The sequence below is a fragment of the Rhipicephalus microplus genome, chromosome X, assembly GCF_043290135.1.
Source record: "Rhipicephalus microplus isolate Deutch F79 chromosome X, USDA_Rmic, whole genome shotgun sequence".
In the NCBI taxonomy this organism is placed as follows: domain Eukaryota; kingdom Metazoa; phylum Arthropoda; class Arachnida; order Ixodida; family Ixodidae; genus Rhipicephalus; species Rhipicephalus microplus.
Genome location: NC_134710.1, coordinates 384598175 through 384662764, shown reverse-complemented (window position 1 = coordinate 384662764; position 64590 = coordinate 384598175). Strand labels below are relative to the sequence as shown.

The following is a 64590-nucleotide window of genomic DNA, read 5'->3' as shown; positions in this document are numbered from 1 at the left end:
CTCACGCGACCTTCTTTCTACATTAAAAGCAATTGAGAAAAATGTCGAGAGGCTTTTCACCAATAACCCTTGATTGGTGACCTCGTTCGGTTCATGCTTAAAAAGTTGGAGTGGTTTTCACTGCAGCATTTGAGTTATACCGCTATACCGCTCATCATAAGAACGTGATGGTTATGTTTTACATTGTGATGAGAATATTCGTTTTTTTTTCACGAAAACCAATCAGGAGTTTTATGAAAAGGTAGAAAATGCGAGAAAGAAGCTGAAGTTGCTGTAACAATGTGCAAAACAGACACGACTGCAATCGGCTGTGTCGTCTGCTGCAGCTGCAGCCATCTTGTGCTGCACGGACTCGGCACTACCTCACGAGCAGGTGCAGGGAATTCGTGAACTAGCCTTGCACGACAGCTGCAATTTGTTCGAAACGAATAGTGCGGTGCCGCAGCCGCTATGTTGAACTCGTGAAACGAACGCCCAAGTTCAGCGCCTCCGTGAACCAGTTCACAAAGTGCATGTGAAACGAATGGATACCTGTTAAGTTCAATAACAGTGTAACAGGGAAGCCGCCGCGAGAAACAGCGCAGGGAACCGCCTCGGTATAAGTCGCCGTAGCAAATGATGCGCCAAGAGTAGTGCAATATAAAAGTTACTGCATATGCCACCTTTATGTGCTCCCGTAGAGAGCATATACAGTTAGAGTCGCTGCATATGCTACCTATAGGTAGGGAACATATACAGCAACTCTACGCAAAATCAGACTGCAGCGCCACTAATTCTCGCGACCGCCTTTCAGCCTATCCTCCTCCGCTGGCGGAGATACGGAGTTTTGAAACGAAGTTAATTATTCAAATCCGTCCGTCCATCCGTCCGTCCGTTCGTCCGTCCGTCCGTCCAGCCTGCCAGCCAGCCAGCCCAGCCCAGCCCAGCTCACCCCAGCCCAGCCCAGCCACTAGCTACTATAGCTACTGTTTATTGTCAGGTACAGCGCTTGGGCCGAAAAAGGGAGGAGAATTCCTTGTATACGTGGGTGGATGCCAAAATTGTGACTCACGCAACGAATTGTGGGCTACGGTGTCCATCTGCGCCGACTTCCAGTTCGAGACGCCGTTATGACTTGTGGGCATTCTTGCCAGTGACGGCGCGTTTTGTGCGTTCGACCTTGCACTCGTGGTGCCCTTTTCTTAAAAATTGCTGCATAATATTTGGAGTGCTATGCGGCATGGTTGAATAGCAAAGTCAATCACTAAGAGATAGTTATAGTGGTGCGAGTGGTCATTTTTTTTTTCATTGAAGCGGCTTGCACCTCTGAACACATGCTTGTTGTTTTGCAGCAAATGTTGTTATGGCGCACGTTTTGTCACATACATATACTTTCTGCACATCATAGGATTACTAAATGTCCATTCATTTGTTTTCGTGTTGCTCATAAACCTGCAAAATGATTTATTTATTTTTGGTTGCAAAGATACTATTCCGCATGGCTGTAGTAATGTATTTGGAACGCAATAAATGAAACGCGCTCGTAGTTCACTGGTTTTTTTAAGCCTTTAAATATCCTTTTAAATGAGGTGTAGTCCCTCACATGCTCTAACAATGCTTTTTTCAATGCATGCAAAATTATCCGCACTCAGCGTACACTTGTGCAACATAGACTTTAATGCTATGAGTCGGAGTATAACACAACCTATAGGCACTTCACGCCTGCAAGTCTGACATAGCAGACACGCCATACCATGCTACTCGTTGCTTCAAAAGTGACCTCGATTGTTTTAGGTCCCACGATACCATTATTTGAGTGGCCGTTCTGTCTTGTAGGCTTTTTACGTACTCACCTGTTTCCATCAATTTGACAGATGGTTAGCGATGCAGAATATGCAATAGAAGTATACTATATCGGCATACTTGATCGCGCTAAGTACACGTACATATGTAGAAATCGTACTTATATTGACATTTAAGAGCATGTGAACATATGTGTAAGTGATTTTGAAGTGGTATCGGTCAGTGTATGTGCTCAAAAATACTAAATCAAGGTGATTCTGCAAAAGAATACTGCGTGTTTCAAAGAATAACCACACGCTGTGCTCCAGACCAATCTCTCAACGTTCTTCGTTTTTCCCAATGTCCACGTCTCACTTCGTTCTCTGAAATTCTTTCACAACAAAAAATTAAAGAACACAATCATTCAACAAGTGGCAGCAAAATGGTCACAACATTGCACGTGTTTCCTCTTCGATTACACTGAGCACCAAACACCTTGAAGAAGTGAAGGAATAGGCCTCGAACCAGGAGGGCCGTAGCAGACGACGCGCTATTTCGCTATCCACCTGTTGCGAACGAGTAGCTGGAGGGTTGCTAGCCTGCGGAAAGCTGTTCCAGCCCGGGCATCATCATTCCAAGACGGAAAGCAAGGCGTCATGCAGTGCGGCGTCGTAATGGACCACAAGTAGGTTTTGGTCGCAACTTTCCTCGAAGGAACAGCGTCGTCACAGTAGTTCCTTTGATGCTTCGGCACGAGCGTGAGGTCGATCACCCCAATGACCTTGCTACACCTGCCAGGGGACACAGTGGTGCCACAGTAGAAGTTTTGTGACTCTGCCCCTAGTCAAGGACGCTGACGTGGGTGAGTGCGGGTGGCCCAGTCGAAAGCGGTGTATGTCTTAGAAATGGAGAGTGTTATTGGGTAACCTTTATCTCATCTACGAATTTGATAACCGGGACTGCTTAAAATCAGCCCTCGTGAGCTGCTTCGAGTGCTTTTTCGATGCAGTGCTTTTGAGTGATGGTGCTGTTCGATGCAGTGCTTTTGAGTGCTGATGCTTTTCGATGTAGAGCCTTCGACGAGATCGTCACGATGTGGGAGAACACCTTCGTCTAGATCTTCGTCATGTGGCGAAAAAAGCTCGCTCCTAAATAATGTGAAATAAACCACTGCAAATATTTATTTTATACCTCAAAGGCCCTCAAGAGAGGGCTTTACATGAGGGAGTGGGCAAACAATATAGATTTAATAAAACAACGTCCAAACATGATAATCACGACCTACGTCATCATATAAAACATGACTACATGCCTCGCTCATGACTGCATGCTACATGCCAAACCTGACTTCATGCTACACGTGCCCTAACATATATGTAATGGGGGCCGGACACTCCAAAAAAAAAAAACATTTCTGGCTACGCCATGACTGCGCGCGTCTTGTTTTCCACACAGGTAGGTAGAGTAGCGCATCCAAGGATCCCGGCTCACTGCCGCAGCGCAGCATGCGCTGTAACTTGGCTGTCGCATCGGAGCACGCTACAGTCTCCATGATTCAGCATTTATTCCCGAAAGCTTGACGGTGTGGTTGTTTAGCAGATAAGGCGTCGCGCTATATTAAGCAAGACGGCACGGGTTCAATTTCTGCCGTGGCGGCCGTGCTTCGATGGGAACAAAATGCGAGACTTGAGCGCTAGTTTTGATTTAGGTATACATGTTGCCGAACCCGAAATTTTCAAAATAAATGTGGAGTCTACCGTTTTGGTGTGCCCTATGATGATGTTAGCGTGTAGACACCGCAATTTGTATTTAACATTTATTATGCCTCTTACAATGTCCGGCGCTCCCTGCTGCAAATTACTCGCCTCGGTGATCTGGCGCATGGTCATGGTGCTCGTCTGCTGAGCCGCACGTCACGGGGTCGAATGCCGGTGGCCAAATTTTGAATGGATGCGAAAATGCTTGGCTTTCGTGCACATTAACACCATACGGTAAAAATTTTCTGGAACCCCTCGTTACGGCGTCCTCAATAGTCATGTTTTTGGGATGTAAAACAGCAAGAATCATCATTAGTGGTTCAAACCTTACCGCATGCCTATCAAGAGGTCGGGGGGTTATGCATCTCGTGAGCTTGTCCCTTATGCATTTTAAAATGGGCAAGACATGCACCACTTGGCACGCTCGAGCTTTTTTTTTCTTTGCTTTCTTTTCTTCCTCTATATCCACCTTGCATGTTAGCCGAGTTGCGTTGTCATAGAGTTGCACATACATGTACACGCTTGTATTTGCTGAACGATGCCGCCTACACAGCTTTATTAGGCGCCACCAAAAAGTCACCCCAAGCATAATCCTGCGCATGGAGCAGGAAAACCAATGTGCATGAGTGCTGTATCACAGAACACCGAGGAAAGATTGTGTAGAGGACGCCATTACACATGACGTACAGCTGGCAATGGCTGAGTCAACAGTAGTCGCTGTTGTTTTCACGCAGCGTCGCCGAAGCACTGATCTTCGCCGTGCATCGCCCAGTGCAGCCGGCGGCAGCAGGGCGGTACCGTAGCTCGAACGAGGCACTGCACACCTGCGCAATGAAAGGCCAAGGCAGAAAATCTATCTGCGTGGAACTACGCAAGCACAGTGCAGAAACAAGCTTAGCAGGCTATAACCGATGTACCCTAAAATGAACATACACAGGATCTGTTTTCTAAATTCAAAATTATTCGATTTGACCGGCTATATATGATATATCAGCTTATGTGTTATTTTAAACTTGAGAAAATTAAGCGTACCACTCGTGTCAGGAACGTCGCGAACTTGTTAACCAAGCAAACATAATTGATTGATATATGTAGTTTAACGTCCCAAAACCACCATATGACTATAAGAGACGCCGTAGTGGAGGGCTCCGGAAATTTCGACCACCTGGGGTTCTTTAACGTGCACCCAAATCTGAGCACACGGGCCTACAACATTTCCGCCTCCATCGGAAATGTATGCAGCCGCCAAAGCCGGGATTTCAACCCGTGACCTGCGGGTGAGCAGCCGAGCACCTTAGCCACTAGACCACTGCGGTGGGGCTAACCAAGCAAACATATCTCGCTTGAACCGATATACCAAAAAGTGGGCAGTTCCACAAAGATATACGGACAAACTGTGGTCTTAAAGCACTTCCGTATACTGTTTATCCTTCACACTAAATAGATATCAACGATGCGAGGAAAACAAGCGATACATCAAAACGCATTACTTCAACCGTTATCGTGAGTGTGACGCTTACTTAAATGTATGTGTTTCCTGCTTATATTTATCAGTTTCTGAATTCCCGTATGACGTTTTTCCTTGGATCTCTGTACTTATATATCAATATTGCAACAGGTGTACTTTTTGGGAGTGCTTGTCATCTTGCTGCTTGTATCCTACAGGGAGATGGGACCAGTGACGCTGCCTTAGGGCAGCTTTTATCCCGCCATCTTTGCTGTTTGTGCATTTCCTGTACTTACGTGCCAATAAACTTCAAACTTCTATATATGTATACCCACGCATAACCACCCCCGATAGTCGCATTGTCACTACCGCGGCTAACCAGAAAGCATTGTCCATAAGAAAAAATTGCTGCCAGTACTTAGGTAAACCTTATATTCAGTGATCCTATGATCGATATATTGATCGACCAGCGGAGCACTTTCAATAAATAAGAATTAAGTACGTAATCTCTTGATCGGCACAATTACAAACTGACAATAATCTGTCTCATATGTAGGTGAATCGCTTTTTTTGGCCACAAGGTGAGTTTCTTGCTTGGCTATTGACTGAATTTCTGTAGCCAGAGTGTCACCTTGCTGCTCAGTGACTCTAAAATATGTAAAATATAGTTTATATAGGTTGTCAAGGTAAAAGTTCGACAGTCCTGCAGTGGAAATGATACACGATGGACAACAGATTGTTTTAGTTCTGCTTAACTGCCTTGTGGCCATTCTCTCGTACAATTGACAGCAAACTGCGCCAAATTTTCGTTCTTGAATTTAGGGTTGGCGAGTGTCGTGCAGTATAAAACCGATGCACTAATTGTAGCAAGGCGGCGAGTGAGGGTGTACGTGAAATGAAATAAACTCTACATGTCCAGGTTTCCGAACAGGCTTATGTGACGTCGCCCCAACGTTCGATTGCATTGCATTTTTTTTTTATAATTTTCGACCTTTAAACAAAGTTCAGGAATAGATTTCTAGATGCATTGAAATTCACGCCATTGACGCGTGTTAAGTATAACTATGCTATGGCCACTTGAAATAAGCAAATGTGACAGTGAGGATTAGTCATGAAAACACAAATATTAGTTTATTTTATGGAAGAAAATATGAAAACTGCAGGGTACGTTCGAAAGTTTAAACAATTACTATTTTGTAGCAAGATGTAGAATCATTTCAAATTATCGTTTAGCAGGGGCTCATGCCGTAATATTTGCTGTGTTACAGTAAGCCGTAATACGTACAGCTGCTCTATATATCGACAAGCATTGTTTGCCTACATAAACTGTAAGAAATTCGGACAATAATTCTTTGGGACAGTCCGATTCCGACCTATACGATTGACGCCAAATCACGACCGCGTCTGGAACATTAATTTCAGATTAGTGCTTTGAATACTCGCTCACAACTTTGAACTTGTATTCTGGTGCATTTAGTAGCCAATTTTCATATTATTTGCTGATTATATCACAAACACGCCTCTAGACTACCCATTGTTTTCAAGCTTTGATGTCGTATCAGCCGATGGGCGCTAATGTCCGCTTCGAGGAAGCTGCAGCTTTTTTGCCCGCGTTTTCTGACGCGGCGCCTCGAGGTGTCATAACATAAACATAGCCAGCAAGGGTGACCAGTCACGCTAGAAGCGCTAAAGCTAGCGCCAGCCCAGCATCCCACATTTTAGAGAGAATTAATTTGACACCTGTCAATGTAGTGCGCAGCTTTCATCAAGGGACCAACAAGAAATGTTCCGGCATAGTTGTCACTTTCAGGCCTGACTCGGAGCTTTCTAGTGCGGAACACAAATCCCAGGGCCACCGAGAGGTCTATTTTATTTGACATGTAGCTCGAAACTCGTAATATATGGCCTTTGAGTTGACGCAGAACTTGGACAATATGTATTAGGCTAATACATTCATTCCCGCTGGGCCGGTGAACTTGATTGTTGCTCTCGGAAACAGTTGAAATATATCTCGAGTGGTTTTCACTCGACGCTCCTCTAGGGAACAAGCCAAGTCAGGTATAAGCATCAGTCGATAACATGCAGGTTCCACAGTGCACGGCAACGACCTAATAGGTCTGAGGCGGGCGGCATCCATTCATGCAGCAGTGACGACGCGCTTACGTAGGCGGAAGTCACTGCCAGCCATGCGTTTATTGGTTCTCCCCCCTTAGAGCTGTTCTGGCGTCGATGCCGACGCTGCCGATGTCCGGGACATTCTGATTGATTGAGCGATTCTAGAGAAGAGGAAAAAGCACGTAATTTTTCTGCGTCTTCGTCAACCCGTCACCTTGGCTTGTAGGCGAGGGGGGAAGGAGGAATAGAAAAAATAGTGGGAAATCATAGATAAAGGAATAGGACAGGGAAGTGACAGAAAAAAATATACGAAAGTTGGGAGCTGGGTGAAGAAGTCAGAGGACGGGGCATCACACGGCGAGAGCTGCACACTTTCAGAAGGTCACGGAGGGCAAACCAGTCGGCGAGAGCTACGCTGGCGTAAGAGGTCGCGGGCGACACAACCATCTGGCTTGTTATCCTTCGAACAACTCCGGACATTCTGAAGGCTTAATCACACGCACGTGTCACGCTTTGGCACGTGAGAGAGAAGGCTCGCAGCTTAGTGTATAGCTGCTATCACTCTCCCTCTAGAGAGGAAGGGCACGGCACCGAGTCTACACGCGAAGCGCCGACGTATTGTAATGCCTACATGTGATTAGGCCCTGAGGTGGACGTTTCGGCAGCCGTCACCAAAAACCTCAATGGTCGAACGTGTGTGTACTCATGAGCGTCAGTAAGAACGCCGCACAGAGAAATACGTCACAGACAGAGGGGGTGGTCGTGCTGAGAAAGTGAGAAGCTCCATGGTGCAGACGTTGTTGTCCAGCGGAGGTTGACGAGACAAGCGATGAGAGGCCGCAGAAAAACTCTTACGGTGATGTAATCTTTGCTCATTAACAGGCAATTCAATTTGTAAAAAAACCGGAAGCAAAACTACTAATCTAAAATGACATTTGACTTTCGTGTAAGAGATAACTCACTCACGCAGCGCGTTTCAATTGACTAGCGTGTAGAAAACGCCGCCGGATATATGTATACATTAAACATAATGCAGCTTGCATTACGACTCTACGCCGTTAGTGCACGCTGTGTGGCCTGGCGCCGCGGTTAGGGCCTGTCTCGGTCGCGGGGGTGCCTGCATGCGGCGGCGGTGGCGGCGCCTCCTCTCTGTCTACCGTCTCTCGGAGCTTATTTGAATGAATAGCGTTCGATAAAAAGTTTTAGCCAGTTATAGAAATACAGAATGCAAACGCGGTACTGGACTACGGTACCGCTCCTCGTCTCTCGGTGGTTGTGCTTTCGCCGCTACTAATTCCGTAAGAGCTCCCCAACTCCCTAAATGCCTTTTCGAAAATTGCTGGGGGGTATCAAGCCTCATTGTTGCTTGCCCGCATTCGCATTATTTGCTATGCAGCTGTCAATAAGTGTAGGCACTGTAGATAAAATACTTTGTTGGACAAGCTCGTTCAGTCTGGAAAACATTTGAGCACAAAATGACGAGACGCGAGAAGGGAAGACGACTACGTCGCCTTGACTTCTTGAGTCGCATTCTTTTCTGTGCTAAAGGCTAATCCAGGAGGCAACGAGCTGGAGAGGAGCGGTGCTACTATAGTCTCGTACCGTATTTGCGTAACTTGCTTAACCCCTCTAATGTGCTCATATTCGGCTCCGGTCACGCTATATTGCGCGTGGAAGCTTCTTGTTTAAAGTGATGGATATTCATAGAGAATGCGGACAACGACAACATGCGCTGAGAGAAGATCTATATGTGTTAGGGTTTCCAACCGTCCCGGGTTTCGCGGGATTGTCCCGACTTTTGCACTGTCTCAAGACACGCTCTCTTTGTGGGGACAGCGAAATGTCCTGGATTCGTTCAGGACCATCCAGTTAGGCATTTTTTGATAATACAACGCATGACCAACAGAGTGATTCACGCTAAGAATAAGCACAAAGTTCGCACTAATCGCACGCGAAATTGTAGTGGCTAGTGGTAGCTACAAGAAGTTTAACCACTTAAGCTGAACTTCCAGATCAACTGCGACAAATTTTACGAATATACTTGATCCAAAAAGATGAAGTGCTGCCACGGCCGCTGACCGTGGTGCTGCTAACAGGACGTAGCCAGGTGAAGTGTTCAAGATGCCGCCACTATAAAGCATAACAGATTTTTCGGGAACATATCACCATATATACAACTGACGCTGCTGATTGGCTGTCCGTTAGTGCACGCAACCACACCCACTTGTCGCGACTTTATTGAAGAGTTGGTAATCCTAAATTAATACGGGCGCCTGTTAATCCAATGGCAGCCTGTGCACGTGGTGCTGTTGTCAACGCCCAACGAAAGCTATCAACAAGTTGATAACGCTACACTCGTTTTCGTATACAGTGCCCTAATATGAGTGACGCAATCATTCATCAAGGGCAGCTGTTTCATGATCGCAGATTATTTGAGCACTACTGAAGGCACAATGTGTCGTTTTGACATGTGTTTTTGTGTAAGCCCTCATAAAATTTGCATCGATATTTTAGGTACAGATACCCGCGAAAAAGTTGAAAAAAATCAGTGAGCCTGCAGAACACCCCGACATCCTGAATAAATCTAATGATTTTTCTTTATTAAAAACTGTAATTTAAGGTGCAGATATAGTGCGGTGCTTACAGTACAGAGCCTACAGCGTTTAAAAATCGTCAAGTGATTTCTTGGATGTCCTTCCATTGGCACATAGCGTGTGTTTATTACAAGACAAGGTTCCCGTCTTTTTGTTCGTTGAAATGTAAATTCGCAGAGAAAGAATTTGAAGCGGACATGCGGAGATGAAACACCGATTTTAGAAAAAAAATGAATTTCAAAATTTTAGCTGGTAGCTTTGATTGTTCACTAAAGAAGATGCTGACCGAGTTTGGTTGTTATACGTGCATCAGAATAGAATAAACCTACGCAATTATTTCACGAGACGGTGGCGTGCATTTGCCGTGAAAATGTATCTGAAACGTCTTTTCAAGACGTGGCCACGCGGCTCCTGCGCGGGCAAAAGGCTGATGTGAATGCCCGTGTTAGAACGCGTATATATTTTTTCGCGCCTTTTTAGCCCCGGAACGCCTTCCGTGGAAGACAAACGAACAATTTATGAAGGCATAGTTCTAGTCAAGGCGATTGCAGAGTCGCTGCAAAATAGGAATGGAACCACAAATTGACGGAAGCTACTCACGTTACGCACCTAGTCTGAAATCATGTGCACCATCGCATTGTCCACAGCTCACCATCGCATCTGCTTTCGCGCAAAAGGCTGCATAGTGCCAGCCACGACCACGCGTGCCATCGATATTGCACTATCAGTGCTCTCCATCTTTAAAAAAAAAGTCGTTTGCAATTTAATCAATTTGTCGCATACGTGCTGGAACTGCCCTACTGAATATACCTATAGTGTCTTTATTAAACACAAACCACTGTATTTATTTAGTACGCCGAAGTGTTCTTCACACGAACTGCTTTTTACACGTTTGCTCGAGTGAATGTACGCTGTACCTTGATTATCGATGCAAATGCTGTTAAACTTTTATGATACCTCCTCTTTAAATGGCATATTGTGCCTTCAGCAGTGCATATATATATATATATATATATATATGTATATACTTAAGGGAAAGAAGTGTATACTTAAGGGCTTGTTTTTTCGTGTTTTGACACAATAATAATGAAATCTAACAGACAATAATGCCATGGAAAGTATAGGGGAGGTTATTAGACCGAATTGTAAAGTAATTTTGAAGACACACACACACACACACACATATATATATATATATATATATATATATATATATATATATATATATATATATATAAGGGAAAGAAGTGTATACTTGAGGGCTTGTTTTTCAGTGTTTTCACACTTGCCTTGGGCAGGAACCGAACCCACGACCTTCGAAAAACGCGTTCGATGCTCTACCACTGAGCTACCTCGGCGGCTATCTTCCCAGCCACTCTACTGGGTAAATATGTAAATAGAAACGTGGGAGTGTCAGTCAGCGCCATCTGTATCCTGTAGCCATGGCGGCGAGTGTGGCACACTCGTCTATGAGCCTCTTATATATATATATATATATATATATATATATATATATATATATATATATATATATATATATATATATATATATATATATATATATATATCGCGAGAGAGAAGAAAGAGGGCATTCCCGATTATATTAGCTCCAATGCGCTCGATTGTTTCATGAGTAGTCTGAGTACACACAACTCTATCTGAACGTTTGTATTGTAAAGTCTCGACACAGCAGACACGGTCGCAACAAACCAAAAACACATATTCCTTTAACTACTTTTCAACGATGATATCGTCAGCCAAATAATTATAACATAAATCGTGATCAACACACTAAGACATCCTTACACAGTAATAAGTAACACTCAACAACAACATGACAAACAAGGCGGCGTCGCTAACACCTGACTCACTACGTGGGCCCACCAGGCGGCCTGCGGTGCCATCCACGGCAGACCCACCGCTCGAGCCAACCGTCTGCTCTACCATCCCACGCCACAAGAGACCAGCTGATTTCTTGCGTACCGCCAGCATGGCTTCCCGCCAGGCGTCGCCACCGACGCTAACAATTTCTAACCATGATGATGATAGTGGTGACCACCGCTCGTGAACACAACGTCACCTATCGCTCAATAGTTGAGACCCCCGAAATACGGCTTTTGGGCGAGACACTAACGCGACGCGGCGCAAACAACTTTAGAAAGGGTGTCAGCACCCCCACAGCATGAACGGCCGAGTTCCGTTCAGCCATTTTCGTGCTGCTTCGCACATGCCGAAAAGCTATTTTAACAGCATGCTCCACGGTGCACCGATTATGCCACCTCTGACGGCTTAACACGCATTTAGCTCCGAGAAACGAACTTCATGCATCAAGGCTTATCTTAGACATGATAAAATGCGCAGGTGTAAATACAGCCCATGCAGTTTTCAACCAGTTACTTTTTTCTATCGGCAGCATTCATTGCGCTACTTTCCAAGTCTGCTATTGATGCCTTTGAAACAATTTGTTTCACAATGTTGTGTAGAATCGATTGCTTTATTCGTGTCAAAAGTCAAACCAGGAAGGGGGGAGGGTGCTCTACGATTCGCGATATAAGGTTTAATGATTATATGTGAAATTTTACGTCCCAAAACCACAATATATTGAGACGCCGTAGCGGAGGGCTCCGGAAAGTTTGGTCATCTGGTGTTCTTTAACGTGCGATATTGTAGGTCTTTCTATGTGTGTATATAAACGCCGTCTTTACTTCCTTTACTGGTTTACCTCGCCCAATAGGCACTCCCCCATTTTGGTCGAGAGAAATAAGTTTTTTTATTGTTTGCGTGCATAATAGGTGCCCCCAGAACTCGGCCGTGATCAGTAGTTCTCTGCTGTATTTGCACGGTTGCAATTGAACGCCCCCATACGTCAACAGGAGCGAGGAAAAAGAAAAGCGCGCCGCTTTAGCAAAGCGGGTTCACCGAGTGAGGAAGAGTGGTTGTCCGAACGTCGGACTTTGAGCACTGCACGGGCTTGGGCCTGCCCGAAAACCCGGTCCTAGCCCAGCCCCTGGGCCGGGTGAAGTAGGTTTCACGGCGGGCCCGGACCGGGCTCGGGCTTGAAGCTCCGGGCTTAGGGCCGTGCCCGGGTTCGAGGTGATTGGCTTGGGCCGAGCTTGGACTTTGCTCAGTTTGTAAAAGGACCTTGAAGTGAAACACGGACTTCGTTTCGACTAAAAGTGTTCTCTTAAAACTCGAATGCCATTCATTCCACCACCATAACTTTATTGATAGAAGATAAAATCAAGGTCAAAGTTCCATTGCACTGTTTCGCTCTGTAACCTCCGCGTGGGGCATCACGGGTTTCAAACTGGATTCGTCGTATTTGGGGGGCACTGGCTTTTCAAAGTTTCCTGAAGTTTGGTGCATTAGGTCTATGTGGCCCTCCGAGGTAAATTCAGATCATTGTAGCCTACTACCACCTACGTAGATCACAGTAAATCATTCAGAATCTATGGCGTGATGACTGCTGCTGCGTGAATTTCAAGGTGGCGTCGCCACCTTCAATTGGTTTTGATAATTTTCGCGCTTACCAAGAATCTTCTCACGATGAACGTGGTTGTTTTGAAATTGTAAAACAGTATTTAGCTAATAAAATAATTGTTTTTTATTTAGTGTTGCTTCAAGTTTGTTCCAAAGACGTTGAACATTCATTCATGTTTCACATTTTGTCTAAAAAAATACTTTTTTATGTGAGGCAAGCTATTTGGAGCTTTATGATGGAAAAGTACTGAACTTAATTCCTTTACTTGTTACATGAGGGCTAATTGATTTAGCGGAAACAGGTGATCTAAAAGCAAACAGACCAGACGCTTAATTAATGAACATCTCGCTATTCTGGGCTTTATTTGCATTCTTCATAATTCTGTGTCCCCATTTTTTTCTGTGATGAGAGTAATCAAAGTAATATAATGAATTTATTACATCATCACGAGAACGTTAAAGCTGGAAACGTTCTCGAATATTCCAGCTCTCCACTAAACCTAAATAACTGCACGGCGTCTCGAATTCAACGCACAGAATCCCCATGACGACATTCGTTTTTCGTGGCTTTTCCTGGCTCCCTTAGGTCAAGTCAGGCAAAATGCACGTGCACAGCCTGTTTTGTGCGTCCACATTGTTGGCGTCGGAGCTTTCGTCTTGTTCCACTAAAGCTGGGGTTTGAAACTCACATCAGGTAACGGTCTGCATTAACGAAGATTTATTCGCGCAAGAGCCAGGAAAATGGGTAGAAAGAATGGGAATGGGAAGAGGTTGTACGAAATGTCGCCTACTTTCGTCTTTTAGAAGACCTCTCTCAACTCACGTATATCGGCCATTTCTGAAGGGCATTATGTGGTAAGATTCCAACAGCACGTCTATACACATTCTTCCAAGGAAACGTATATTTGCGGATATTTACGATGTTTACACGCGACGACAATGGCTGGCACACTGGCGGGTGGGGACCAGTCTCTATCCACTTCGTAGCCTTTTTTTCCAGACAGAGACCCTCTACCACTTTATGCCCCAGTCCCACTACTGCCTTGTGGTACTACCCCGCGGCGTAAAAGCGCCGACCCGGCGCTTGTCGTGAAAGGGGAGTGTTGGGTGACACATAAGGCTTCATTCTTACGACGTGCACAACAGTAGATGGTGGTGGCGTTGAGTGCGCTTCATCGACGACTCACTGTATCTCGTAGGTGAGGTTAGTGACCTTGCGTAGAACTTTGTATGATTCGTCATAGCGAAATGTGAGCTTTGTTGAGAGGCCGATGTGACGACAGGGGGTCCACAAGAGTACTAGTGAACCGGGTGCATACGAAACTTCACGGTGGTAACGATCGTACCGATCTTTCTGAGAGGCTTGAGAAATTATGAGCCGTGCTTGGGCGATCTGCCGTGCTGCGTCGGCTCGCTCTATGGCATCGCGGACGTACGTGACAGGGGAGCTTGAAAGCGGGAAGGAGTGTATTAAGGGGCAGAAAGGGTTCCCGTCCATAAAGAAGGTAGAACGGGGAATAGCCTGCAGTGTCATGTCTGGAGGAGTTGTAAGCGAAGGTGACGTAGGGTAACGTTGCGTCCCAGTCGCAATGGTCTGCAGAAACATACATAGACAACATGTCGGTGATAGTGCGATTCAGGCGCTCTGTAAGTCCATTATTTTGTGGGTGGTATGCAGTTGGGAATTTGTGGTTCGTAGAACAGGAACGTATAATATTCTGGACGACGCGAGATCAAAAGTATCGGCCTTGGTCAGTAACGAGCTGTCGAGGAGCACCATGATGCAAAATGATCTCTTGCAGTAAAATTCGGCGACATCGGTAACGCAGCTGGTTGGGAGAGCGCGGCTTATCGCGTAACGTGTCGCGTAGTCCGTCGCCACAGCAACCCATTTGTTCCCAAATGCAGAAGTGAGAAATGGCCCGAGAAGGTCGAGCCCTACGCGGTAGAATGGTTCAGCAGGGATACCAATAGGGTGAAGGAGGCCAGCTGGAAGCATTGTTGGTCATTTTAGACATTGACAAAGGTCGCCGCTGGCGGCATGCAATTGCATAAAGCGATATAGGCGTGGCCAGAAAAAACGGCGCTGTACGCGATCATAAGTGCGGTTGACTCCCAGGTGACCAGCGGCAGGTTCGTCGTAAAGCTGTCGGGTAACATCTACACACAAACGGGAAGGCACGACGAGAAGGCGGTCAGGACCATTAGGGCGCATGTTGTGGTGGTAGAGAACCCCTTCATGAAGGAAATACAAGTTAAGGGAATTGGGTGGAGTAGCGGAACTCTGACTTTCTATGATGGGAAGTAAATTCGGGTCGCGGCGTTGCTTAGAAGCGATATCAAGAAATTCTGATGTTGATAAGACGCAAGCCTCAGTAGCTGTCTCGGTGGCGTCAGGCGCATCCACTGGATACCGTGACAGGCAGTCGGCGTCCTGACGGTGGTGACCAGATTTATACACGACCGGGAAGGTGTATGCCTGGAGGCGGGGAGACCAACGACTGAGACGTCCCGTGGGACCCTTGAGCGATGAAAGCAAGTAGAGAGCATGAAGATCAGTTGCAACAGTAAAACTGTAGCCGAACAGGTACGGCCGAATTTAGCGGCAGCCCAAACAAGAGCAAGACACTCTGTTTCAGTAATAGAATAGTTTTTCTCGGCAGGGGACAAAAGGCGGCTGGCTTAGGCGATTACGCTGTCACGTCCATGCTGACGCTGAGCTAAAATAGCTGCAATTCCGTGGCCAGACGCTTCAGTGCAAACGTCTGTCGGTGCGGTCTGATCGAAGTGAGCAAATATTGGCGTAGTTGTGAGGTTTGCAATGAGCGCCAAAAATGCAGCACTTTGAGGCGAATTCCAAGTAAAGGGGACGTCTTTTTCAAGACACTCGGTGAGAAACCGCGCAATATCGGCAAAATTCCGGATGACGCGTCCGAAATAAGAGCACAAACTAAGGAAGCTCCGGACATCTTTAGCAGAAGAGGGTACGAGAAATAGAGTCACTGCGTGAATTTTGCCAGTATTGGGCTGTACCCTAGATGCGTTAACGAGGTGACCAAGTACAGTTATTTCGCGACGGCCGAAACGGCTTTCGGAGTAGTTCAGCTGGAGACGAGCGTTGCGGAATTCTTGGAAAATACTGGACAGTCAGTCGCTCAAGATGGCTCGCAAAGGTTGGTGAAAAAAAAATTATATCATCTAAGTAGCACAAGCAAGTAGACTATTTGAAGCCGTGCAGAAGGTAATCCATCTTGCGCTCAAAGGTGGCCGGCGCTTCGCAAAGTCAAAATAGCATTACTTTAACTTGGTATAACCCATCGGGAGTTACAAATGTTGTTTTCTCTTGGTCCCGTGGGTAAACAGAGATCTGCCAATAACCAGATCGAAGGTAAATAGACGTGAAAAGCTTGGTGCCATGAAGGCAGTCAGGGGCGTCATCTATTCTTGATAAGGGGTAAACGTGCTTCTTCGCGACCTTGTTGAGATGTCTATAGTCGATGAAAAACCGCCATGTATTGTCCTTTTTCTTGACAAGCACGACCGCGGATGCTAACGGACTGGATGAGTGTTCGACGACGCCTATGGCGAGCATTTTCTCGACCTCTTTCTGGATGACAGAGCGTCCGGCAGCGGAGACACGGTAAGGGCAGCGATGTATTGGGTTGGCATCGCCGGTGTTGATGTGATGAATCACAACTGATGTCTGGCCTAGAGGGCGGTTGTCAAGATTGAATATGTCCGCATAGGATGTCAAGAGACAGTGGAGGTCTTGTGCTTCGGAGGGTGAAAGATCTGGTTCTATCATTTTGGCAATGTCAATGCTTGAAAGGTTGGGCGCAGTGAGCAAGTTGACATTCGAAGTAGGTTGCTCAGCTGACAGCTCAGAGATATCACACTCTTGAAATGACGACACGACCAGCAGGCAGCACGTGTGCGGTGAAACCAAATTTAGAAAGAGACAAATAGGTCTGATTACGGCATACTTTCAGCACGGTGTGCGAGACAGCAATGGAATGCTTTAACACAACGTTGGTAATGTGTGAAACAACATACTCACCATCGCGCACAGGCGGATCACACATGAGCTGCACGTAAGTTACGGCTTGCGGCGGAAGTTGCAAGAACTTGGTGGCACAAATGCGGCTTGGAGCATCACGGGCAACGGCGGCGTCAAAAGGCAGTTGCAGCTGAAGAAGGCCCGTCGAGCAGTCAATAAGGGCAGAGTGCGCCGAGAGAAAGTAGAGACCGAGAGTCACGTCATGTGGCCACTGCTCAAGCACGGTGAACAATACGATGGTCTGACGGCCAGCAATACACACGTCAGAAGTGCACATGTCGAGGACGGTAGATGTGCTCCCATCGGCAAGTACTACTGCACACTTATGAGGAGGCGTGATCACTTTGCGCAGTTTAATACAAAGAGCAGCACTCATGACTGAAATTTGTGCGCCAGTCTCTATGAGGGCTGTAACGGTTACGTCATCTACCAAAAGGTCCAAAATATTGCGGTGTGTAGGAATCGTCTACACAAGATTTGCAGACCAGGTCGTTAATGCAGCGACACCTCCGGGAGCATCATGTATCTAGTTTCCCGAGGTTGAGGGCCCAGGTCGTGCTGGGAACCTGGATATAGGAATCATCGGCGAGAGAGATGGGCGGACTTGAGGTGATGGTGACTGGCTGAACCTCCGGCCCTGAACGTTAGTAGCAGCAGGCTGGGGATCGTATGGAGTAGAAAACCGGCGAGAGTTGCCTTCGAAGCGACGCCATGTCCCAGCGTTCCAGGATGAATTTAATTTCTAATGATTGCAACAGTATAGCGCGCAATGTGTCCGGCACGAGAGCAGTGAAAGCAGATTGGTCGATCATCCGACGTCCTCCATTCAGCAGGGTTCCGGTAGCGGAAAGGGTAGCGTGAAGGGTACACCGGGATCTGGTTAACCGAAGCCAAACTCTCGGTAGTTCAAAAAACGCAAACAGGTGTGATGCCTAGATTTGCTATTTCTTGGCAAACGACGGCTTGGATGACGGAGATGGTGGATGCGTTATCTTGAGGGCCATCGGAAGCGGTGGCTGCAGGAGCCATTGCTTGGAGTTAGCGGCGGACGATTCGGGGGACATTTTCTGATGATGTAGATTGCGTGAACTTGAGCAGTCTTCGTAGGTCGATGTGGCTGCAGCATCAAGCAGACGCGCAGACTGGTGGCTGATGCGACGGCTGTTGATGTGCTCGAGGCACTGACATTCCATCACAACCGCATCAACGGTGGTGCAATCTTTAACGATCAACAGATTAAAGGGGTCGTTGGCAATTCCCTTTAATAAGTGGGCGATTTTGTCAGTTTCGCTCATGTTCTCGTCACCCTTTCGACAGAGGCCCAGTACGTCTTGTATGTAGACAAATATGGTTCCATCGACGCGGCATTCCAGGTCTTTCCTCACGGCCTGCTGCCGCCCAAATAGCCTGCTGAACAACTCGACAAGCTGAGTTTTCAAATGTTCCAGCTGGTCAACTCCAACTCATGCGTCTCATACCAGATGAGTGCCATATCCCGCAAGTAAAATACAACGTTGGCTAGCACCACCATTGGGTCCCACCTATAGTATTCGCTTATGCGCTCATACAATGCGACCCCATCTTCGACATTCATCTTGTCCTTGCCAGTGCCCGAGAAGGTGCCGGGGTCTCGTGGAGGCAGGAGAATCAGAGAAGGCAGCTGCTGCTGCTGCTGCTGCTGCTGCTGCTGCTGCGGCTGTTGTTGCTGTTGTGGGTTAGCCTGTTGAGCCATTGCAGGAAAATGAAGGTGGTGACCGCTCAGAAGTTCCGCATTGGTTTGCCGGGAGAATCAGGTAGGCGTATTCAGTGCCTCCACCAATAATCTTACAAAGAAACTTATATTTGCGGATATTTACGATGTTTACACGCGACGACAATGGCTAGCACACTTGCGGGCTGGGACCAGTCTCTATTCACTTCGAAGTCTCTTTTTCCAGACAGAGATCCTCTACCGCTTTATTCCCCAGTCCCACTACTGCCTTGTGGTAATGTTTCTCCAGAATGACTCAAATCTTGACGCTGATTCTGAAAAATAGGCTTTTCTTTCACAGTCATGGATCAACGTATGGTGGATGCACGGCGGGAATCACAAGAAAATTCTTTAGACCTGTCATGCCTACGTAGCTAAAGAACCTACTACCTACGTTTAAAGAAGAAAAATGGGACTAAGGCACTCATGTGCGAGCCGTGGGCACTGCGTTTGAGCCCCCTGCGCTGTATAGTATAGGTTCATTAAACAATAGTATAGGTTCATTAAACAAGGCATCGGGCAAAATATATTCGCTTACTAGATGTTTGGAATGTATTTTCATTGAATATACATTTAATAAGAAGAAATTGCGATAACTCTGAATGCAAAACTGAACGCTAAATTTCGGAGAATTGGAAAACTCTGACAAATGCCAATTTTCCTAAAAAATAATGAAGTTCCCAGAACACCCTTTGAATTTTAAGAAATATGAACTCCCAAAACACGGAGCCATAAATAGTTATACGAGATCCACAAATGGTATATATTTACCATGGGCGTAAGCAGGAGCGTGCCAAAAGGGCACTTACCATCCCGAGGCATCACTATAGCACAAGCCTTCACCCAAGCTGCACCAGTGCTCTGCCCGCCGCCATACTCGAAGCGACACTAGTTTACAACCCTCTCCCCCACAAAACTAACATCCTACTGATGACCATATATTTGGCCAATGCAGTCGAAGACACAGATTCCAACTGCTCATTGCTAGCGCACCCAGTTAATAAATTCGAGTTGCCTTTGATCGCCTGAAGTGGCTGATACTGAAAGTATGGATGTTATGCGTATTTTCATTTAAAAAAAAGGTGCTCTTGCGTCACCAGAGCATTTTATTTTGCTGCACAAAACGTTGAGCGGGGATCCCACATCTGAAATACTATTTGTTGATTAGCAACGAAGGTATGCACGCTATCCGCGTGCATCTCGTTTAAAGAAGGATCGCTTACCTCTTCGGTCCGCAGCGTGTGCTCCACCTCGAGCTCCTCACTGAGCACCTCCGCGTCGGGACCGCTGTCCAGATGTTGGAATGTGTAGCTCAGGGCCTCGTAGATCCAGAATAAGCAAGCAAACATGTAGCCTGGCTGGTCGTCGGCGTTCATGACACCCAAACGGTTGTAGTAGATACTGCACAAGGACCACGAAAGAACGCCATGAAATGTTTCACGCACGACAATTAGGTGCACTTCGCGTAAGAAACCTATACATGATCATTGACCAAATGGACACTTAAGTGAATGAAGATGAAAGTTTAGAGCAATGTATTGATCTATGACAAGTCCATTGTCCCGAATTGAACATGGAAGTGATAGCTGCATGTCAAATTTACACGTCGGAGCCTGTACACTTGAATGCCAGTGTTACGTCATGTATTTCAAAATATTTATCCGGTCCAGCGCAGTGTAGTAGTGGCTAGGGTGCACGGCTGCTTACTTGAAGGTCGCAGGTTCTCCCCTGCACGCCGCGGCTGTGACATTTCATTGGTGTTGAAATTGTAAAGGCGCGAGTATTGAGCGATATAAGCGCACGTTAAAAGACACTTGATGGTCAAAATTTTCAAAACCCTCCACTACTGCATCTCTCAGAATCATATTCTAGTGTGGGACGTAACACCCAGCATATTAATATCAAAGCACTTATCTGAAGACTTTAGCCTCGGTCCTTCTATAGCGGTGGCAAGTTACTTCTTGCTTACTTTGGTTGCATTTCATTTCGTTATTACTACACTATAATTAAATACTACAAGTATATCTGGTATCTTTCTTGGCGTCATTATCCGCTGGTGCTATTAAGTTTTTTTTCGCATTACTTTATGATTTAGTAACTAAGTTCTGCTAAGCTTGGTATATTAAGGATCAGGCTCAATTTGCGCAAGTGTATTTCACTTTTACCGATTGCAGGACATATATAGACGTTGTCAAAGTATTTAAAAGGCACGCCGTAACCACGAGTCGGTAATGATTGATATGTGGATTTGATAGTCCCAAAACCACCACAAAATTATCAGAGACGCCGTAGGGGAGGATTCGGGAAATTTCGATCACTTAGGGTTCTTCTACGTGCACCCAAATCTGAGCACACAGGCCTACAACACTTTCGCTTCCATCGAAAATGCTGCCGCCGCCACCGGGATTCGATCCCATGACCTGCAGGTCAGCAGCCGAGTACGTTAGCCAATAGATCATCGTGGCGGGGCAACGAGTCGACAAGCCCAGCGCAATACGGCCTCATCGTCAGCATTTTTTTTTTGTGAGCGTTTTCTGGCTTACCGAGCCCATTCTCGAGGCACGAGTGAGCGTGATTTTCGTATTCTCTAATGATAATTTACTAACAAGAGACAGAACTGTTACGATATTTTGTCCAGCTGAAAGTGAAATGCTTGGTGTAGGTTTACATAGAGAAAAAATATTATTAGAGCAAAAAACCAGTGCTCTACAATTGTTTTATTATCGGCGATCATCACGAAAGCTACGTAAGCGAAGCTGCAATCGAGAGAAACACGCCATGGAAATGTAAAAAAAAAAATCAAATTTGACATGGTGCCAGTGTCGAGTTTCCCGTAAACGTAGAAAGAACATAAAACCAAAAAAAAACACCAGCAACGAATTGAATAAGCTGAGGAACCATATCATCATCATCATCATCAGTCTGACTACGGCCACTGCAGGACAAGGGCCTCTTCCATGTTCCGCCAGTCAAAGCGGTCCCGTGCTTGCTGCTGCCAATTTATACCAGCAAACTTCTTAATCTCATCTGCCCACCTAACGTTATGTCTCCCCGTACCCCGCTTGCCTTCTCTAGGAATCCAGTTAGTTACCCTTTATGACCAGCGGTTATCCTGTTCACGCGCTACATGCCCGGCACATGTCCATTCTCTCTTCTTGATTTCAACTATGATATCCTTTACCCTGGTTTGTTCCTTAATTCACTTTGATCTTTTTTTGTCTCTTAAGGTTGCACCTACCATTTTCTTTTCCATTGCTCGCTGCGTCGTCTTCAACTTAAGCTGAATACTCTTTGTAAGTCTTCAGGTTTCTGCTCTCTAGCTAAGTACCGGCAATATGCAGCTGTTATATACCTTCCTCTAGAGGCATAGTGGCATTCTACCAGTCATAATTTGAGAGTGCTTGCCAAATGTGCTCTACGCCATTCTTATTCTTCTAGTTACTTCAATCTCGTGGTTCGGCTCCGTGGTTATCACCTCTCTTAAGTAGACAGTCTTTTACAACTTCAAGTGCACTATTACCTATCTCGAAGCGCTGCTTTCTTCCGAGGCTGTTGCACATTACTTTCGTCTTCTGCAGAATACTTTTAAGACCTACCTTTCTGATCTCCTTGTCTAACTCCATAATCATTAGTTGCAATTCGTGTCCTGAGTTACTCAGCAATGCAATGCCATTGGCAAAGCGCAGGTTACTAAGGTTCTCTTCATTAACTCTTATCCCTGATTCTTCCCATTCTAGGCCTCTGAAAACCTCCTGTAAGCACGCGGTAAATAGCATTGGGGAGATTGTATCCCTTTACCTTACACTTTTTTTGATTTGTATTATGTTTTTTTATGAAGCACTATGGTAGTAGTTGAACCCCTGTAGATTTCTTCCAGGATGTTTATATATGCTTCATCTACGCCCTGATTCTACAGTGTCTGCATGACGGCTGATATTTCTACTGAATCAAACGCCTTCTCGTAATCTATGAAGGCTATGTATAGTGGTTGGTTATATTCTGGGCCTTTCTCTATTACCTGATTGATAGTATGAATGTGGTCAATTGTTGAGTAGCCTGTTTGAAATTCTGCTTGTTCCTTTGGTTTATTGAATTGTAATGTTTTCTTAACTTTGTTAGCAATTACCTTTGTAAATAGCTTGTATACTACGGAGAGCATGCTGATCAGCCTGTAATTCTTCAAGTCCTTGTCATCTCCTTTCTTATGTATTAAGCGGATGTTCGCATTCTTCCAAGACTCTGGTACTCTTCTTGTCAGGAGACACCTCGTAAACAGAGTGGCTAGTTTTTTTAACACAATCTGTCCTCCATCTTTTAGCAGATCTGATGTTACCTGATCCTCACCAGCAGCTTTGCCTGTTTGGATGCTCTCCTAGATTTTTCGGACTTCTTCTATCATTACTGGTGGGGTGTCATCTGGGTTACTGCTAGTTCCTATATAAAGGTCGTTGTTGTCTTGGCTACTGCACAGATCTCTGTAAAACTCCTCCGCTATTTTAACTATCCCATCCATATTGGTAGTTATTTAGCCTTCATCGTCTCTTATTGCATACATCCGATTTTCGCCTATCCCAAGCTTCCTCTTCACTGCTTTGACGCTTCCTTCGTTCTTCTGAGCGTGTTTAATTCTCTCCATGTTATACCAGGATAGACCCCCCCCCCCCCCCCGCACACCCACAATGCATTGTGCCAGGTGCCTTTACGAGGCTCTCGGAAGCGGCAAGCTCATTGGTTCGTGCGCGATGTCGTCGGCAAACATGGCTGCGCCCATGACGATGCCTCCAGGCAGCTGCCAGGCAAGACTAAATAAGCGCGCTTTGTTCGCTGAGGCGATCGTGATCGTGAAACACGCCTTTTAATCATTTGGAGGCACCCTTAGAAACTTCAAGTGTGCCTAGAAACACTGTGAGCATGCTTGTATTGACGCTGCACTTCACTGCCGCCGGCAGTGTTGATCCGTTTTCAATGACCACAGGAGACACCAAGAAGTGGACAGTTGTATACAGTGAAGATTAAGAAGACGTCGAAATGCCGGTCTCTGTAAGTTCTTTTTTTCTTTGCAGTTCTGAACAGAGCCATAAAATGCTTGTTTACGGGACCATCAGTGCAGTCAAGTTCGCAAACTATGCTCGGGCAGGCGCAGCTTCGGTTACTACACTACCCAGTGAAAGCACGACTATTGCTGCTGTGGCACAGTGCCTTTAGTGCGCTTAGACTTCAGTGGAATAAGTTAAACAACAATAAAAGTTAAACCCACAGCTTCGAGTTTTTTTTTTTCGAAAGTTATAAAGTAATAAAAAAGTTCGCACGCGTTTAGTGAGGCTTCACTGCAATACCGCTAGATATTTTGCTGAAGGCATGTGTGACTACGATCGAGTGCCCAGAGTAAGCGTCATGTTGAAAATCACTGCAGTTAGTGTGGGTAAGGCTCCAGTGTGTACATCAAAACTGCAATCCAGAATGGTTAGTGGTTTGAGCTTTCATTCTTTACACGTCAAATAATTGACAAATGCCCTGTGAATAAAGCGAATAACCAGCTGTAGCTAAGTTGCACGTAGTGCTCAAAAGTGTACCCTCGTCGGCATTTTTTTTACAGACAATGCATGTTCCCGTAATTCAAAGGAATTAGAGTCTGCCGAGTGCACGTGACAGGGAATGCTACACTAGCTGTAGGGTTGTGAATGATCTGTTTATGAACAGTTTATAATCTGTTTGTAGCACCTTGCTTACATGGGTCCTTTGCAACACTGCTTGTTCTGGCACTGCTATTAAAAAAACAGTATTACACCTCAGGTTGGCAGGTAATGTGAGATTTATGTGGACTATGCTGATATTATTACCATAAGTATACTCAAAGGTGTAACCAACAAAATCATACAATGCTACGCTGTCGACACATATTTATCAGTATTGTACAAAAACATACTGAAACTTTGGTGATCTTGGGAAAGTTAGTTCACATTTTTCTTTCAATTAATGCTAACTTTGGCCTATCGTACAAGTTGCTAACAGGTGGTGTGTAAAGAGATTGCACATAATACAGAGACACAGCAATCTTCTTGTCATCATTTCTAACTTCTTTATTTTATTATCTCAGTCCTCCTAGTTTCCTACGCAAGAAATCATTTGTCTTTTACAACTGCTTAAGCTTGCTTCACTTTCGCAGCAGTTGTTTTCAAATATCCTGGGATGATAAAGGAGTAATGACTGCAAAAGTTTCATTTTCTTGTGTCAAATGAAAGGCCCAGCTTTTAATATACCAGAAAAAGTACTGCAAAGGTCGAGTACACTCTGCAAAAGTAATTACAGTATGCTCTTAAAAGCTAATTTCCATTTCTACTGTACCCTGAAATCGTAACAAAATATGAGCTTCTCGTCATGGGCTTGTGGGAGGAATCATGAAACTAGCTCGGCTACTTCACACTGTGGCTTCATTGCCAACCCACAAGCAGTCATTTTGATAGTTTTTGTAACGCTGAGTGGCCATTTCAGTACCTGATGTTATCACAACTAGCCAGATTGCAGCATGAAGTCCCTAGAATTGCCTTATGTGCCACAAGAAACCCGACTTTATTATAAGAAATAATATATCTTATCACAATATTATTTACTTCTCACTTGCTCAGAGTCACCTCTGTATCCATCAGATGCGCATGGCCGAGTAATCTCACCTTTAAAAAGTGGTGCCGTACTCTTTTAGAATTTTGGCTGTGGAGGCCAATCCAAACGTGCCGTTGAGGTCTACGAACCGGGCAATCTTTGAATGGCTCAGCTGGATTGCCATTTTTACAAAAGAGAATGGTCCCCTGTGACTTGCTACCGAGTTTCACAATTCTTTCATCACTAGCACCAAGTCTGGAACCTCAATTCTTGGTACAGCTGTATTCTGTTTTTGTCGACGTTTTTTTTTGTTTTCCTTCTGTACTTAGCTTCACCCTCTGTAGTTCTCTCTTTTGTCAGGCTGGTCATCGCTTCAACTCACAGTCACGTTGGCTGGCATAGATGTTGCTTTGCAGGAGCAGTGAAATTCTAATCATGAATGTTGATTTCTTTTTTTTCACTTGTGCAATAGCCTCAATGAGGCTGTAGTATGTAAAAACACATAATAAGTGGTGTGCACCCCGGCGATGCTTTTTAGGGCTGTGCATGATGAGCTATGCCATTTAAAGGCAGCTCTTCCATCTTTCCGGGAATTCTGGACAAACGCCTAATTACAGATTTATGTCTCAATTAGCTTGCTTCACTAACTGCTGAATGACATGCAGCAGTAAACTTGAGTGCAATTCGCTGTTGGTTTTTCATTTATTAGATTGATGACTCTGTAAATTTTGTTCACTGTGTCTCACTGATACTTACTTTAGGTCAAACATCTTGTAGTTTAGAAGGAGATCAGACTGTTGATATCCCCTTTTCTCCTTTTGCTGCTACAATCCTTTTACAAGCCACGACCTTTAGGTTTTTTACAATATTTTTTGAAGTTCATGTGAATGACCTCTAACGGTGCAAAAATTATTTTGACTTTACTATTTGTTAAGTCAGCTGCCTAAACTTTACCTTATTAATCTGGCACTCGTGATATCTTTGTACTTGTCTTGTCGTGTCTTCTTTTATGCCGAATCCTGTGACTTGAGTAGCTTCATGTACGTCTACCGGATGCCGTCTTGACCACTCAATTGACAATGGTTATGATAAAGACTGAATATTTTTTTTTAATTTGTGTAGGTGGCACTGCGGTCAATCCTGCTTGAGTCAGTTTTATAGCTTCAGTTTCTTTACAAAGCTTGACAGCATGAATTCTTTCACACATCAGATAGTGGGATTCCCAATATGGATGCTGCACCACCGTCTTTCGTTGAAGCTTCTGGGTGCTTTTAAGATGGTTAGTGCTTCTTTCTCTGTTGTCGTGCAATTCACTTCCGCTTCGTTAAACGTGTAGCTGTGGTAACCAACCACACACGGTTAGTAAACACTTGGCAGTCTTTTCTCTCACTATTAGACTATCACTTTCATTTAGGATTGTGATTCATCTGCATTCAGCTTGAATGGTAGAGCAGTCTAGTAGATTAAGTACGGGATCACGTCACATAATTTTTAAGAATGCAAACCTCCCTATGCGTCAATTCCTTGAGTTAAGTCTTTCATTTAGCCGTTCGTGAAGCTGTTGGTTCTTGTACTCGATGTTATGCTATCTCTGTGACTTGAAAAGTGATGTTGACACACCTCAAAATGCAGCCTTCTTGGCATGCAACTGTCCTAAAAAACAAGTAAAATGTCGCTACACAGCAGGTTGCTGACCTCATGATTTAAAATCATTTTGCTCTCTCCTCCCTTACTTAGAGGCTGGCCCCCGGAACAATGTGGATCAGTGACCAGAGCTGGAATTCTGCCAGGTATTGCTGCTCGGCTCAGTGTGTACAAGTACTGCAATGAGGACAGCATCTGCCTTTGTGAGCTTTTTCTGAAGGTGATTAGTACACATAATTTCTCATTCTGCTTGACATAAAATTGTTGTATAACGTAAACATTTCTAACATTTGAACAGTTAAAATGAACCCATAAATTGCCAGAGCGAACCTGCTCCTATTGAGACTTCATATGTTCAATAAATAAAACAACTGCAAATAAAGATTGTAATGCTGGGTGTTTTTGCTTTTATTTATCCTTAAGCAAGCAAAATCTGTCATGTTCAGTCATCTACAAGGACAGTAACATCGCAGTACTGTCCGTCATCAGAGGTGAAAGCAAAGTCAAACCCGCCTTGAATTTTCGAGTGATGGGTGCACTTTACACTGTGCAATGACTTTAATTCCTAGCCCGTTATTATTCCTTGAATTGAAATGCGTTTTTATACGAATAAAGACAAGGCTAACTTGTAAGGTAACTATCAGTAGAAACGGGAATAAAACAACGTTCAGTAATTACACACGGATATAAAAAATAGCAGCAGAATTTCAGACAAAAGGGACTTTTAATAATGATACACCAGACAACTCAAATCTACATAAGTGATAAATGCCTAATTAATTCGTACAGTAATAGCTGTATTAAGAAAATACCAATGTATAAATACAGATTAGTTATGATTGCGAACAGAGATGACTTTTTTAAAGTGATGAATTACAATTATTCGGTGTATAGTGGTATTGAATTCCAAAAATTACTGGCAGCAAATATGGTAGTGTGCTTGCGAAGTAAGTTCATATGGTAGTAAAAAATTGTTGTTGTTAAAGGCGAACCTGACGAGTTTAGCGTTTACCAATCAAAGTTTTTCCAAGACATTGGCTGTTATGGAACCGTTAAGACAATTAAATACACGAATCTCCAGTATATAGTTGAATAAATTACAAACTGTTAGTACACTATGTTGCCAAAAAAGTGGGGACACGCTGGTGAATAGAGTACTGATTGTTAGAATGCGAATGGCTTGGTTTTAGAGACGCTGAAGTGGGAAATTATGAGATAGAAAGGTGCTCGTCCATGGCGTTATGCAGTACGTAATATGACAATAGATAAAGGCGAAGTACAATAAAAGTAGAATAATGGTAATGCTTTAATTATTGTTCTGATACAAGAAACTACCCCCTGTCTTATAAGTGAAATCTTATGATTGTACTTTAGATGAGAATCGAGGACTATTCCCTTGAATGTGAACATTGTGGTAGAAATATGTCTGTGACCGCTAATAGTAATAGCGGGGGTAGGTGAAAGAGCATTATTACTAGAATGGAAGACAATAAACTGTGTTTTATTTGTGGCAATTGTTAAAACATTAGCTGTGCACAAGTTATTTAACAGTAATGGTGTTGAAGGACTTCTAATGTGCAGTTGTAAGAGCTCCTTACATCCCATTGTTAATACGAGAAAATGGGGAAACACAAGCAGGCCATTGTGAGCAGCACGTCATTACTTCATTTTGACATTCGCTTGAAAACCTTCACTCTTGCACCATGCTAGACAGCTAGGAAGGCAAGCTGCTCTAAGGATCAATGGGCTTTGTCATGTGGTCTCTATTAACAGTGGCACTTGTATACTCTCTGCTTCACCGAATAGATTCACATTAAAACAAAAAAAAGATAGCTGTTACTACTACATTTCATAATTTTGCAATAGTACATCTGCACATTTGTAAAAAATGAAATTTCAGCTTTCTGGCTTTATAGGTGTAAACATCTCTTGGAAAGACATAAAAATTATTATTGTCATGTGGTCATGATGCTGAAGACTGCAGTTGTCTGTAGCATTGAGACCAAGCTTTGTATTTCAGCGAGCCTGAAGTACGGAAAGCCAAACTACAAGCAATACATAGTCTGCCCTGATAGCGGTAAACAGTGCGTCGGCCATCAATAATCTGACAAGCCATACACTCACGTGAGGGCAACCAATTGGTAGATGAAGCTCACGATGGCCGCGATCAAGGAGCCCATGTGACAGCTACCACCCCACAGCATCCGGCCCGTCGCCAACTGGAGCGGCTCGGGCTTGCAGTGCACTAGGGCCACCATGAGCATCACGTCCGAGAAAAGGTGGCACACGTGCAACAGCATGTCCACCAAGTACAGCAGCTTGCGCGGCATCGCGTGACACAGCAGGTGTCGCCTGCGTGGATAGCATGTCCCCTTGGAAACAATGCTACCTAATGGTAAAGGCGCTTTTGCGTAATCAGTGGAAGCCGAAGGCTGGACAAACCCAAGAGCCAACATTAAACTGGTTTTCACCTGAAGGTGATCAGGTGGCCTACACCAGTGCCCTGCTGTTCGACAAGTTCTGATTAGGAAATGTGAGAAAAGTGTCTTCTGTACCGATAGTGAACCCCCAGTAATCACTATTTTCGCTGCTCGATGTGGAGCAGAATGTTTTCCCCCGTAGTGGAATTGATTTTTGACTAATCAATTTAGAGCAGGTTCGTGCATTACGCTGGTCGTTTCAAAGCAACTGTCTCCGCGCCGTATCACTCTGACTTGATCAGCCACCTATATAGTCGTGAATTCGGGAAGAAATAGGGCGAACAGTAACATGCTTCACTTGCGTCATTGTGCTGAGGCTGAGCTTCTAAAAACAGCTGTGTTGCCATAGAAACGTAAAGAGAGGACGCAGTAAGATTTTTCGGAACCAGTTTACGTGACGTGTGCCTAAAGAACTTCACACACGATTTCACACAAAACATTACCGTGTTATTACGGTGTTCCACTAAAGCATTGAGCTTATCTGAGGGCTCGCTCCAGGGTTCTGGCAGCCCGTGCAGATCTCCCAGTGAGAAACAATATGAGTCGGAAAACGATGTGAAAGCCACCGTAATTGCACATTCCGGTATTTCGCAGGCTGTTGAAATATCCATTTCGAGGTACGATGTATGACCCTATCTCTATCAAACTGCTAAAGTTGTTCGTGTGTATAGATCAAATAAGTGCTCTAATACTACATATTTAACAAAATATTATCATAAGACGAAACTAAATGTGTGTTATTAGCTGCTGCATAGTATACGTCACATCTTATTATGTTACATTGCAAATACAGTCAATAATATCTAAAGAACATTGCAAGTATTCATTTTTACGCAAAACGAACCATAAGAAAGTTGTAGAGCGCAAACGAATATCTCCCCCCCTCTCCCCCCAGGAATCATTAAGCTTTCTGATAATAATGCGTAAGTTGTTGCAATATTATCGCGTAAAAAATGAATGCCGCGTAGTATGAATAGCAGAACATAGTGTACCCTCATTGACCCCACAATTACGGTGCTCACAAATGCGCCACGCATCAAGTAATAGCATATTTAGCGTGGTGGCCACATGGTCTGCTTACCGCTATCATAATGCACCATTGTAGTGAGCTATCGTAAAGCACCACTAGCGTCATGGGCATAAATCGCGCGAACTAACACCTGTGTTTGTAAACAGGCTTACCACATCCCTCTGAGTGTGTTGTTCGTTCATTGCGTTACATCATGTACACGTTGCTTCAGTCAAAACTGAAGATGTTGGCTGAAAAAAAGGCGCAGACACACAATGTACCTACAAATACACTTCGAATGTGCCACATTAGGTACCTGCAGATATAGGTCCCCCTCTTACGCTAATATTATTACAAGGAAAATGGGAATCCAGCCTATTCGGTACGGTATGCTATATGTAAAGCACACGCAGACCTTTGTTCAGGCATTTTTTGAGCTTAAAGAAATCAGTTTCGCCGCAACTTCATAAGCAACAAATGTCACTGTAAGAACCACTTTGGAATGGTATGCAAAGTAAGGCTAGACGCTAAACTCTTTTGGATGTGATCTCGCATAACTCAGCAACCACTGGTTCAAGGTAATACAGCCACTCCAGTGACGAAAGTGGTAAATTTCGTGTAGTCATTCCTCCGAATACGAAACGCTGAGGGCTCATGCAGCAAGTTTGCACCTATAGTATGATATGTAGTGCATCACACACTACTGTTTTCCAATGCTATTTTTTACAGAGGTGAAACCAATGAGATGGTCACAAAGCACAAAGTCGTGGCAGATAGATAGATAGATAGATAGATAAATAGATAGATAGAAATGAATGAAGTGATTTTGGTACGCAAAGAAATGCTTTAAGCCAAGAAAAGCAAGGATAAACAAATAGGCGGAGTTGGGTGCGCTTCGCGTAACGTCCTGGCAGACGAAAGCTGCAGTGGTCAACGCTCACGCGTGCAGGTTGAAAAATTGGGAGGGTGTGCAATACCTTTACTTAGCGTTCAACAAAAACCTAAGGGAATGCTTATCTTTTATTGAGACACATACTAAGTTGTTTTCACGTTCCCAGTCGAATGCACTGTTACCTCCTACTACTTGTTCTCTTGCAGTCCCCTGCACTACATCACCATTTAGGCATACTAAGACTTGTTCACCTAGGCGTTCATTAATTTTATTTCAGTTGAACGTAAACTTGTGACTTACCTCAAATCACTTCAACATTTGGTTTACATTTATTTAGCTTCAATTCACATGTAATTCACCTTTAAGTCACGTTATGCTTATCATTTGTTATTCGTTTACAACACCTTGATCCACATTTGTTTCACCCAATGCATAAATTGTATATTTCCTAATAGGCTCACATATCCTTATTACATTAGGTACTCTCTCCCACCCTCTCTTTTAAGTTTCTAGCATCAGAACATTTAATGCACTAGCACTGAGTTCGGGCCACCAGACTTTGGCTCCTTTCGTGTTCACCTCACCCAACGCCGGATTTTTGAAATAAGAAGCCTTTTAGCTAATTTTGGCGACATTGAGCATATCTATCTATCTATCTATCTATCTATCTATCTATCTATCTATCTATCTATCTATCTATCTATCTATCTATCTATCTATCTATCTATCTATCTATCTATCTATCTATCTATCTATCTATCTATCTATCTATCTATCTATCTATCTATCTATCTATCTATCTATCTATCTATCTATCTATCTATCTATCTATCTGTCTGTCTGTCTGTCTATCTATCTATCTATCTATCTATCTATCTATCTATCTATCTATCTATCTATCTATCTATCTATCTATCTATCTATCTATCTATCCGCCTATGATTTTAGCTCCCTTGTCCATTTTGATAATGGTATCGATACCGAAATCGATGTGGCATAACATGACTGTATGACGAGCATAAGTGACAGGTCATAACAAGAAAATCAAGAGTTATATGTCATAAGTCTAATAAATTGCAATTGATAGCCTTGCTGCACTTGCCGTGGTTTTGTTCACATGGCGAATTGCAAAACTGGGATGGTATGACATGACTGCATGGGGAACATAATCGATGGACCCTAACATGTAAATAATGACATGCATGTCACGAAAGTCATGATTACTGGTCATACGCTCATGGTGCGCCCATAGTCGTTTCGCTAGCTTCACTTGTGGAAAATTTGGTATTACGTGACGTGAATGAGTGACGAAGGTATATGACTGGGGCAAACACGATAATCATGACATAAGTGTCATGTAGGAACATTACTACGTACGATGCTCATGATGCGCTCACGGTCGTTTTGCTAGCTCCACATAGACCAGATTTAATATGACGTGACGTGAATAGACGACGAAGGTAAATCACACGTCCAAACATGATAATCATGACATGAAAGTCATGTACGGCATAAATTACTCCAGCCTCGTAACATTGTGCTGATTTCAAATTGAGATATCTGCTTTCCTCACTCGTGCTTCCCATATCAACTATTCGCACTGTACGTGGGATCTGCCAATTTTTGTTTCGACACTCCCAGCGCGTTTTTCTGTCACTGTCGGCGCCGCCGTGAGTTTTCGCGTGAATTACGAACATATAACATCACGCGACGTGTCGTATATGGGCAAGATATTGTGGGAAAGTGGGCGAGGGTTGCCGACGACCAGCGCTCATGCGTAGATGTGACACTCGCCGGGCGTGTCCGTCGCACGAAAAGCCCATGGACGAATTTCGGACCAATGCTCCCTAGATTCGGCAGAAAGTGCGTACTTTGACCGGTTGGAAGCGGTCGCGCATGCATGCTATATCTTAACAGTGATCTGCATGCGGTTTATACCTTTGTATGCGTGCTGTATCTTCACCGAAAAGTTGGCGTTCAAGATACATAGACAGCTCTCGGATCACTTCACTCTGGGCTACGTTTGTTTATGCCAGCGTTTTAAAGAGTTATGCCAGATCGCACGCTAAAGGAGTGAGCTGCCAGCCTTGCTGCGCATAACATTCCAATTAGTTGCTCTCGCTTCCATCGCTGCGCACTTGCGGCAAAACTCTTGCATTTTTTTTTTTTGCGTGAGCTATACACTCCGCTTGGGACCTACATGGGTTGATTTGAAAGCCGCGCGCATTGCTACTTGTGATCCGGTGGGCCGCAATGTTGAGGATTGTATAGCAAACCGCAGCTCCTCATTGCTTTCACAGCTATACGGTGGCAAAAGCGCCCGGGGCTGGTGCGTTGATTTTCCAAGCCGGATTATAAGATATTGTAAACGGACATTCTTCAGCAATGCCATTACGAATAATTGAAAAAAAAAAACTCCACAAACCCGGCCACGTTTTCGACGTTAGTGAGCGCTCTGCTGCCCGTCGTCAGTAGTGACGGCAAATGTGTGCGTCAGGTTTGTGCAATGCAAGATGCTTGCTTCGTAACCATTGCGGTGAAGTGCACATGTCATTTTTTCACACTTACTATTTGTGCGTGAGTATTATTTGTGTGTCCGCCTACTAGCAAGATACTCAGAGCATTTAGAAATATCAATGGCTTCTCGGTCATGCGCCGTGGAAATCATGGTGAGTGGTTTGTGGCGTGCTCGTTCGTTGAAGCTTCGTGCCACGGCAATTTTCAGCCAATGAGTTTCGCGAATTGTTTCTCTTGAAATTGTCGCGGCATCATCCTCGGTCACCATGATCATTCTCAACGCTCGCGCAGCTATGCTAAGAGCTTGAGGCATGAGCGAGAAAGAAAACTCGCTACGACTTCGGCCAGAGAGCATGCCGAAGCCTCATTTCGTCTTTCACTTCATCTTGTAAATTGGCCATTACTTCGTCCACGGTCACTTCGGGCATTGTGATTTCTCTCTAATTCACAACAATCTCTTGCGTTTATGTTGTTTTCCGAAACGCACAGCCCTCGCTACAACGTTGGCAGATGTTCTTTTTTCACCCTTTCTGCTATACTGTTCGCCCTGCATCATTTCCTCCTAACATGCTTTGTTTACCGGTCAAAGAAAGAGTTATGTATGAACCACTCCGAAGGATGCAATTCAATTGATAACTTCCGGGGTTTTTTTCCTTTGAGAATACAGCACTAGGCTTTAGCTAATGGAGATTTTGCGATGACGAATGCGATTTAGTACTCTTGACAAAACGAATTTAATGCTATGGTTATCTAAAGCAAGCTCTTCAACAGCATTCGCGTTTTTCTTGTGAAATAGGCTAAATAGTTCTTTCGAAAACGATCTATTGCTAAGCATTTTGGATTATCAACAAATTTTTATATTTAACGAGGCACCACCAATTCTATGGCCGATCCCCCAAGGTGGGTTTGGACAGTCTAATAAGGGTCAACTAACCCATCAAAGTCTTAGCTCGGTCCTACCGCGTTCGCCTAGCGCTGCTACGCGGCTAGTTATGTAAGCGGTAATGTGCTACGTAGCTCAGTTCGCCTCTTAACTGATGATTCTATCAACCCAGCACAGCATCAATCGACCTCGCATTACATTACCCGAAATTGGGAAGGGCAGGCGACAAGGTAATAATGAATGAAGTTAATTAAATCATTCCATCAGCATTGAGCTGAATTGAAATGCATTGGATCACTTTCTTTTCTCATCAGCTCTAAGGCTGCAGAAACATCAAAGAAGATCATTGCACCTCCAGAGTTGGTGTCGTATGCCAATTCAAGCATGCAGCGGAACATCGAAAGACGGCAGAGGGAGCGCAAACCAAACGCGTTTTACGTCTCACAACCATGATCCACTTACTTCACTGCCGAGTGAACCAGGGATGAATCGAGAAAGTGTAAAATTTCGTTCTCGCAGGACACGACTTGTACCTTTTGGTGCAATCGATTACCCTGAAGTTCATGATTACAATACACGATGAACTAGCGGGCGTTGGGAGAGCGTTTGGTTCTGCTCCGGCTCTGAACGGCTGTCTGCTCTGACGGCCATGGGGCGGCGCGCCAGTCGTCCTGCACGGAGTGTACAGGTGACTTGCATTAACGCAATCCACTGTGAACTCACCCCAAGAAAATAGAGTGAAAAATGATCATCACAATGTCCGGCACGCTGAAGTGTCGTTTAGGCTTAGCCGCGAAGTACGTGTCCTGAATCAGAGCGTATGTGGCAAGATATGCCATGGAGGCATGGTAGAACTCCTCGACCAGCTCGATCACGGCGTACTCACTCTGCGAAGCAAGCATAACGCATGTCATGCGGATACGTGGATCAATAGTGACTATGCAGGCGATTACATAGCATGCCCAGAGAGGACACGCAAGCTGTTACATTGTAACAAGCTCAGTACGCCGACATAACATGTTCACCTATACAACAGCAGCATCGCTAGAAAGATCTATAGAGGGAAGACCTACGAAAGCTTTGCTTACAAAGCTCAGCACTCACCATGGTTTGCGGTTCTGGTAGTAGTCGGGTGAGCATGTGGCTTATACCCACTATGGGGGAGTGGCAGAGAAAGTGTTTATACCATTTCGATTTCTATTCAGTAATGAATTGGCTGGTCATCTGCAGTAACATTTCAAATTTTTTTTCGGTACAGGCAGAATTTCGACCGCATAGCATATTGAAATCATTTTGCAGTGATTCCGGTGTCGACGTTGGCGACAGCGTCAATGGTTGTGAAAGAAAATTGCCGTTGTCTGTGACTAAATCTATATAATTAAATTGATAACCAGAAAATTGAAAGAGTTGCATATAAAATGCACAATAAAAATGTTAAGTTCGAGTGAGCATCAAATCCAGGGCGTATGTGTGGCATAGAAGTGTTATACCACAGAGCGACGCCATTTTAGGGGCGAAGCTTCTTACAATCCCTCGTCCCTCCAGCGCACCCAGAAGCATCTCCCTTATCATACTATAGATGGCACTGTCCCATAGAGATGCATGCAAGCTGCAGTTGCATAATGATATACTAGATGGCACTCTATGCATTCTGTGTCGTCACTGCCATTTCTCGTCTGGTTTCCTAGATGGCGCAGTCCGATAGATATGATGGCTGTATGGTGGTTGGGTGAATGGGCACTAGATGGCGTTGGATGTGCCACTGCTCTCCAATTGGATGCTGCGCGTGGCTGCACTGGCGTGCCCGTTATTGTTCATTCTCTTGGATGGTCGCCGTATGTTTTGGATCGCGCTTGGAGGCTAGAGAGGCTGCCGCCAAGCGAGCAAGGCGCCGGTGGATCCCAAGACAGTGCGCGCCAAGGAAGCCGCTGCGAAACGGACTTAACGAGAAGCGGAGCCCAGCCCAGAATGCGAGAGCGGAAAGTGGTGTTGAAGAGCCCGCGACGCCGGGCCAACCCGGATGCTGCTCCTCTGAGGATTCAGAGTACCAAAAAAAAAACCTCTGGAGCTTCAAGCTCCGGAGGTTCTTTCAACACCCCCAAATTGTGGAGATGTTGGATTTTTTTGTGTTTTACTTGGTGTCACAAAACGAGCGCTCAAAAAGGGCGCGCCGCCAAATTCTCGCGACAAAGCGCTGGAGAGACGCCTTGAGGTCAACGATAAAGAATAAAAACAAGCATCCAAAGACTCCCCGGGCGCTCGTCTCTCTCCCCTCGGAAGCGTAGGTTCGCCGACGAACCTCCTCACATCGGCGAACCTCCTCACTCTCTTCATGATAGGCCACACTGGTGGTTCCGGCGCTTCTTTATAAATTTCAGAAAATATGTGGATAGTTTATCTCAAGTTTGTATGCTCGTGCTGACCACGCATCCTTATAAAAGTGGCAATCTGACATTCTTGCTCTTCACATACAGGGGAAGCTCATAAGCACAACTGCATCGAAGACCACCCTGCCTTCGCTATATACATTCAAGCACCACATTCCTAGGGAAAGCTTTAGGAGGCAATGTTCCGCTATTCAGTTTAAAGATAAAAAGTTTCCGTTTGCGGCATCACATGCATCTTTTTTTTACCCTCTTTAAAACGTCGCTATCTGGGCGTACAAAGACCGGTACGTTGGCACTGATAACAATATCACATAACGCGAAATGAAACTCTTTTCGTTCGGGATGAGGAAGGAACTCTTGGGAATAACGTACACCAAGAAATCTTACACAAAAGGTATTTTTTTTACTAAAATACCTGATTTTTCCCGAACAACTTTCGGTTGTCACAACATGTTCAGAGGCAGTTCTACCCCCAGTCACAGTTGACATGGTGAGCACAGAAGCGGATAAGTATCATATCTAAAAACGAAAAGTGGTTAACTAGCTGGCGTAACAAGAGGTGATCCAGTCCGAGTTCCCTATCTTTTACTCTTCAGAAAACGTTGGTACGGCTGCACCGTTCCCGCTCAAGAAGCGCAGACAAATTTCGCAGGTATCGTGTGAAGCTTCTGTACTTTAGACCGCTGTTAGTAATGAGGTGTTGGGACATGCCACCACGTCCATGACTGTGGTGACCTTGCGTAGCATGGTCCTGGCTGGAGCCATCCGAGTCTCAAGAGAAGACGAGTCGAGGAGCCGGAGTAGATGCGATGAAGCGTTTATGTGCAGTATCTACATGTTTTGAGTTACGCGAACAAAGTGAAACAGACGAAGCACACCCGAGCGTCTCTGCGCTCACGTTTTATACACTCTGTCTTTCGAAGATTCCCTGCTAAAGAAGACAATTGGGTCGAGGTCCTTTTAATAAAATTGTCCTCCTCCACTCCACGCCCGAGCACGCAGCCAAACCGCCTTCAAGGAAAGTGCAAGGGAACGCGCAGTGCGTTGCGCAGGGAGGAGCAATACGGCACTACTGGCTCATTTCAATGACCTTAGCTCCTCGCGTAGAGGAGACTCCTTCGAATGGCAAGATTCCAGGTTGACTGATCCGGCGCAGCTAACTCCTCGCAAGCCTCGAAGAAGAGAATGCACCAAGGCACGGCCGCTGGCCCAGGAATGTGGGAAACTTTCTCGCTGATCAAGTCCAGATGCAAGGCCCATTGTCAGGTGTGACTCGAAGATTCGTGCAATGTAGAGGAGGCGGCAGTTTAGGCTGTGATTGTCCCTCCGGTTAGTCAGGTGTGCCTAAAGGGTACTTGGTCCGCGAGCTGATGGCCCAGCAGAACTCGCTGCTCCACCACTGTAGTTGAAGCTGCCTTGGAATGTCGCTTCACACAGGACGACGATTTCCGCTAGAGACTGGTAAGGCTGCGGCACAACACCGTGGATAATACATCAAACGTGTTACGTACCAGAGCTAGCTGATGAAATATAGGTTACAAATAGGGGCTCTAGGAGAGATCGGTAGGGCGCCTCCTTTCGACTTTCCAGCTTTCTGCTGTGTATTTTTCGTAGGCCCGTGTGCTCAGATTTGGGTGCACATTAAAGAACCCCAGGTAGTCGGAATTTCCGGAGCCCTCCAGTACGGCGTCTCTCATACTCATATGGTGGTTTGGGGACGTTAAACCCCACATATCAATTAATTAATTAATAATCAATCAATTAATTAATTAATCAAATTATGTGTATTTTCAGTCTGCTCTTTCTAATATTAATCTCTGGAGCAATAACAGTCGAGCGGGGCCGAAGCCAGTGCCCGGTGTCGTCACCCAAAGTGCGTTAGCAAATTGGTCTGGCTTCGCTGGTCACGATCCATACCAGAGCCCAAGCCACTTGAACCAGTCAGGTCTTCTTCTGTAGCTTGGCTGATATAACGCACATTTTCAACAGCCATTGTTGTACTATGATAATCGAGTGTGAAAATATCTGTCACCTGCGTAACAGATCAATCCCATATCTCGAAATTGCTTCGAAAAAAAAAAACACACACTATATGAATGTCATGTACTGAAAGGAGTCTCCTTAAACGATGTAATACTGCATGGCAGACGCGTAGAATCGCGCCAGGCGTCAAAACGTGTGAACTGCGCAACAAGTGGTTGTTTTAAAGGCCCAACCAATACAAATAGCGGAGACGTATTTTATCACCAGCAGGAGCGCAAGCACCAACGAAGGAAACAGCTGCATCGACTCGTGTGATGCCTTACCGACACGTAGTGGGGCCTTAGCTGATTCGCGAAAGGAATAATTATCGTAGTGGCGACTCAAGAACTGTACTCGCAGCACGCATTTTCGGATAGTTTCAAATGGCCACTGTTAGGCACACAGTTATTCGTTTTGTTACGGCATTGTTGAGGCATACGCCGAGAACCGAAGCCAGGCTAGCAATGGACAAGGCGATGTGCATTGGGCCCAATTACGCTATCGCGTTCTACTCTTGAAGGCACAGCCCAAGCGTTTTTCAATTTTTTGAACACTAAAGTGTTTTATTCCGGTGTCCACTAAGACGTATTTTCGTCAAAGAAATGACGTCGAAATATTAAGCACTATAACAAGACAAAAGAAAAAATCACCAGGCCTGTGCAGAACGCGCAGCACCATTACAGCGAAAGCTGGAAGAGCAGTCTTTCTGAGCCTTTTCAAAGATTAGTCGGGTAATTTCTATAAGCATACTTGCAGGGTACCCATCACTGCATAAAGCATGATAATTTATTATTATAGGGATGCATTCATGTTCATGATGATGATGATGCCTCCATTATGGCTCTTAGCCACTCAGGGGGATTGGTGACAACTTTTAGATCTTTCAACTGATAAATATTCTTAGCACAAAGAGGATTGAATGTACTCAAAAAGATAGAAAGTGCAATTAATACTTCTTGCCATCCCGACCAGACAGCATAGTATACAACTTCAATGGGAGTAATTTTAAACACGTTTTGAATTTTTGTTTTGAAATTGCTCAATAATTTTATATTAACATATATAAAAATAGGAGTTTAGAAGCACATTGGTTTTTATTCATGAAGATAACTGAAGCAGCATCATGAAGCAGCATCAAATGCGTTTTTGTGGCTGTATCCCAGAGTGGAAGCACCGAAGGTAAGTATACTGCCAATGGTGAAGGTCAGCCCTAGGTTAGCGAATGGGACGACAGGAAGACGTTTTCTCAACAGTCTCTAACAGCAACATGACAACAATAATGCTCTATTGATTTCATTTCTGAACAAAAGAGACATAGGGGAGATAGCACCAGACCAGCCCTGCTGTGAATATAGATCTATCGGAGTCACATGATATCGTAATCTAGTTAGCATTTTGCTTCCAGTCGCCTAGTATGACACCACTCGGTTTTCCACTGACATTTCAATGCCTAAATTCTGTGGATAATGTTACTGATTGTTTCGAATCATCAGTGAGTGAAAATTTTCTATATGTTATTGCCGTTATACTGGCCACTACCAGAAGGACAGAAAGTGTTGGCCCATTCAATGCCGCTCGTGCTAACGGTCGAGTCCGCCTCTTCATTTAACTCTAATTCACAATCGCTGATTACCCACAATAATATTAAGAGCTTCAGCTGTGGAGTAACTCACGTAAGGTACCTCTTTGAGGCACCTGATTTACATTAAGCTGTAAGTGACGTGCGTACGGAAAGCCAGTCTGAAATTGTTATGGCAATATGGGTGTTCAAAGTTAGTTTACGTAGATCTAGAATAATTGACAAAAGTTCTGCTAAAAAATGTGTGATGCCAGGTAGTTTTAAGTGAAAACGACCCGTCATGTGAACGAGAGTAAATACCTACTCCTGTCTTTTTGTCTATTACTGAAGCATCAGTGGCTACTACAATATTTGTTTCCATGTGCGCAAGATAAGCTTGCAAGCGGTTATTTAGACTGATTGATGGATTGATATGTGGAGTTTAACGCCCCGAGCTGCCATATAATTTTGAGAGACGCTTTAGTGTAGGGCTCCGAAAATTTTGACCATCTGGGGTTGTTTGACGTGCACCCAAATCTGACCAAATGGGCCTACAGAATATACGCCTCCATAGGTGCCTATTTAGAAAACTGTATGACTGAAATTTAGACTTATAGGAAAAAATTTCATCATATTGTATAATACGATTTCGATTTGGCACAGTTACTGCTTGTACATCCCAAATTTTTACGTTTATTTTATCTAGCTGCTTCTAAACGAAAAGAATTTTGTGGTATACGAAACCATGCCAATGATCAATGAAAAAAGTGTCTGGGTCATTGATGAATACATATTTTCCTCGTCGTAACGAATAGCTTTAAAATTTTAGATATGTCGTAACCGTGACGATACGGATTCGGCAAGCAAATGTTTTTAAGCGCGCTTCCTGATACAGAACATTGTTCGCAACAAACTTAGGGACCCCTAGACATAGCCACAGGACTTCACGCTCCACCGCAATCAAAGGTTTACGTTTGTAAGCAGGATCACCTAGGAACAATACGCAATAAAATTCAAGAATCGGACGCATGCACATTTTGTAAATCATCACCATATACCATCCTTCGTCATTCTTTGGAGAAGTGTACACACGCTACACTATTTCAAGGAATATTTTGCTTTTTTTTTCATGATGTGGCTGATGACCATTAATTATGCTTGAAGCTTTTGTAATAGGTTGGAGCATTCGATGACCAACTCGTAACGTAATTCACATTGTGCGACAACTGGTCGTTCATTTACTGTTTTCAAACGCTTCATTACTGATATTACCGCGATTCCTTCCTCTAAATCGAGACTGCTTAAGGCCGATATGCACGGGGATTCAAGCGTCGGCGTGGCTCAGTGGTAGAGTGTCGGGCAGGGTACTTACTGGACGCGGGTTCGAATCCCATGGTGTCTTGTTTTTGTTTACTTAGTGTTTTTTATTTTGTAAGATATTGGTTACGGACACCGGCGGAGGACAACTACGGCGCACGCGACCTTTTTTGTAATGTCATAACAGCTTTCACTGTTAAACTTCTGTCAACGGGACTTGAACCCATCACCACTGGGTTCGCGAGAAAACATATAACGCATGCAATCAACCACGCCATGGTCACATACTTTGTAAGCTTTAATAATGCGTCATTCATGTCCGCCACTATACTTTCACAACTTTCTTGGTAAAGTGTAGCAATGCATTATGACCGGGACATCCGCGATTAGTTCCGTCAACGCGTCGTATATAAGAATCCGCCCGTTCGGTGCGTTTCCAATAAGAGAAGTGCTATTTCGTCAACGTCTTAACACACCCACAGGTGGCGACCTTACCCAACGCATCGGCGCTTCTCATATCATCCATCTATACCAACACTAGCTCTTCGACGCCACCGGTTAACTTCGCGTTCCCCACTCACCCGGCTAATAATCGCGGACGGCCAAGGGGACGAAACGACGCGCGTTGCGTTTCCGTCTAGTCTGGAAGTGGTGTTCAATAACTTCAACATGCCGCGAGTACATTGAAGACCTTGGCCCAAATTAGACGTTCAATTAGTCACGCTATTCTGGCTGCTACATCGCTTTCTCTAGTTCGGCTCTCACTGTTAACCACTACAGCTGCCGTATATATAAGCGTATATGGCTACAGGGGCTTGTTTAATCATTATAGAAGAACGTTAATAGTCGGGCTGAAGATGTTTGAGTAAGTGTCAGCATGGATTTAGCCACGTTAGGCGGTGCTTTATCTGTCAAGCACCAATAGATATGACGCAAGTTTTCTTCTATTGTTGTACAGTAAACAATAAACTATTTCTGTAAGGACATGGTTTAGTTTCGTGATTTACCGATTACGATGACGGAGGAATCAATACTACTTTTTTTTCGAATTCCTTTCGTAACTCAGTTCTGGTACTCTCAATAATTTGTTGTAGTGAACATTATTAGCGAGAAATTCAGTCATATCTTCGGATATTTTTAAACATATGTCAAAGTATTTCACATTGTCGCTACATGTGATGAGAAACCGGTTGAGCGACGTTGGTTGGTTGAACCGCGGGGGATTGGTCATTCAAGGAGCGGCACTTGCATTAAAAATGAATTTCTTGTTTTAAAATTATGGTTATAAATGAATAGGTAACGTTTCTACGAGGCCATGTACTTTTCTTTTTTGTCTTAGCAATTTTCCTAAGAGAACGTTTAGGTGTGCGCAGCTCTTATTTATTTAAGACAAAGTTTTTAGAATGGGGCTCGGTTACTATACTATAAAGAAGGAATGGAGTTCTTGTGCCTAAATTGGAGTGGAAGATATTGAGGGCAAAGTGAAAGACCGTGCATGAAAAACAATAACCTATATATTAGAAAGAGCTGCAGGTATTGAAATATTACCACTCGCCATTGTTTGCTGCTCCTGTAAAGCTTAGTAAACGCGCGGTTGATATCTTCAATTAACGACACATTCTAACTTATAGTTCCAAATAAATTGTCTGGTCAGCTACTACAGGTATTGTGTCAATTGTGATATGATCCTTCATTGACGCATAACACAATTACAAAATATAGCCGGGACTTTCAGAAGCTTCCGTGAGAGTCAGGCTTATCGCCCCTCGTCAGAGGTCGATTCCACGTGTATGTCTAAATTACCGTTACTTGCGAAAAAGTCTATTTTGCGGCAGTTATCATTATGCAATCGTTTATAGTAAATTAAGGAGTTTGCGAGCTTGATTTCAGCAACTGCGTGACCTCGCATGACTTTGCCTTCAATAGTTTCCACTCTCTATTTTTAGCATAGCGAACAAGCAGCCAAGAGTCTGGGGCTTTCGAAGCAGAGCTGCGCATACCCGAAGTAACCCATGGCGGTGTGCCTCGGAAGGGCATATCACATTGCAAGCTTTTCAGTCCACGCAATGGCTTGCAAAGTAGCATTCAAAGAAAGATCTTTAGACTGCCAGTCAGTGCAGGAAAGAAACGTGGCTGGCGTGAAGTGCGCTGCCTACTAATGGGAAGGGGAACTTCAAGACGCTTCGGTCCTTTCACGCAGGTTTACAACAAAATTTTCGCGTTTGATCAGGGGCGATATCGTTAAAAAAAGCAACAGCCAGAGCCGAAGCAAAGAGTGGGATTAGGCTAGTTGATATTTCATTATTGAACTGCTCAGTGCAAAAAATTAAATTAAAGAAAACGAACACAAGAGGACCAGCGTTCATTTTCAACTGATTTATTGCTACTAGGACGCATATATAAAAGAGAAGAGAGAGAGAAAATTTAATGCGGAAAGGCAGGGAGGTTAACCAGAAAACATATCCGGTTCGCATATATAAATATATATAAATATATATATAGGTTGCTTGAAAAAGATAACATCGCATGCTTATTCAAGAAACGAGGCAAAAAAAAAACAACCAAAAAACAAGAAGACTGCTAGAAACCTCGTTTTTGTTAGTTTTTTTTGGCCTGTGTTCTTGTAAAGCATGCGATCTGATCTTTTTTCAGTAACACACACACACACACACACACACACACACACACACACACACACACACACACACACACACACACACACACACACACACATATATATATATATATATATATATATATATATATATATATATATATATATATATATTGTCAAGTACATCTTCCGTGAGCAGTCACAACGTGGTTTACTTTGACGTTTCAGCCAAAGCCTGGCCTTCATCAGGATTAAGGGTACAGTTTGTTGGTGTTGGTACTCAGCCTTATACAATACTAAATGAGAGATACAGAATAATGAAAGAAAGAAATAAAAAAGGAAAAAAAGCAATGAGGATATGAGGAGGGCTCCACCGGCCGTCCCTTCCACTCTCTTTTCCCTTTCCCCTTCCCCCTTTCTCTCCCTTTTATCCCCCTTTCTTAATTTATCCTTTTCGCTTTCTGTTTTTTCTTACGTCCACCTTTAGAATGTCCGCGGTCTGCGTATTCTTCCTTCCTCTAACGTATTGTTCCCCACCAGACGGCGCCACATGGCTCTGGCGGTTCACTGTGGGGAAAAAGAGCTTTTTCTTTTATGAAGTTCAAGGCTTTAACTACTCAGAACCTCGTGGACCTCTCGTCATTCAAAGAGGGGCGCCGCGAATTGCCGTGGAGGTTCACAAGCGGGTGTAATGTCAATTCTGGCCCGCTTCTGGATTACGCATGTAGTAGGAGCCTCCCGATTGTGCACAGGGTTGTTGCTGGGCATGTCATGCTTGGCACAATTGATTGGATAGTAAGGTAGAAACAGAAAAAGACGACAGCTGTACTTAGGAAGAGTATTTACACCTGGAAGTATTTTGAGTTGTCTAGTGCCCGTCACACCTGCAGTGCCGTGAAATGAGTTATTATTGCCATTATTGCCGTTATTGTTTTTTAATGCTTTACTTGCTGTAAGCGTACCCGGATTTTCATTTATTCCTGTATCGAGGGTGTTAAATCAGTGGATAAGGTATGAATCGTTGTTCACGTTCTCAGTTTGATTTAACTCGCGTTTCTAAGAGTGTTACTGATAGTTTCTCGAATGCATGTTCGGAAGGTTGAGATGTTTTGATAGAGGTAGACTTGGGGCTGATTCCGCATGAGCTCTGTGGTTATTAAAACGAATCCTAAATGGTGTTTCTGTTTGTCAAATGTATTCCATATTGCACACGTTGAATTCGAGTAGGTATACAACATTAGAGGAATTGCATGTTAGGTTTCCTCGTATGTTAATCGAAAACTTGAATTGTGTGCTGGTTGCTTTGTCTGTTTCTCGCATCGCTTTATATACAAGACATCGTGACTTTAAACGAGGTTGGCATGAATTATTAGGAGGTGAAGTATTGACTTGAGAGTCGACAAGTGTGTCTTTGACGTTGCGTGGTCATCGGTTAACCACGCCAGGAGCGGATGGGAATGCACGTTTGAGACGTTCAATTTGTTCCAGAAAGTTGTAATGTCTTTTAAAATTTTGTTTGCGTTGAAGAGGTTTGTGCGTTAAGTTAACCAGAGGTTTGTTCGTTGCGGGTCTTCTTGCGGTGGTCGCTTTATCAGTAAGTCTTCACGCTTCAGTTTTCTCGCTTTCTGAACGGCGTCATCAATTACATGTGGGGGGTATTTTTGCTTATCGAGCATAAGTTTTCGCCTCTGTGAGCTCGTGTGAAAATCAGCGTCTTTTGAGCAGATTCGCTTAAACCGATGAGACTGACTGTATGAAATACTGTTTCTACAGTGGGCGGAGGTATTGCTGTCTATTCATTGGTTTGCGATATAGGGTTGTAGAAAGGTTGTCTTCTTCTATCGTTATGGTAACATCAAGAAAATTTACAGTTGCTTGTGAGTAGGTGTGTGTGAAGTGTTTGTTCGGATGTACAACGTTGTAAGTGTCGATAAAGTTGAGAAGTTCATCCTCGCTGTGGGTCCAAATAAGAATGATGTCGTCTATGTATCATCTGCAAAGAGTGGTTTCAAGAAACTTTGTGGAAGAAACTCCCATTCTAGCCTTCTAATAAATATGTTGCATAATTGGGTGCCCATTTGGTGCCCATAGTGGTCCCTCTGATTTGTCGAAAATACTTTTGGTTAAATTTGAATGAATTCAATTTGAGTACCGTCCTCGTCAAAGTTACGATGGCAGAGAAAGCTGGGGTGTTGGTTTGTCTATGGTCTGTGTACGTGTTTTGTAATGCAGCTATGCCGTCAACGTGAGGAATATTTGTGTACAATGAAGAGACATCAAGAGTAACCAAGTGCGAGTTTTTCGGCACACACAGACCTGCAATGTCTCGAAGAAAACGTGTGGTGTCTTTTATGTACAACGCGAGGGTGCATGGAATGTGGCTTAATACTTGGTCCACGTACCCTGATATGGGTTCAGTTATTGTATCGATGCCTGATATGATTGGTCGACCTGGCTTACCGGGTTTATGAATTTTTGGGATGATGCAGAAGCGACCTGGACGAGGCTATGCTGCTAGCATTAGTTCGTGGTCAGTGTTGGTTATCTTTTCTGCGTCTGGGTAGTTTCTTCAGTTATGTTGATACGATACGTTTCTATTCGTCTGTCGGATCACCTGGGAGGCGTTCGTAAACTTTTGAGTCGTCTAGTTGGCGGTATGCTTTTTGTATGTAGTTGGTTGAATTAAGTATTACATATGCTTCTTCTTTGTCAGCGGCTTTTGTTGTTATGTCTGTTCTAGATGCCAGATTTGTCATACTCATTTTTTGTATTTTGTCAATTTTTCTTGCTTTCCTTTCTGTCTGTGGTATTCGCGTACTATATCTTTCTGTACTGTGGTGATATAAAGGTCCAGGCACTTGTCTCGATTACTGTTTGGTGTCCAATCATTTGTTTTACAACGGTGAATTGTTTCGTGGTTAGAAGGCCTGTCCAAGATATATTGGCGCAACTTAAGCTTCTAGCAAAGTTGTCGAAGCCTTGGAGCAAGTGGAATTCATCAAAAAGTTTTGTGGTGGGGCAGGACCTTAGTCCTTAAAATAGTTTTTCTTCGTCAGGTGGCAAACTCATGTCTAATGGGTTTACAATGCCAGTGTCATTGAATATGTCCATAGATGGGTGCTCGTTTGTACTGTTAGTGGTTTCCTGGGTGGTGTTGTTGTAGTGGTATGGAATTACCTTAGGAAACGCGGGGTTTGGGACATGGTCTCTTTTGAGTTCATAAATTTTTGTGGTCACGATGACTTGGTATTTATTCTGTTCGAATTAGTTAGCAGGGCGATTTTCTCGTTCAATAAACTTTTGTGGCGGATAATGGTGTTGGTCATAGCGACCAATTTCTTTACCTGATTATCACTGTGATTTAGAGCGATTTCTGTTAATTTGGGAGAAGCATAAAGGAGGACATTTTCCCATGTTATTTGGTCGTGTCCGTCTATGTTTGTAGCGGCTAGTGTGAGTGAGAGTGTCCTACCTTTGGGGGCTATTTTAGCACCAAGGTACACTGGCAATGTTGATTTATGCATTTCATGTCTAATTTGTTTGTCAGTGAATTTTCGTACTTCAAGGAAGGTGGCACTGAAACTGGGAAGCGATGAGCTGGACTTACGTTTTGGATGTCAATCTTTTTTTGGGTGCGGGGATGACACTGATTAAGTCCGCAGATTGTAGTTATGTCCGGTAGGCCTTCATTGTTGTAGGGAGGATTTCGGCGTTCGGCTCCCTGCGAGCGTTGAGTGCTGGAAATCTGTGTTTGCAGGCAGTTCCGGTCCCGGGGTCTACAATAGAGGGACGCGGCTTCGTAGTTCGGGAGGGTTTCCTTTGAGAAGTGGTGTAGTAGTGCCGTCGTTTAGTGCTTTCGGTCTCGACGTCCGCAATGACGGAATGCATGTTGCTTCCAGCAGACTTCCCCCCTAGTAGTGGTGCGCTGTTGAAGATAGTGAGGGGGTGCTTGTGGCTCGCGGGAGTCACAGTTTCGCCGACCGTCGGGAACTCGTCTGTGATGTTGGGTGGGTGCGGGGCTCCTGCAATATGTTGATATGCAGAGTCATTGTCATGGGCTCCCGGAATATGTTGGTATGCAGGGTTATTGTCATGGGTGTCTTGTTGTGATGAACGAATATTAATGGGAGCTATGGGTTGAGCTAACTACCCCGTGGTAGCTTCGAGGTCTCCGCGACCGAGTGCACTCTAGAGCGTTTAGGCAATCAACGCGACCCCCATAAAACTCGGATAAAGCCCATCCGCAGCATGAAAGCTTCTTGGTGGCAACTGCTAGAATTGGTAGTCAATGTATGACACCTTGCTGGGTCTTCGGCCTACAGTCCGTTGTCGCTAGATAAGAAACTAAGCCATGCTGTTCAAAAATGCCTCGGGCAAGCGTCAGGGTGGCCCTATGAACTAAACAAATGTGGCGTTGCAAAGGCTTGCATGTAAATGAAAGCTGAATATTGCATCGCAAATTATCAAAAAAGATGATTATTCTGATACCATGTGGCACATCAGCAGCATCCACCACAGAATATACAACTCAAAAGCTGCGGCATTTCGCTGCTGAAAATCTTGCGAAGTCTAAGGTTTGATCCCTGATTTTGGCAACCCTTATTCAAATTTAAAATGAATACAAAAAGACACAAGATGCCGGCTGACTGAACTTAGATAAAACTTGATTGACGATGGACATGTGGAGTTTAACATCCCAAAACCACCTTATGATTATGAGAGACACCGTCGTGGAGGGCTCCGGAAATTTTAACCACATGGGAATAATTAACGAGCACCCATATCTGAGCACATGGGCCTACAGCACTTTCACCTACTTACATAAAACTTGCTCGTCGAATAATTTCAGGTGGTTGACATGAAGACTAAGCCGAACGCTTTATACAGCGTAGACTGCATAGCCCTTGTGTTGTCTTGGTACGCTGCATTGCAGTCAGCTTACGAAATCCTATTTTGTGATGTTGGAGACAGCTTGATGAGAGAAATGGGCGGAAGGTGAAAATTTTTATTCAGCTTGTTTCCATCGAGTCACACAACCTTGTGCTCAACATTCGTCACTGGGTAATGATAAACACTATATATAAGGAGCTGAACTGCTGAAGTAAAACGTGCTCGCAAATTCAATCGAAACTCAAAGCAATGACCAGGTAATCAGCTGCACTGTCATAATAAGTTATAACTCTTATGAGCATGACAAGTCTTTGGGGTGCTTAGTAAGTCAAGCTTAGGAATGAAGAATCAAACGAAGCCTGTCGTGCCCTAATGCATAATCACAAAACCGAGCTTCAAAGAAGTGATTACCTCAGCGAACTGATTAGCACGACCATGAAATCATTTTAGGCTCCACACTTCTCAAGTAACACAATTCCGAGAACTTTTATGTGGAGTGCGAGTGCTTTTCCCATAATTCACTTTATTTCCCAGAGTTTGCGTGCTTCTCGGTATAATATGTTAGAGCTCAATCATATTTAACTTACTGCATTGAGACAATGCGAAGGTGGTCTTGGCACGGACACTAAAAGGTGCATCCAGATTAGACAAAAAAGAAGTTATCTCTAACAAAAGCATTACCAAACTCATCTTTGGTGTTGGTTTTTACTGGGACCGCATATCACATTGATTCTCTGTCTAACTCCCCCTCTTTTTTTCTCCGACTAAGGTTATCAAATATGGGGAACATTGTCCGGATCAGTCATGGGTTAAAAGAAAAACAGAATAATCTTTTTTTGTTGCTCAGATCGCAGAGCAATGGTGCTCGTAAAAGTATTGGAGCGCTTGCAGCTGCCTCTCATACATCGCCTATCTGACGCTCTTCTTGAGAGCCCCTCGTGTTCTCTGATAGCGCACACTCACGCTGCCCGTGGATGATATGAGCGACAATGGTGTGTGTGTGCGTGTGTGTGTGTGTGTGCGTGCGTGTGTGTGTGTGTGTGTGTGTGTTTGTGTGTGTGTGAAAGCTTCGATTAACGCGTTCTAGCTTGGCATTACTTAAGAGTGTATACCGAGAAACGTGGATATGCGCACGCCGAATCGACAATGTCTTTTCACGAAGCCCAAAAATGAAGGACGTTGGCCTGGTATGTTTAGCGTCAAAATTATTCAGTTTTTTTTCTGCCAATTAGTTTTATGATAAGAACTGCCATTCACAAGAAAAAAGTTTGGCACATTTCAGGCACATTGCGATGCGGGATATGTCATTACTGAAGCTGGCTGACCAACTGAAGAACACGCGTATGAAAAAGAAGCTATGAGAATTTATTCCGAAATCTTGTGTGGAAACACCTGCACTACCCGTTGTCTGGCGGGGTGTGTGTGTGCCTGCAAAAAGCGTATCTAAAGAAAGGTAATAAGAGGGATGGCGCCACGAGATTTTTGGAGAATTGAGAGAAGCGAAAAATGACGTTTGTACTCATGAGTGATGACTGGGTATGGCGGAGAAATATAAGACATTGTTGCAACGCAGCGTGCATAAAACAATCTGCACGCATGCGCCGGAATTAGGGCCATTGTGTCGCAGAAACACCTTACTCTCTACACCTATGTTCGTAATGGATTATTTCAGGCAAAGCAGATTATGAGCCATAGAGAATAAGTCCAGGAAATGGTGAAGCGCACTTACGTAAGGAAAGTTTTGTGAATTCTTCTGCAGATGGCCTGATTTGGTAGCTGTTGACCCATCTAGCGCCTCATAATATCTACAGTGACGTTATTTTTCATAACAGAGTATGTTGAAGGCTCTAAGAAAATCTTCGCTCAGATGGATGTAAAGATTGTTGGCAGGCGACAACGTGCATCACCTGTAACCTACTGGGGCAGCGTAGCGGCTTTGACGTTTCACTATACTGCACGTGATGTGAGGGTGGGTTCGATTCCCAGCCGCTCGGCCGTGGTCCTTTGGGGTGAAATGCGGGAACGCCTTCGTACCTCAAGTGCAAGGGCACATTTAAGAAGCTCGGGCAGGGTTGCCGTTGATGGCTACTTTAAACCACTTTGGCTGTTTTCCTGCCAGTTTGGTGGTGAAAATTTCCAGTTAGTGTGATGTTTATTTAAAGGCTACTTTGAATTTGGGGCTTTTGCTTATTCAAAATGGCTTTACCCTCTTGTTAACACTACTGTTCTTTCAGGCTACAAATTTGGCGATAGTAATAAAGGACATGGCTACTTTGGATACCTTGTCGCTTGAGTTTTTGTGCCTTCTCAATTCCACCGCACGACAACAATGACCTGAAGGGCTATACCTTAATGCAGAGTACTCAGCAAGTGCCTGCTCGCAATCAAGCAATATTTGGCGCCTATAACACTGAATAAAAATACAAATTTATCAATTTTGGAAATTTACTTTTATGGATGTTGATTGACTGGTGAGAAGTGAGTGGTGAGAAATTGTGTTGAGTTCTAAGATAATTTTTTCAGTGGCAGTGACTGTAGCTAACATGTTTGACATAAAAAAAAAGAAAACAGTTAAAGAGTGAGACATTTTCCCCTACGCTGTAATTAGCGGACAACCGTTCATACGCAGAAAAAGCTACGACAATACGGGCTGGCTTTGGGACCTGTCAAAATGTGGTCACATTTACGAGATCTCAGGGCGAAATTTCTTCGAATATTTAATCTCGCGTAACATCGATCCCAAGCTTCACTTAAGCAAAATGTTAGTGAGCGGAGACGCACTTACAGTTGCGAAAACTTTAAAGTGTTTAGTGTACACGCAGACAAGCCCTTGTACACGTATGCTTTCTTTCGTTCTTTTAGTTTTGAGCTGAAAATTTCAGTATGTTTATTACTTACTGCTGAAGTTTCAGACAAATCATTAACAAAGTCTACTATACCAAAATACACACTTGAATGAAAGACTGCACTCATTTGCAATTCATTGGTTATAGGCACTCAATTATTAAAAATTCTGTTTAATACTTACTGCTTTTTATAAGCAGCCTGGTGTAGCACTAAAAAACTTATTCACAAGCGTTCTTTTTCGCAAACAATTCCCAAGATGGCTTTAATGCACTGGATTATGTTACAGAGTGACAAAACAAGCTCATGCTGTACGTTAAAACCACACACAACAGTTTCAAACGTTTCTTAGACACTCTTCTCAAGAAACCACCCGTGAAAATCTGCTGGAATTGCGGATGGGCACTCAAACTCAGCAATGGCTAGTTGTTTGAGCGTCTTCGCGTCAAGCACCACCAGAGCCAGCTTCTTCTCATCGTCTTCGTGGAGGAGGGAGCTCAGGATGACCCCGTCATCCTCTTCAATGGCACCTGGACGTGCTACGAATACGGGTTCCGAGGGAAACCACCCTTGGCGTTCCCAGCGCAGCCAGTCACCAGTTGTGACATCTAGCTTGGAGACGAAAGCACAGTGTTCTTCGTCATGAACGTTGCTGAGGCTGTAGGTGTACCTGTACTCTTTCCCATTGCGGCTTTGGTTTATTCTTGGAAGTTCTCCACGCAGCCAACCCTTGGCTAGCTCCTGGGACTCAACTAGCACACGTTCGCCAGGACTTTGATTCAGAGGCAGTGAAAAACGACGCATTTGGCCCATCTTAAACACGGTGGGATTCTTCACCGTGTAGTCGAGACTCCGGATGATGCTGTCGTCGTCAAAGCCTATCAGGTCGACCACGATTTCATTTCCCCGTTCGAAGGCATTGATGTGGTGGAAAGTGAAGAATGCGGCAGATTCGAACACGGTCGGGTAAAGCTCCCCCGTCGTCTTGTTCATTACGTGAAAGCGTACGTTTTTGTTGGCATCAAACCTGAGGGTGTTCATGTACGCCTTGTAGCCCAGATACCGCGAGACAAGCATGGAAGGCACGTGCATAGCCAATGACTGCTCCAACACGACGATCCATTTTTCGGTCATTCCGAAACTGTGAATATACGGCACAGACATGCGAGACTGCAGTGGTACTGTGCCCACGGCTCTGGCGCGGTCCACCGAGCTTTCGGATCCACTGGGAGGAAAATGAACGAGCACGAACGACGGACTCCCGGTCATGCGCGTGCCGATGTTGTACGTCGCACCGTCGTCAGGGTCCAAATGTGGATGGGCGGTGGCGCTGTGCACAGCCACATAGTCACGCAAGTCTTTCTTTTCCAGCGTCTCTAACGAAGCGGGATCCACCCGAGTCATGTAAGGCGTCTCCGTCATGGCGTACACTTCGTCGCCCACGGGCATTACGTTCACCAGAGCGTTGTCCGTGGAGTCCATGGAGAAATACGACGTCAGCCGCTCAAACACCGTCGCACAGGGATCAGAATGAGCCATGGTTCCAAACTCGGAGACGACGATTCTATTGGCCCTCAGGTTTCGCGCGTACGCGTCACTTCGAAGGAAGCAGTTTTGGTAGAGCACACGGCCATCTTCGATGGTGAATTGTCTCAGCAGAGCAGGGCCGTCGAATACATGGTTGCAGTGGTCAGTCCCAATCGAAGACCGTCCTGGACCGTTCCGTAAAAGTCTTCCTCGGAGCCACGCTGGCAGCTCACCTCGTAGCGCGCCCGTGATAGGTTCTGATACCTCAGGAATGCACGAGCGGCCGTATAACTTTCTGGCATCGATGCCGGCAGCCGCTTCTTCACTCGTTGCCATCGCTCGCTACCGTTCGTTTCGAAACGGAAAGATGCACTCTGTAGCCTCGGGGGTACTGCCAGCTGGAACCGTCGCGAGAGCGGCAAGCCTCTGTCAGTAAGATAACGCCGGCGAGAGTGTTGAGCCGAATCAAACGAAGCGGCTCTTTCGCAAACGGATGGGCAAAGGTCCTCGCGAGTGACGGCGACTAGAATAGAAGCCGTTGTATTTCCCCTTCTCTATGCTCTGGAACTTGACTTGAAAGCGCATCGGCGTTATTAGCCCTTCACGCGTATTTTACGGTACTTTGAATCGTTCGTAACTATGTGAGATGGAACACCCTGTTTTGTGAGGCGGTTGCTGTAAACAACCATATGCTATAAAATACTCGATTTTCATATCGTAGCTTTTTTTCTTCTACATAATATCACGCATAAGCCCAGACGATGCTTTGAAGCACTGCAATGAGGGTTATGTATATATAGGTTTTCTGTGTACTAATCAGTTTTTCTTTGTTTAGAATGCCATAATAACTGTCACCATCGATCGCAATAAAATATTGAATTCATTCCAGGGTCGACACTTGCAACGGGCTGTTTAAACAAAAAAAAACACACAAAAACAGGTATAGTATTCACCACAAGCGCGAAAAACTGTATATTTGTTTGTAACTTTACACATATAATCTGGGTGAAAGAAAGGAAGAATAAAAGCGGTAGCCGGTGCAAAGCACTCGATAAAGGTGAAATCATTCATGTTCTGGTAAGCATGTGAACAAGCTAATAGCCCGTCAAAAGGATGTATCGTGAGTTTCTTTATCATGCGGAAAATGGTACATTGGACAAAGCGGTAGCTGCCTTAAAGCGACACTCAAAAGAAACAATGACTTAGTTTACACTAAGAAACACTACTATGAAAACTCTAGTGCCGTACGTTTTGCTATTACAATTTCAGAATTGGCAGCAAAATTCATGGTTGAATATTCATTTTTAAAGTTCGCGCTGAAATTTCTGTACATGACGTGAAAAACTTGAAAATGTATTTGTGGCATTCTCACGACATTGGCTCAATTAAACTGTACGAAAATTCGTACGCCAAGTCTATTGCACCCACAGATCAAAATGTATTTTAAATTTATGGATTAGGAGCTTTCTATGACCCAGTAGCCGCATTTTAAATTTATGACTAGATGGTGTTTCGAGGAATCTCAAGGGGGCATCTCCACTCGCATTTACTTTTCGTGCATTTTCTCGCTTACCAAGCGTCATGTCACGTAGAGCCGTGTTTTAGGGATTGCGTAATTGTACTTTCAGGGATTGTGAAACTATGCGCGAAAACCTGTTTTCTTTTTTAGTATCCCCTTCACTGACGTTTACAGAATCCTGATTACAAGAACCAAATTTGTCAATATAATAACTTATCTACACGTTCCCTTTCGCAGAAGTCCGTTGGTTGTGGCACTCGACTGCTTACACGAAGGTCGTGCGATTTAATCCCGCCTGCGGTGGCTGCATTTCAGATGGAGGCGGAAATGTTTGAGCCTCGAGTATTTAGACTTATGTGCACGTTAAAGAACGCCATGTGGAGAAATTTCCGGAGTTCTCCACTACGGCATCTCCCATGATCATATCGTCGTTTTAGGACGTTCAACCTCAGATATAATTATTATTAGTTTAGCTACACTATACAGCAGGTGCCACTGTCCGCCAAGTCTCGAAGGTACCACAGTTGTAACACGATCTAAAGATACGAGGAAAAGACAGAATATTGAAGCTTCCCGATGCGTAATCTTGGCGAATATAGGTTTGTCAGTGCACCATCAATACATTTGACCAATGATGAAATTTTGTCTATACACAAGACATCCGTTATTGAAACATCAACAAGTTCATTGACCTTCTTGACACCCCATCAGTGGTCAATTCTAACGGCAGTGTTGTAACAGCAGCATAAATTCGATCATCGTTTTCAGAAGAGGTAGTGGAGGCTGCGGTCACACTTGCCGCTACAATCACTCATCACTCTCTCATTGTTAGTGATTGAAAAACTACCATATACAATTTCAGAGTAGGTAGCGCTTGCAGGACAGCCCTATCTATTCTCTCACGTAATGTGCCATCCCAACTTGGGGCGTTAATATGTACACCCGTTCACTCAGACCTAATCGGCAATTATGCAGCCTAGGCAAGTGCTCGAGCTTTCACAATCTGAGCGCAAGCCATTCTCGGGGATGCTTCAGGAACCAATGATTTCCCTACTGCATGTACATCTGAAGAAAAATTACTTTCACACGACATCTGTGGGCACTACCGCCTCAGTCGTCCATCCCTACCGCCTTTACTGCGCCAGTCTTCCCGCAGGCATGAGGACTTATTGCGTATACTACAAACCTGAACTTTTGTCTCCCCTGCCTTAGTCCACAAAATCTACCCTAGAATTTACCCTAATTCGGACTAATGTAGCAGTGTCCAAATCACTTCTCTCCCCCGAGCCTTCGTAAACAACGAAGTAGCCAGGAGCTGTGGAAAGCTGCCATGCGCAGCTACAAACCCGAAATTCAGGAGGCTAACCTGAGGTGGGCTGAAGTGGTAAAAGATGCCTACTGCGATTAAGACTGTCACAAACGAGCGCTCAGAAAGGGAGACTCGGCGGCAGTGACGGTGCCGGGTGCCGGAGGGGCGCCTCAAGATCAACGATAAAAAAGAAAACAAGCATCCAAAGACTCCCCGGGCGCGCTGTCTTTCCCCCTCGGAAGGGTAGTTTCGCCAACCAATCTCCTCACATCAGCCACCGAGCAAGCCCTGGAAGGATCTGGAAGGAAAGGGGCATGGTGATTTCAAGTTGTGTCATGAGTCGCGGACGGTCCTCGAAACGTCCCGCTCTTTCCCCAGACTTGGCTGTGCATTGCGCCGACGAAACGATTAGAATTTTCTGGAATCTCACGTGAAAGGTATTTAAGCGAGCAACGGAGAAGGGAGATCAGGAGAAAAAGGAAGTTTGCGCCAGTGTGCGTAGGGTCTTTCCGGCGTGTCGGCGAAGGTTTTGTGCTTAGTGACAAAGCAGGAGATGAAGAAAGTTTTGCACAAATGTTCGTAGGGTCATACCGCCCTGTCGACGAAGGCTTCTGACCTCAGTGACAAAGCAGGTGATGAAGAAAGTTTCCACCTGAGGGGTGAAGACTATAGTGCTACAAGCTGAAGAGTGTCTCTACCGCCAGCGAGCGAAGACGCGTTGCAGCAGCAGCGCGTGGGAAGCCGGCGTGTTACCGGCGAATAACTTTGGTGCTTGAGGAGCGGCCAGTTGAAGACGCGAGATTTCAAGGTAGAGAAACTTCGGGGGCAGCGGCGTCTGCTGGCACGCCAAATAGAACCACTTCTAAATTGTCTGCGCTTTTGTGTTGCAGTTCGGGGGGCTGACACTTCGACCCTTGGAGTTAGGCCGGCGACCGCCTACCTAATTTACGGGACCTGTGACAATTATACTGGCGTCCGTGACAGAACCTTTTGGTGCACAGTGTGTCCAAAGTAGTGAGAAAGAGCCTTGAGTAGTTGATAGTGCTATCGGAACAATTTTTGTGTGTTGCTCAGGGTTCTCGTCAACGAGTGTGCAGCGAGTGTTTCGATAGGCTGAGTTGGCAGATATCTTGTGCACGCGCCTAGAATTTGATTTGGGGGTACTATGGATCTGGAGAAGTTAATAGCTCTTGGTGAGAAGATGGGTCTTTCTGGCGCCGAACTACGGAATTGGGTCAGCCAGAAGGAAAAGGAAGAAAAAGAGAACCAAAGAAGAAAAGGCAGTTGAGCTGGAAAAAGAAAGGTTGGTGGTTGAAAGAGCCAAAGCAGAAAAAGCAGCTGACCTTGAGAGAGAAAGGCTGGCAACTGAGAGGGCGAACGAAGAAAGAGAGGCAAAGGAGCGACAGTTCCTTTGCCTCTCTTTCTTCTTTCGCAATGAATAGCTGCGCCGCACGTCCCCACGTCGATAGGGATACGCTTTACAGGCGTACGGTTGTTTCAACTGCCATCATAGAATCATACTTGTTCTCCTCACAGACTAATTGGAGTAAACTTATATTAATGCTATAAAATGAAGAAACTTTTACAAATATAGTAAGGCTGACTTGAGCTAAATGCATAAGACCATAATCACAGACGCGACGGAAGAGGTTATGGCAAATTTGCAGGCCCGGGGAAACATGGTGAAACCGTTGTTTAAACGAACAAGGGGCTGCCACTTATTCAAAGGGCCAATTTTTTGTAGAAATAATCACACCAAGCAACTCAACATTGATTTTGAGAATAGAGTACTTGATACTATTTTTACTTTATATAGTGCATACATCGTATACGCTACATAAAACGAGATATTGGAAGTGAATGTACACAAAAATGACACATGATTTCTGGTTGCATACAGTTGATTGCATTGGTGTCACACGAGCACTTTTGCTCGTCACAAGGGTTGATGTGGAAGTGTGGCAGTTTGGGCTAGTGTGTATGACATGACGATAGTTATAGCGCGAAATCAGTATGACGACGGCTCTGATTTCTTGGTCACGATGAACAATGATTGTTGCTAAGCGGTGCAAATTCTTTGGATCGAGTTTGCGCGAAACAATAGTCAAACCATCATTCGGGGGCCAAATCATGATCAAAAGTGCCCGTGTGACACCGGCAGTGAACGTCACTTACGTCACAATTAGTGCGACGAAATATGCGATGGCAAGCAGGGCTACAAAAGAGAAGACTGCAAACCCCGCTACTTACCCGATCATGCAGCGTGAGGAGTGGTCAGGTGGAAGCCATTGCCGCCGCCGCACGCCTTGCTTAGTTGTACACGGAAAGGAGGGGGCACCGCAGAACACAAAGCTGATAAATGCAGCCACGCAGACTCTATACAAACTAAAAATTCACATGGTTAACTACTGACGAAGGGACCGCGGCGGAACCCTCCATTATTTTGAGCGCGAAATGTTATCACGTGACTATAACTGCCCATGATGCAAGGCGGAACTCGATGTTGACAATATATAGCCTCCGAGACAAATAAAGCTAGTCCCAATCTTAAAGGCTATTGCTTGTTTTATAACTAGGTAATTTTAAATATTCTTCATGCAAATCGTATCTTTATTTGTAATCATGACTGCATTTTTGTTTTGGAGACATCTGATGAGCGCAACATTGAAACCATTGTTTAAATACGCATCATGAGGGTGCAAAAAAAAGGCAAGTAACAAGTGCGTAACTAAAACTTCTGTTGCGCTGTACAAGTCATAGGGTTGTCCTACGGGTATTTTAGTGCGTACAGTATTTCGGTCCTTTGCAAACAACTTTTGTCTCACTTTTTATGCCGCCTTGCCTGTCTTTTTTTACTGTTACAAAACCACCTTAAAAATGAAGTGGACATTGAAACTTGTGCAAGTTCGATTTCGACTCACTATTATCATCTTCATCGTAACACAGTAGCAAGGAACATCTTATTTTTGTGTGTTTTCGCTCTGCATTCTCGGTCAAAGGTGTCAAGTTAGGGTGGCCTAGTCAAGCATGAGGAGTCGTTCAAGTGTGACCGATAACGACAACCTCTAGTGAAAAAATCAGAGTACCTCCACGGAGCAGCTAAGTATCATCTTGAGCTCACTTGATGCGGATCTTCCTACACAAAAAATAACGTTCACAGCAGAGACATCTGAGCGCGTAAGTGCATGATCAGTGATTTGTGGGCGAACTGGATGCTGTTCACACAGCGATTTTGGCTTTATTTCACCGTTGCAAGTCAAGAAACTGCATCTATCAAACGGACGGTGATACTCCGACTTTCCGTGGCCGACGAACCTGTTGCCCTTATTTACAACAGTTTAGATTTCGGTCTTCCAACTAAGGTGACTCCACAACCAGTAATGAACACTTCATGCACACTCTACGCCGGCATAAAACAAAGGGTATACCCGCTGCACCCTTCGCTACCTAAAGTGGCAAGCTAAATAACGTCTTGGCTTTTCCCCCACTGCCTCAATCCTAGAAGTGCATGAATGCAACAATGACAGCAGCGTGACAAGATGATCAGACAACAGACCTCCCCAGGTATGAATCACCATTTGTGCGAACTAGCGACAATAGTCCACAATTGTCATGTACAAAGCTCGCCAAGTTCACCAAGCAGTGGCAGCTCGCACACGACTTCCAGCTCAATTCAGCCTCAGTCTAATTTTAATAGTTGACAGTTTGATAAATGCAGCTAAGCCTTCGTGGTGTTGTGACCAACTAGAAAAACTCTGCAGTTGACCAAATGTATTAGTCGTCCAGATAGCTGCATAAACGTGGTGCTACTTATGCATGTACATCACGCTGGAACAAAAAGAGAAGCTCACCTAACTGCTGACAGGTTACCATACCTTCTCTGTCGACAACAAACATGCTGCTTAAAAAACCTACCCTGCACTAGCAGACTTAGTAGAAAAAAATGGAGTTAGTAAGAAACTACTACAAAGAGAAAGCATTGAAGCTTCCTTTACTGAAGAAAAAGACTCCATTAAGACTGCAACCTACAGCATTAAGACTGCAACTTACAGCATTCAAGTGCATGGTAACATGTTAAGGAGAAAGGAGCACACCTGTGACATATGCCTCGGCGGTTTTTGTTGTGACCAACTAGAAAAACACTCTGGTTGACCAAATGTATCAGTCGCCCACACAGCTGCATAAACCTGGTGCTACTTCTACATATACTACATAGAAAGCTGCGTGAAGTCATGTGAAGAAAGAATGGCATCTCATTATCAGCTTTGCCTCAGTTGTGTATCTTCTCGCTCGACCTACTCGAGCAAGGGAATCGCATTTGGTAGGTGCATTGGTTGAAGCCGACATAAGCCTTACAGACAAACTGAAGCTGAAGCCAGGCCTTGGACAAATGGCAAGAGGACTGCAGTGGTCAGATGTTATTTGAGTGCTGCATGTATTGTGTTGTGCAGGCTCGGCATCTCCTTGTTGGCGTCTCCCAGATTTGCTGTGGGTGATATTGTCTGCAGATATTGTGCCCTTTCCCAATACTGCAATTTGTGGCGTAGGTTTTCTTACCAACAACACAGTGTTTTTAGCAGGCGTGCTTTTTCTATGTTGGTGTCTACTGTGTTTGTTGTGTGTGATCGTCCTTGTGTATTAGTGTGGCCTTTCATAGTTATATTTGCTTGCAGGCAGTGTGTTCTGCAGGCCTGGTGTTTGCTGTGTGTGCCTTGAATGATAGCTTTGGCCGTAACATATAAAACACTTTTTGTTATGATTGCTTATTTTTGGCCGATGTTTGCGTACATATAGTTATTAAGAAGACATGAAATGCTTTCATGACGATGCGAGTTCCCAAATTGCTGTAAAAGCAGATCACGTGAAATATCGTTTCTATCGCATTTTCATCAGTCACAGACACTACCAGATACTTGAGTACTGCAAACATTTGTCAAGGCAGTTTCGAACCAGAATAGGCACCCTTTTTTGTCCTAAAGCTCAGCATGTCTATACATTTATTGCGACTTCGACCGTCCTCCTTAAATTTCTGCGATCGACCCACCTCTTCGAACGTTTGTGACATTCTAGTGTGTGTGTTTTCGCTTCCTCCCGCTCTCTTTTTCTCACTCATTTCGTTTTCCTTACCTTTCTGTCTCCCTTCCCAAGTGCAGTGTAGCAAACCAGATACTTGCTTTCCCGTGAAATTCCCTGCCTTTCTTCATACCATGTTTATCTCTCTCTCTTTCGACCATGATTTTACTTTATTACTATATCCAGTTGCTGATTTTCCTGTTTGCATCTTTTCTCAAGTAATTGCATTGTTTTTTATGTGCCCCAAGTGTAAGGGCTCAGTGAAACAGCTGTTTTTCTAGCTCCATGGTCGCTATTACTTGCACTTCCATAATTCTTGCCAATCGTAGTGTTTGTTGGGGCTGTTGCCTTGCATCATGGAAGCATGTAGGTCCCGTTTTAGTATATCTGTTTCTTGTCTGTTTAATGTGAAAGCACTCTTTAAAACATGATTGGGGTGATGAATCATAATAAAGGCCCAGTTTAATTTAACTACTGCTTGCTCACTTCATAATGTAATGATTCCCATGCTAGTTTTTACAACAACACAGTAATAATCAAATTAGACAGGTTTTTTATTCTTCAAGCCTGCATGCATACATGTTAAGATGAAGGCTGCCTACAGCAGGCTTTTTGTAGCCTGGAAATTTGGGGTCCTAAAATGCTTGCTCGTGCACATATCTTTCTCACAGATGAATTCACTGTGTTTAGTGTATCTAGCTACAGACGTAAGAAGGCGACGCAGTGGTCTCCACCACGTGATCGTAATATTGTGTTTCTTTTTTTTTGTCAATGCAGTCGTTCTGTGTGAAAAACGTATGGTGCGCAGCTAAAGAGGCCTAGTCAGGTGACTCGTGGTGGTGTTTCTTGTCTCCTTCACTACGGCAATTGTGTGTTTTCAAACAAACAAATAAAGAAAACATGAAGTTCAGCTGTGTAAAAAATCAGACTCATAAAAGGATTAGTGTGTGAAGAACATAGGCTGAACTGTTGTCTGTATTGTTCATAATTCCTCCATTTTTTACTCAACAACACTAACTAGCCACTGTCAGCCATTAATAAAATCAGTACACGAAGTTGAAAAATTGCCATGTGTGTTATTGGATGTTTCAGCGATTATGTTCTCTATGTTGTCTCTACGTTCGCTGTTAAACATGGGCTCGATGTCTATATATAACGTTGATGCAATGTGATTATTTGATTGTTGTTGCCGCATTGATACCATCACATTAGGGCAAAGTGATAATTTGAATGTTGTTGCCTCGTTAAAAACAACACGTCAGGAAAACGTCATTATTTGAATGTTGCTGCAACAATAAAAACACTGTGTTAGGGCAATGTATTACTATAAACGTCAGTGCAATGTTATATTTTACTGTCTAACGTTGCCTCACAATCGTTACATTCAAACTACATTGACTCAACGTTCTGCGTTACCTGGGAATATAGCTAATTAGCGAGCCATACATGCCCGAGTGCTAGCTGGTGATGACAACAAAGACGACGAGTGCCAGCCGAGCAGCGTGCTAGAATGTACATGCTGGCCGTGATGATTAACGCGTGGCCTCGGGTTTAGCTGCAATTGCGATATTGTAAGACGCTCGTGCGGTACTGATCTCAGAGGCTATCATGCTGATTATTCTAAAAGGGACTTAGCGCAGGCAATAAAAACTGCAAAAATAAATTAAATCCTCCATGCCTCAAAAAAGTACTATCACGAAATGTTTCTGACGCTTTTATTTCATGGGTGCACTTCTGCACTCAGTGGAACGACAAACAAATGAAAGGAGATGCATCTGGTTTGCAAACACCGCCCAACTTAGTCGACCGTCCTTAACGCAATGACTGGTTCCATCGTAGCAAATCAAATGCAGCGTGCTGAGGGGTGTATTTGACTTTTTCGGACTGTTGGCTCGTTGATAAAGTAGTGTCGCCTGTTACGAAGCGCGCCTCCGACGACGTTACGAAGGGCGCCTCGAAATCTCACCGCTGCAACCACTGTTTCGAAAGACGGCGACGCCAACACGGTCCCGAAGGCGCCACTGCTTCGAACTCCGCCGGGAAGGTCATTAGCGGTTTGGTAGCGTAGGTTTCTCAGCTCGCGACTGCTTCTGCGCAGAGCTGATAGACGAGCGGACGAGACGACGGTGAGTTAAACAAGGTTTATGTACAGCATATATACAGAGGCGTTACAAATTCGGCACTGGGGCCGACAGCTTAGAGACCCGAAGAGCCGAGCTATCCTCTCTAACACATAGGTCTGCTCTCAAATGGGTCTGCTCTCTGACACACAGCTCAACTGCTAACACATAGTTCAACTCTCTATCACATAGCTCTCTTCTCTGACACACAGCTCAACTCTCTATCACATAGCTCTCTTCTCTGACACACATGTCTGCTGCTAACACATAGCTCAACTGCGACACACATGTCTGCTCTCACATAGGACTGCTGCTCGCGACGCGCCGCAGGGCTTCTTTTATATGCACCGGGTGGATTCTTTGAATAACAAAATGTCCAACCAGAAGCGCCGCTGCTCATGAGGTTACAATCCTCCAATGGGGT

General features: G+C 44.4%; 2 protein-coding genes across 2 annotated transcripts; both read right to left on the bottom strand.

Moving 5' to 3' along the window:
- Positions 1 to 4222: 4222 nt before the first annotated feature.
- Positions 4223 to 36113, bottom strand: LOC142775408 (uncharacterized). Its single transcript, XM_075876807.1, has 5 exons — positions 36091 to 36113; positions 35710 to 35873; positions 29330 to 29557; positions 20185 to 20362; positions 4223 to 4342 (listed from the first exon to the last, which is right to left on the bottom strand). The coding sequence occupies exons 1-5, from the start codon at positions 36091 to 36093 to the stop codon at positions 4223 to 4225; spliced, it is 693 nt and encodes a 230-aa protein (XP_075732922.1). The 5' UTR covers positions 36094 to 36113.
- Positions 36114 to 52852: 16739 nt separating this feature from the next.
- Positions 52853 to 54551, bottom strand: LOC119161033 (beta,beta-carotene 15,15'-dioxygenase). The gene has a single exon (XM_037413354.2). The coding sequence runs from the start codon at positions 54479 to 54481 to the stop codon at positions 52967 to 52969; it is 1515 nt and encodes a 504-aa protein (XP_037269251.2). The 5' UTR covers positions 54482 to 54551; the 3' UTR covers positions 52853 to 52966.
- Between the last annotated feature and the right edge of the window lie 10039 nt (positions 54552 to 64590).

Bases quoted from the DNA above. Each gene is read 5' to 3' on its own strand.
- LOC142775408 (XM_075876807.1), bottom strand. The intron at 20,363-29,329 runs GTGAGTGTATGG...GTCCTTGTGCAG, and splicing joins TACCAATTGGTTGCCCTCAC to TATCTACTACAACCGTTTGG. The intron at 4,343-20,184 runs GTAAGCGATCCT...TTCATTGCGCAG, and splicing joins ACACGCTGCGGACCGAAGAG to GTGTGCAGTGCCTCGTTCGA.
- LOC119161033 (XM_037413354.2), bottom strand. From the start codon at position 54,481: ATGGCAACGAGTGAAGAAGCGGCTGCCGGCATCGATGCCAGAAAGTTA.